The sequence below is a fragment of the Erythrolamprus reginae genome, chromosome 2 (genome assembly GCF_031021105.1).
Source record: "Erythrolamprus reginae isolate rEryReg1 chromosome 2, rEryReg1.hap1, whole genome shotgun sequence".
Lineage (NCBI taxonomy): Eukaryota > Metazoa > Chordata > Lepidosauria > Squamata > Dipsadidae > Erythrolamprus > Erythrolamprus reginae.
The window spans coordinates 223,881,000-223,953,088 of NC_091951.1; the positions used below are offsets into that span (position 1 = coordinate 223,881,000).

The window sequence follows — 72,089 nt, forward strand, 5'->3', positions numbered from 1 at the left end:
CCTGTTTAATCATTCAGCCTATAAATAAGCCCACAAAGCTTTAAATGTGAAGCATGTACTTTGTTCTTATGGTGATTATTTTTCTACCAGCCATGCAACCCGAGAATGGATTGGAAACAGGCTTCTTCCAAAGAAGACGCTTCTCCCAAAAGGTTGGAAGAAATGGAGGGGTTTTATTTTCTCAACCTTATTAAAATTCATCCAGTTTAGAGGCTACCTCAATGACTGCGGCACTGCTGGGTGACATACAACTCTATAAGCAGAAGCCGAAAGGGAAAAATATCACGATTAATAATATCAACTTGAACAGCTCACATTAGAGTAACTCTAACCATAGCCATCAATCAAATTGAAAAAAAGGTCACAAATCACCCTGCCCTACTAGAATTAATTAAGCAGCAATATATAATTTAGAAGGCTCTAATGGCAGTATAGAGTTATGGCTACTTTGTCTGCACTAACAGCGGGTATAGGGTTAAAAGTCCCTCTGGCTTTTATGGGATGCTGCTGATGGAAACCTATGAATACTCAAAATCACTATGGGTCGTCCTCATCTAGTGACTATTCACAGTTGCAGTGGTGATTTTAAAAAAGCAACTTTGCAAAACTTGCATTTTTGACCTTCACAGGTCTGTAAAGGAAAGCTGAAGTGAGATCATGAGCACGATTGTGGTTTCACTTGGCAATCACTTTGTTTAACAACTGAGTTGCTAGTCCCCTAGTGTCTCTAAGCAAGAACTTCCTATATTTCAGTGTTTCTCAACCCTGGCAATTGTAAGATGTGTAGCTTTCAATTTCCAGAATCCCCCAGCGAGTATGGGGGAATTCTGGGTTTTGAAGTCCCCACATCTTAAAATTGTGAAGCTTGAGGAACACTGTGTAACTTTGCTTATGATTCCTATCTAAATAATTCCGTCTCCTTTCCCACTGCAAAAATTCTTCCTTATCACTCCTTTCCCTAACCCTTCTCATGGGAATTTACCAATATTTTTGACGAAATTTATGTGATTCATAAAAGCTTATATTTTAGCCTTTAAGTTGCCATAAGATTCCAGGTTAGTCTTTTAGATCTCTCTATGGAGATAAACCTTTATCCAAGCAATCTCACATCTAAAGCTTGAAATGAGGAGCATATATTTTCCGAAGAGTCTTTTCTCAAACACTGTTATTCCACCTTCATCTCAAATATTAATGTAGGTAAAAGGATATACGTCTGCCCATATTCTTTTCTTCCCCCTTTCCCTTGCCTTGTGCATTCTTCTCCCTCTCCGTTTCTTGCGGCTTACTATTCTGAAAAGCAGAATCCAGAGTGAAAGGTGGCTGAATGTCTTGATCCAGACAGGTGGCTTTGTAGGCTTCCAAACAGGGCCATTCATGATGTGTTATTGCAACTAAATCTTAGTCGGAGGTTTTAGCTACAAATCTCTTCAGGCAAGGAGCAGAGATCTGTCTTTTGGGGTTAATCTATTATACACATACCCAAAATATGTTTTATTTACACTGGAGTACTTCATGGAATGCAGCATTGTGAATGCCATGTTGTTATAGCAGAGTGTCATTGGCATTTCTGGGAAGGAGTGGTGCATTTTCTTCCTTTCTCTCTCTAAGCTCTGCTATTGATATTTTATTTTTTCCTTTTTATGAGTACCCTTTTTAAAATTTCTGCAGAGAGAAAGTATTTCTCCTGCTACAGTGCTCAGATAGGTGGTGTGCATTCATGCATTTTTTCGTCATGGCAAAACAACTCCCTAACACAACCAACAAACCGGAGAAGTCTGAACAAGCTTTTATTAGTCTGAAAGAGGTTCCAGGGAGCCTCTTGTCTTTTGCACTCAGGTGAGTGAACAGCAAGAACCACAAGGTGAAATAGATATTATATGAAATGTTGATCAAAAGAGAGAGTGAGAAGCTGAGCAGAGTCCCAGAAGATCGGAAGCATTCTACAGAAAGAATGGGTTTGCCACTGATGAAAGAAACAAGATAACCACAAAAGTGAACTTTGGTATCTTTGCATGGCGTGAAAAGATTACAGATGCATTCCTTGAAATGCAACATAACAGCTTTAGTATATGATTTATTCCAAGTCTCCAATTGTTATTCCAACAAGCAATCCTTGCATTTCACTGCAGGAGGAAGAACAATAAGGAAACACTTTGAATCTCTTCCTCTCAAGGGATTAACTCTAAGGATCAGTTAGGGGGCACTGAATGGCCCAAAATAAAATTTCATTTGGGATGATGGGGGTTTTTTCCGTTTGTTTGTTTGGATTTCTAGGCCACTCTTCTCCTGTAGACTCAAGGCGGCTTACATAAGAAAATCAATACAATACAAAATCTGAGAAACCAATACATACACGAGAAATAGAAACCAATTACAGTGTTCCCTCGATTTTCACGGGAGATACGTTCCGAGACCGCCCGCGAAAGTCGAATTTCCGTGAAGTAGAGATGCGGAAGTAAATACACCATTTTTGGCTATGGACAGTATCACCAGCCATCCCTTAACACTTTAAACCCCTAAATTACCATTTCCCATTCCCTTAACAAACATTTATTCACCATTATTACTGGTACTCACCATTGAATAAGACACTTAGTGATCCTGATATTTATAAACATAATTATTTATTAACAATAATTAATTTTTTTGTTATTGATTTGTAAAAATTATTAGTTTGGCAATGACATATGACATCATCGGGCGGGAAAAACCGTGGTATAGAAAAAAACCCGCAAAGTATTTTTTAATTAATATTTTTTGAAAAACCGTGGTATAGGCTATCCGCAAAGTTCAAACCCGCGAAACTCAAGGGAACACTGTACTTCTATGACCCTAAAGAAACACATGACTGCATTACAGGTGTGCATGAACAAGATTACATATGGTAATTCAACCACAGTTCCTAATTTGGCCCACCACATTTTAAACAGAAAGACAGCAAGACCACCCCTTCCTTGCAGCGATGCCCCCAAAAACCATTTTTGCCATGTGTCTTTCCATTTTCTACATTGCTTCACTTTCTGCTTTGAATGCAGCATAGAACATAGGAAGCAGAAGGGATTGACACCCATGCGACTTATATATCATCTTAGGTTAATCCTTTCCTCAAGTCAGTTTTCCTTTTCTCAAGCATAAATCACACCTCTTTTTCCAAAGCAACGATGGAGCTCTCTCAGACTCTGGATATGCACTCTCTCTTTCCCTCCCTCCCTTTCTCTTTTTCTCTCAACCCCCCCTCCCTTTGCACAACATTATGAGATACAAGACATTGCATTGATACCTCAGTTAATACAGCACTAAAAATAAAACACTGTCCACAATATATTAGGAACCTGAAGGTGATTTTTGCCCATTAAGAAAAGCAAGAAAGTCAACTTCCGGTGGTGACATGCTGTAGTGGCTGGAATTAGAGGGGTTCCACTAGTTTTAGCCAATTTTTTTTCATGTTTTGGAAGCCCCTGGGGCAAATCAGATCCTGGAGGGAAGGAAGAAAAGAGAAATTCCCTAAGTGGTTTCGTAAGAAAAAGTGCAGCTCCTCTGGGCCCTGAAGAACTCTCATAAACTGCACAAAGAAACTCGGCCTGGATGAACCGGGATCTGATAAATAATATAGAAGATATAGAGATACTACCAAATACATGAGCAGACCACAACCCATTGGCAATAAAATGGAAAGAACAGAAGAAAAAAGGATGATGGCCATTAAACCAAAGGAAAAAATTGTACATACAAACGATGGAAAAGGAACTGCAATTTCTTCAAAGAAAATAAAAAAGAACGGACAGTGTCACAAAATGTTTAGGACACTACCAAGATATATATGAGAGTGATATCAATAACATGTATGGCAAAAAGAAACAAGGAGAAGTGGGGGGGGGACAACAACTGCAAGACAAAAAAACAACAACTGCAAGACAAACTCAAAGAAATAGAAAAAAATGTTATAAAAAGAACCACAGAATAGTAAAATTATAAAAGAATGGGATCTAATGAAACATAAAATTAATTTAATCCAACAAGAAGAAATGGCAAGAAATATAACAATTACAAAGCAAAATTATTTTGAAACTGCAAACAAACCAGGAAGATGGTTGGCCCATAAACTAAGGAAAGAAAAAACAAAAAAGATCGATACAACAATTACAGGATGAACAGGGGAATATATACCATAAGAAAGAAGATAAGAAAAGGATTGCACAAATTTTTTGCAATCATTGTATAGCCAAGAAAATATTAAAGAAAGGGATGTCATGAATATTTACAAAAGAGAAGAAGATAGAGAAATGCTCTTTAATACCTAAAGAGGATACAGACAACCAAAAAATTCAAACTAAGGCGAATCTTTCTGTTGAATGTAGACTATAAAATATTTGCAACAATTATAGTGGAACAACTCAAAAATATTAAATAAAATTATCCATACGGATAAAAATGGATACTTGCCCAAATGACAGATAAGGAACAATTCAAGAATAATAGAAAATGTATTAGAATACTACGAAGCACATCCAGATAAACAATTAGCTTTGATACTGGTTGACATACAAAAAGTGTTTGATAATTTGAAATGGCAATTTTTAAATATACAATTGGACAAGGATAAATTTGGAGAAAAAATTACTAAAATGATTAAAACAATATATTCAAATCAAGCAGCTAAAATATTATTAAATGGAGAGTCAACAGAAAAAGTGGAAATTTAAAAAGGGGTTTAAAAGGGGATGTCCGTAATCACCTCTGTTATTTATACTCTTGAAATTTTGCTAAACCAAATTATTATAAGGGTTGAGAGCTAGAAAAGAAGAATATTAATCACAGGCATTTGCTGATCGCATGACATTCATACTGGAAGACACCCTGGAAACAGGAAATATTACAGAAAGAATTACATGAATTTGGAGAGGTTGCAGGGCTAAAAAATAAATAAAAACAAAACAAAAATAATAGCTAAAAATCTTGCACAAGAGCAAAATAAACAATTAGAAAGATTATTAAATTTTCAAACAGTTAAAAAAGCAAAATATTTAGGGATTTGGCTAACCACAAAATGCTCCTCCATAAAAGAAGACCATTATATCAAACTATTAGCACAAATATGAAAAGATTTGGAAAACTGGGCAAAACTATAGCGATCAGTGGTAGGAAGAATTGCCACCCTTAAAATGAACATTTTGAGAAATGAATTTGAAAAATCTGGTTTTTAAAAGGAGCAACAAGAAATTGATAAAATATTAACAGAGATTTTTAAAAAAGATCACTAAGGTATATAATTGTCTTCTAAAATTTAAAATAGAAGAGGAAGTTGTAAAAATATCAATGATAGCATGGGCTGAAAACTTTGGATATAACATTGAATTATAATATTGGGAACAAATTTGGGGGGGAAATACAAATTGACAATGTTGGCTGCTTATAAAGAAAATACTTACAAAATGCTTTATAGATGGCATTTGCCACCAGTAATATTGGCTAAAATGTACCCAATTACATCACCAAATTGTTGGAAATGCAATTTCACACAAGGGACATTCTACCACATGTGGTGGACATGTCCCAACAAAAAGGAATATTGGGGGGAAATTAAAAAATGGATTGGGGAAATAATGGAACAGAAAATGGAGATGAGGCCAGAGTTGTTTCTTCTAGGAATAATAAAAGAAAATATGAGAAAATAAATTTATTATATAATCCAACATATAAGAATGCCTGATTTTAAATAAATAAATAAACAAACAAATAAATACCACAACGAGACTTACTTTCACCCAAAATTGGAAGAAAGAGAAAACAACCTCTAATTCAATGATTATAAAAAAGGTGCTAGAATGCACAGCTGTGAGTAAACTAATAATGGAATTGCGAGAGAGAGAGGAAATAATGTATTACAAAATATGGAGTAGATGGTATGATTGGCTTGAAAGGAAAAGTAATATTAATGTGTAAAGTAATATAAAAGGATACAGCAAATTAAATAAATGTAACTCCAAAATGTAAACAGATATGATGTAATATACAGTATAATATGTATAAAATTGTAAATAGGAATACAAAAGTTAAAAAAAAAATAGCCTTAGACAAGGACATTGTTAAATGAAGAAAAAGCTTTCAACAGTGACAACCTGTATTAGTGAAATTATGTTTTGCCTTTTTGTCTTTTCTTTTTGATGTGAAAAATTTCCAATAACAGCTATTTAAAAAAGAAAAAGAAAACCAAGAAAACCAAAACAGAATTAAGAAGTGAATAATCGGTAGATTAAATCAGACCATGCCATCACAAGAAACTAGAGTTGCTGGAAGCTTTGTCTTTGAAGCTTTTAGCTAATATTGGGGAAAACAATCTGTGTTAAATGACTGGAATGTAACTGCCTAGGAAGGATGCTGAATGTCTACACTTGGGAAAAATAAATGAGGGAAGGAGAAAGGAGAATTAATATTCCTTCTTTGCATATTGGGATGGGCAGATGTGGGACCCTCTGATAGATTTCTGCGCTATTCTGCAGAGGGTTCTGATTCTCAGATATCTAAAACAGCATATGCATTTTGCAATTCCCTTTCAAGTCAAGCAATGTTATGGAAAGCACAAAAAAGGAGTGAGAGTAAGCAGAAAAAAATAGAAGCAGGAGATAAAAGAAATTAAATCTAGTTTGCACATTTCCCTACACTACCGACTCCTTTCCAAGCCATGCAAAGCATCCTTGCTAGTACCATGTTAATGCACCAATTCATAGGTTACTTTTTGTTCTTTAAACATATCACTTTCTCACTCTTGCTCTTTATATTAATTTTGTGATTTGATCTCCACTTATTCTCAATCGCTCCGCATATTTATTTCTTATTTTTTGTATTTGAACCACGTTCATTCATCACTCGTTCACTCTTGACCCTATCATTCCTTGCTTTATTACACTTTTTAAAAATAATCCATTCTCATTACATGCAACTTATATTTTCTCCTGACATACCCAGCTATCACTTACATGTAACAAATTAGGCAGACATATATTGTTACATAGAGCTATTGTCAGTTATTTTAAGATACATTCATTATTCAAAATAGGCTAGTATTTGCATGTCTTAAATTTTATTTTTCTATTGGACAATCTTTGACCTGTTGAATTATTTCAGGGTTATTTCCTGCAAAAAAAGGTAGGCAGGCAGAAAAATAATCGGTAGGAAAAAAATCAGTGGGAGCTAATATGACTTTCAAATTCCTGTCAACCTCGCTGTTGAAATTCCTTGTGGGAACTGTCAGGGACCGTCAGAAATCTTCCATCTTTTCCTCCTTGCTCCTTCCTTCCTACCTACCTTCTCCTTTCCCTCTTCTTTATTTCCTGTTCCTTTCTTGGTCCCTCCATTTCTCCCTCCTCCTTCCTTCCTCCCTCCCTCTTTCCTTTCTTCCATCCTCTCATCTTTTCCTTCTCTCTTCTTTCTTTCTTTCTTCCCTCCCTCCCTTTAATGGGGTTCACTTTGCTGGAAGTTCCTTGTTTCACCAACTTTATTCAATTCCCCTCAAAAAATCCTTTTGTTTCCATTAAAAACATTTTTTTAATTTTCTTTTCTTGCCACTTTTAATCTTAATTGCTCTTAATGAACTTTGATTACATTATTTGCAACTATCTTTATACAGTGGTACCTCAAGATACGAACCCCTCGTCTTACGAACAACTCGTGATACGAACCCGGGGTTCAGAAAATTTTTGCCTCTTCTTACGAACTTTTTTCGAGTTACGAACCGGCATTCGGAGACTGCTGGGAAGCCGCGCGGCTGTTTTAAAAGGTGACAGCCGGGCGGCGGGGCTTCCCAGAAGCCTCCCGAACGCCGGTTCGTAACTCGAACAAAGTTCGTAAGAAGAGGCAAAATTTTTCTGAACCCCGGGTTCGGTTCGGGAGGTTGCTGGGAAGCCCCCCAGGCCGGCTGCGACCTTTTAAAACAGCCGCGCGGCTTCCCAGCTGTCTCCCGAAGCCGAACGCGGAAGTTCGGCTTTGGCGTTCGGCTTCAGGAGACAGATGGGTAGCTGCGCGGCTGTTTTAAAAGGTGACAGCCGGCCTGGGGGGCTTCCCAGCACCACCCCAAACCCGGGTTTGGGGGGGTGCTGGGAAGCCCCCCCAGGCCGGCTGTCACCTTTTAAAACAGCCACGCGGCTTCCCAGCAGTCGCCGAAAGCCGTTTTTTTGCGGGGGGTTTTTTGGTTGCACGGATTAATTGACTTTACATTGTTTCCTATGGGAAACAATGTTTCGTCTTACGAACCTTTCGTCTTATGAACCTCCTCCTTGCACCAATTAAGTTCGTATCATGAGGTATTACTGTATTTGTACACATAATAATACTCTCTATCATTTATTGTTTATGCTATGATGATTCTGTTATATGCATTTGTTCTGTTATATGCATGGGTGTCAACAGGCTCAAACTCAACCCCGACAAGACGGAGTGGCTGTGGGTTTTGCCTCCCAAGGACAATTCCATCTGTCCGTGCATTACCCTGGGGGGGAGAACTATTGACCCCCTCGGAGAGGGTCCGCAACTTGGGCGTGCTCCTCGATCCACAGCTGACATTAGAACACCATCTTTCAGCTGTGGCGAGGAGGGCGTTTGCCCAGGTTTGCCTGGTGCACCAGTTGCGGCCCTATCTGGACCAGGAGTCACCGCTCACAGTCACTCATGCCCTCATCACCTCAAGGATCGACTACTGTAATGTTTTCTACATGGGGCTACCTTTGAAAAGTGTTCAGAAACTCCAGATCGTGCAGAAAGCGGCTGCGAGAGCGATCATGGGCTTCCTTCGATCTGCCCATGTTACATCAACACTCCGCAGCCTGCACTGGCTGCCTATTAGTTTCCTGTCACAATTCTTTTTTTTTTTTTAGCAAATAATTTTTTTATTTTTCTCTCCAATCACAATACAATAAAAACATACCAACATCAACAAATTGCTTACAATAAGTCAATTTTTAAAAGTTGTAGTCTACAAGTCCAATACTGCCTCCTTTACTTTTAACATCTGGATAACAATAGCTGCTCATATTTCACCAATTATAGAAATAAGTAAAAAAGAAACCATAGTACACCTTTTAAGCTGTTCATAATTTTCAATACCTCATGAAGATTAGGCTGAAATATTTTTTAAAAATTTTCATATCTTTTCCATGTCAATTTTCACATATAATCAAACATAACAAATTTTTAACAGTTCCATTTCAATTCTTTTAGCACTCCCGACACTCCAGCACACCGCTTAAAATTCTTTACCTCGCCAATGCTGAGTTTTTATCCCCCTTCTAGATGGTTCCAGTCTTCTTTCAATCTCCTGCAAAGCGTTGTCATCCACGGTTAATGTCAACACAGGCATTGTTGCCTGGGCGACTTTTGCTCCACCGCCGGCGCGAGACCAAGCTGGTTTCCCCGGCAGGGGTTTGCCGACCCACAACCAGGCCCCCAGCAGCGGTCCCCTACATCACCTCCCCTTCAGGGAGGATCATGTCCGGTTCGTTGAAACCGAGACCCCTGACCGGTGGGGATTCGGGGCTACCCTCTCGGGAGCGAGGGAACCCCGTGGCGCCACGGCCATTGACCCTGCCCATCCCCTATAAAGCCCTACATGGCATCGGGCCAGAACACATTCGAGACTGCCTTCTGCCGCACGAATCCCAGCGACCAATTAGGTCCCACAGAGTCAGCCTTCTCCGGGTTCCGTCGACAAAGCAATGTCGCTTGGCGGGACCCAGGGGAAGCGCCTTCTCTAATAAATTAATAATAATAATAATAATAATTATTATTATTATTATTATTATTATTTATCTCATCCACAGCCTCTTTCACTTGATCTTTTCAGAAGGCCTTCAAATTACCTTTTAATGAAATGTCACGTTTGCCTGGCACTTTGTAACATAATTATTTTTTGTCTGTTTCTAGCAACTTTCATATCATTTCTTTGTATTCCATTCATTTATTCTATTGAATGATAAATGTTTTCTTCTAATATTACACAAAACTCATTCTTTCTTATTCTATTTGCACTCTAATTTGTTTCACTTCCTTATTTTTCCTTCATATCCATTTTTCCCTAGATTAATTCATAATATTATCTAAATACATCTGTTCCACATTCAGAAAAGTTTCTTCAGACTGGTGTATCTTCAGACTTTCAGTATAGACAATCAAATCAACCAAACTTTTAGCATGAATCATCTTTTGCTTAAATCACATTTTTGAAACATTTTTCTAAACAGATGCCAAACAAACATTATTCTCATTCATTCCCAAAAATACCCAATTATTTTTCTCCAATATCTCACCTCATTCCCAGCTGTTGCTCATTTCATTTAACAGTAAATATTTTCCCCCTGAATTCCATTCATTTACAATGTACAATTTCCCCTCTAAACCATTCTAGTTCTTTTATTATTAGAGTCACTGAACTATAACATACAATTATAACCAAACTGTGACTTCATACTTTCATATGCACTTAGAACAATTGTATCTATTAGATCCCTCTCTGCATTTTTCAAACACCAAGTGTTTTTTTTCTTTTCTTTCATTAGTAAATTAATATAGTTTGCCATACGTATATTCTTCTTACTTTATTATTCACAGACTGTCATGTGCCATAGTTATTACCACATGGGCTACTTAGAATTGACTTTCATTTCCCATAAATGGTTTTGATCAGAGATTTCAAATAAATTTTATTTTATTAGAGCCTTATTCGTATTACATGCAGCATCCCCTGTAATAATAAGAACAATTTGGACAAATTTGGACAGTAAGGCACAGAAGCAGCTAAAGCCAATTTATCTCAAACCGTGATATTGTACACAAATTAAGATCTCTAAAGTACCCTGCAATCCAATAACCCATTGCTTCATCCAGAAACTAGAAAGTAAATACAGGGTATCTATACACATACAGAAAAATAAATGGGAGGACAAGAATCAGGAACAAATTTGATGTGAATTGAATTTTTGGAGTACATATGCTTAGACTGAATTGATATTCAGCAGCTCCTTCATTTTAATATTTGGCCTCCCACATAAGCTACTATTTTGCATCTAGCTATGACACTGGATCCTAGATATTTTTAAAAAAAAATAATGTACACCTCAAATTGTGTTGCCCCAACTGAACATTTCAGCTTCAGTGCTCAAATCTGGAAAATGCTAACAATATACAGGTAGTCCTCGGCTTGCAACAATTCATTTAGTGACCATTCAAAGTTACAATGGCACTGAAACAAACGACTTATGACCATTTGTCACACTTACAACCAGTAATGGGCAGCCAAAATTTTTACAGCCACACTATGGCTGTGGCTTATTTTACGGGTGTGGCTTACTGGTCATGTGACTGGGTAGGAGTCGCATGCCAGCCATGTGACCAGGTGGGAGTGGCTTGAACGATCATCATCATCATCGCTGGGGTGACAATTTGCTTTGCGTTTCCCACACTCTCCTTCCTGGGTTGCTGCCCTGCCTCAGGCTGGGTAGCTAGGCGAACAGGTGCTGCCAGAAGCATAAATGCTGCCAGTGCCGCTTCCACCCACGCCTTCTGCTTGCACCTCAGGTGGGAGGTGGCTGCGTGAGACTGGAGGGGAGCCAGTCAGGAGAGAAGGAAGCTCGTCCGAGGCCAGGAAGGAGGAAAGAGGAAAAAAGCAAGGAGCGCAGATGCAGCAGCAGCAGGGGGGGAAAAGGACAGCCGAGCCGAGACCGGTAATCCAGGAAGTGACAGCCGCCGATCAGCTGGAGCTGCACACACATCTTCAATTCCACTGGTGGAACTGCATTCCATCCCGTCCTGCCTGCTGCCCACACCTGCTTACAACCATTGCAACAATCCCCATGGTGATGTGATCAAAATTCAGGTGCTTGGCAACTGACTCAAAATTATGACAGTTACAATGACCCAGGGTCACGTGATCACCTTTTGCGACCGTTTGACAAGCAAAGTCAGTCGGAAAGCCAGATTCACATAGCAACCAGGTTACTAGCTTAACCACTGCAATGATTCATTCAACAACTGTGGCAAGAAATGTTGTAAAATGGAGCATAATTCGCTTAACATCAGTATCACTCAGTAACATAAATTTTGGACTCAAATGTGGTCATAAATTGAGGACTACCTTTATTTATTTATTTATTTATTGGATTTGTATGCCTCCCCTCTCCGGAGACTCGGGGTGGCTCACAGCAATAATAACACAGCGTACAATAATAATCCAATACTAAAAACGATTAAAAACCCATTACAGTGATCCCTCGGTTAGCGCGGGGGTTACGTTCCAAGACCTCCCGCGCTAACCGATTTCCGTGTAATACTGGATGCGGAAGTAAAAAACCTTCTGCGCATGCGCGCCCTGGCCGCACATGCGCAGAAGGTGGAGCGACGCAAATTCGGAGGCTGGCAATGCAATGGTGATTTTTCCGGGCTCCTTGCCGCTACCCCCCGCCCGCCCGATTCGCCCCGCTCACCGGCTTTCTTGGGGCAGGGCCAGCGCTGGCGGCAATGGCAAACCTCCCTCCTTCCCTTCTCTCCTTCCTGTCACCGGCTTTCTTTGGGGCAGGGGCAGCGCTGGCGGCAATGGCAAACCTCCCTCCTTCCCTTCTCTCCTTCCTGTCACCGGCTTTCTTTGGGGCAGGGGCAGCGCTGGCGGCAATGGCAAACCTCCCTCCTTCCCTTCTCTCCTTCCTGTCACCGGCTTTCTTTGGGGCAGGGGCAGCGCTGGCGGCAATGGCAAACCTCCCTCCTTCCCTTCTCTCCTTCCTGTCACCGGCTTTCTTTGGGGCAGGGGCAGCGCTGGCGGCAATGGCAAACCTCCCTCCTTCCCTTCTCTCCTTCCTGTCACCGGCTTTCTTTGGGGCAGGGGCAGCGCTGGCGGCAATGGCAAACCTCCCTCCTTCCCTTCTCTCCTTCCTGTCACCGGCTTTCTTTGGGGCAGGGCCAGCGCTGGCGGCAATGGCAAACCTCCCTCCTTCCCTTCTCTCCTTCCTGTCACCGGCTTTCTTTGGGGCAGGGCCAGCGCTGGCGGCAATGGCAAACCTCCCTCCCTCCTTCTCTTCTCTCCCTCCCTCCCTCCTTCCCTCCTTCCTTCCCTCCTTCTCTCCCTCCCTCCTTCCCTCCCTCCCTTCTCTCCCTCCCTCCCTCCCTCCCTTCTCTCCCTCCCTCCTTCCCTCCTTCTCTCCCTCCCTTCTCTCCCTCCCTCCTTCCCTCCTTCTCTCCTTCCCTCCTTCCCTCCCTCCCTTCTCTCCCTCCCTCCTTCCCTCCTTCCCTCCCTCCCTTCTCTCCCTCCCTCCTTCCCTCCTTCTCTCCCTCCCTTCTCTCCCTCCCTCCTTCCCTCCTTCTCTCCCTCCCTTCTCTCCCTCCCTCCTTCCCTCCTTCTCTCCTTCCCTCCTTCCCTCCCTCCCTTCTCTCCCTCCCTCCTTCCCTCCTTCTCTTCTCTCCCTCCCTTCTCTCCCTCCCTCCTTCCCTCCTTCTCTTCTCTCCCTCCCTCCTCTCCCTCCCTCCCTTCTCTCCCTCCTTTCTCAAAAAGCACTTAAACTGTAACTGTACTGTTACTGTACTGTGTAATGACAGAATAAAACCCCCCAGCCCTCACCTGTGTTTGAATTTCATTCATTCACTCAGTCATTCATTCATTCATTCTTCTGTACAGACTGTGTGCCACTCAGTCCCAACACTTTTAACCCATAAATTACCATTTCCCATCCCCTTAATTACCATTACCTACTGTACACATTGAATAAGACTCTTAAGTTATGAACAATAACATATTTATTTACATTTTTTGGGGTGGGGTGGGGGTTAGCATAACTGGGATACAGTAACTAGGGATCTTCTTCTATCACCATTTCTACAATGGACGCTGCAGGTGATGGTGTGACAGACCTCTTGGTTTTTGTGACAAACATGGTCATGGGCAGTTGTTGGCGCCGTTTCTTTTTCTGGGCTAACATGGATCTGTATGGTGCAAAGATGTTGTCAAGGGAGGCGTTAAACTGTATAGAGCGAGTCATGTTGGGATCCCAAAGTTCCACCATGCGTTGTACATTTGAAGTGGCTCTGTTCAGTTCTGCAAGCCGCTCAAGCGTTAGGCCAACATCTTCTTCTTCCTCAGCTTGTTCAGCTTCCGCTTCCTCCTCTTCTTCACTCGCTGACCTGGTCAGCTCCTCCAGATCTTTGTCTGTCAGCGGTAGGCCATGCTCATCAAGCAAACCATTGACTTCCTCTGCTGTCATGTCAACGAAGCCTTCTCCACCCAGTGCCTGTGCCAGCTTCACAGAGTTCTGGACTGCAGCATCTTGGATTTCTTCGGGAGCAAATCCCTTGTAATCATGCACCACTTCTGGCCACAATTTCCTCCAGCAGGCATTCATTGTCTGTGTCTTCATATCTGTCAAGGCATTCTGAATGTTCTTCAGACAAGATGCAATTGTGTACTGACGCCAGTAGGCCTTCAATGTGAAGTTGTCATCAGCATCCATTGCTTCCACGATGCTTCCAAGAGAATTGCGCGTGTACAGTGCCTTAAATGCACGGATAATACCTTGATCCATCGGCTGGATAAGCGATGTGGTGTTTGGTGGCAAGAATTCAACTTGCACCCCATCATGTTCATGGTCCAGGTGATCATGGCCGCCAGCATTGTCCATTAGGAGAAGCACTTTGAAATCCAGTCCTTTGCCAGCCAAATAATCCTTCACCTGTGGGATGAAGCACTGATGAAACCAGTCCCGCGTGAGGGGTTTTGTAATCCATGCTTTAGCATTATGCATCCAGTACACTGGCAATGCATTCTTATTTCTGTTCTTGAGGGCTCTTGGATTTTGTGACTTATAAATTAGCCCTGGCTTCAGCAAAAAGCCTGCTGCATTCCCACACATGATCAAAGTCACTCGATCTTTCATGGCCTTAAAGCCAGGGGCTTTGGCTTCATCTTGCATCAAGAAAGTCCTTGAAGGCATCCTCTTCCAGAACAGGCCTGTTTCGTCCATGTTGAACACCTGTTCTGGAAGGTAGCCCCCTTCTGCAATTAGCTCTTTAAACGTGCGCTGGACAAAGTTTTCTGCTGCACCTGTATCTGCTGAGGCAGCTTCTCCGTGCAATGACACACTCTTCAGGCCATAGCGCCGTTGAAATTTCTCAAACCACCCTTTGCTTGCTGTGAATGTGGCTGGGGCTGAGGCTGAGGCTGAGGCTGCAGAATGACAGGAAAGGGAGAGAGAAGTGACTTGAATGAAAGCATAAAGAGTAAATGCCCACCTCCTTCCCTCCTTCCTTCCTTCCCTCTCTTCTCTCCCTCCCTCCTTCCCTCCTTCCTTCTCTTCTCTCCCTCCCTCCTTCCCTCTCTTCTCTCCCTCCCTCCCTCCTTCCCTCCTTCCTTCTCTTCTCTCCCTCCCTCCTTCCTTCTCTTCTCTCCCTCCCTCCTTCCCTCCTTCCTTCTCTTCTCTCCCTCCCTCCCTCCTTCCTTCTCTTCTCTCCCTCCCTCCTTCCCTCCTTCCTTCTCTTCTCTCCCTCCCTCCCTCTCTTCTCTCCCTCCCTCCTTCCCTCCTTCCTTCTCTTCTCTCCCTCCCTCCCTCCTTCCTTCTCTTCTCTCCCTCCCTCCTTCCCTCCTTCCTTCTCTTCTCTCCCTCCCTCCCTCCTTCCTTCTCTTCTCTCCCTCCCTCCTTCCCTCCTTCCTTCTCTTCTCTCCCTCCCTCCCTCTCTTCTCTCCCTCCCTCCTTCCCTCCTTCCTTCTCCTCTCCCTCCCTCCCTCCCTCTCTTCTCTCCCTCCCTCCTTCCCTCCTTCCCTCCTTCCCTCCCTCCTTCCCTGCTCCTTCCTTAAAAAACACTTAAATACAGTATCTAATGACAGAATAAAAAACCCCAGCCCTTACCTGCGTTTCCCTCATCTGCATCGCCTTCTTCTGTGTCTTCAAGACGGTTGTACAATTGTTGTGCTTTGGTTCTGATAGTGTTGGTATCCAAAGCAATGCTCTTTTTGCGGCAGTCTTGTACCCACAGGGACAAAGCAGCTTCCATCTTCATGAGCCGTTTGTTTCTAGGCGTCACCATTCTTTTTGCAGCCTTGTTGAAGGCCATCAGGGAACTTTGCCTTATCTTTTTCTCGTCGTCACGAATGGTTCGCACACTCGATTCGTTGATCCCATACTGCCGACCAACATCTGCATAAGAGCGTCCCCCTTTCAGCATGTCCAAAATGTCAATTTTCTCTTTAATTGTGAGTATCCTCCTGGTCTTTTTAGCGTCGCCGCCAGCACTCCGAGCACAACGTTTAGGAGGCATCTTGCAACAAGTCTGAACAAGTTCCAAAAGTTCAGTTGCAAAGCTTTTTTTTGCGTTTGCAACGATTGGTTGAGATTTTGGCCAATCAGCAATCAGCATGACGTCATCGGGCGGGAAAAACCGTGGTATAGCAAAAAAAACGCGAACGTATTTTTTAATTAATATTTTTTGAAAAACCGCGTTGCAGCGTTTCGCGTTAATCGAGATCGCGTAAATCGAGGGACGACTGTAATATAAAAACCAAACATACATACAGACATACCATGCAAAAAATTGTAAAGGCCTAGGGGGAAAGAGTATCTCAATTCCCCCATGCCTGGCAGCAGAGGTGGGTTTTAAGTAGCTTACGAAAGGCAAGGAGGGTGGGGGCAATTCTAATTTCTGGGGGGAGTTGGTTCCAGAGGGCCGGGGCTGCCACAGAGAAGGCTCTTCCTATGGGTCCCGCCAAGCGGCATTGTTTAATTGATGGGACCCGGAGAAGACCCACTCTGTGGGACCTAACTGGTCGCTGGGATTCGTGCAGTGGTTTTCCATCTAGTGGTTTTACATCTAGGTTCAGTATGTAAATTATGTTATCAGCCATACAATGGTCTGGTGCATAAAGCCAATTTCCTCAATCTGTTATCCTCCAAATCTGTCTGCCTCCAACTCCCATAATCCCCAGGCAGCATAATTCTCAGCTATGCTAACAAAAGATTGTAGGAGCTGAAATTAGGGATACCGAAGAGCAGCAACAGGTGGGATAAAGCAGCCTAAAGAGAACAGGCTTTGAAAAAGTATCTTAGTCTTTGAAAAGAACTACAAGCTTGTAATATCCAGTATTTTCCATGGACAGATAAACTATCTGAGATTATCCAGAAGGCAGGGGCTGTAAAGACTGAACACAGTTATAGAATTCTGGAATTTGAGAATATTGTCTAATATCATCTTAGTCTACATGAAAAATAGTTCAAAATACAAGTCAGAGCATATAATCCACTTCCATTTTAGGTGTAGCAGGAAAGTGGAGGAAGAATAGACAACTATGAAAAAGGCAAAAACGAATGTTGAAAAGCATTTTAGCCAACCAGAAAGTAAATACTAAATATTTTATGGGCACATTTTTTTCTCTAAATTCTTAAACAGTCTTGGAATCTTTCTTGCTGATTCATTCCCTTTCGCAATCTCCTGTGTTTATCATTCTAAATTTATTCTTATTCCTTTTCTTGTCTGCATGCACAATTAAAATGGTTCTTTATATGAAGTGGATTACACATTTCACACTATAAATACATGGAGGAACTGTTAAGTTTTTAGGTGCTAAAAAAAAATCTATGACAATATATTTCTTTTTTCAATCTCAGAAGCAGCAATGGTGAAAACCTCAGTATCATTAACGTTAATGATACCAAGATTTTCACATACTAATTCCTCCCCATGATGTTTATAAGTACAAATATATGCACAAAATGGGAAACCTAGGTCAGGTTTCCTCTATTTATCAAGTTATCGCCTATGTACATTTATAGCACCTGGTATCTTCATAACAGTTGAAAGAATAAGTGGAAAATGTAAGACGTTTAGAATTGCTCGGTAATCATAAAGTTCCTTCTCACTACCAAATTTGGATTTTATCAAGCCCTGACCTTGCAGAAGACTAAACTGACTTAATATTTGCTACCTCACTTGGCAAACCTACCCTGCTCCAACCATGATATGAGAAATGGGGATTGTTTTATTTATGCCATCTAGGGACACTACAGGGAAATATTGGAGGATTCCTCCACAATTACTTGTCTCTTTTTTCCTGCATAATATTTAACTCAAGAGAATAATAATAATGATGATGATGATGATGTATTAGATTTGTATGCCGCCCCTCTCCGAAAACTTCTCCAAGAAGAATGAGCTGGAAGTTGGGCAGGAGACAAATTTTGACAGATGTCTAAGATGGTACGTTTAGCCATCTCTCAATCTTCACTCTAATTTTGCTGCTCCAGTATTTTGCACGGGTGTGTTCAAAGGGAACCGAACTATCAGCTGATCTCCTGGGCTTAGCACTCTTCCTGAAAATGAGATTAAAATTCTTTTCGAAAACACAGGTTAGTACTTTTCCAGTAGGACATTAAAATCAACTGATAATTGAACTTCTTTCAGAAATGAGGTCATTCTTATTCCAGGAGTGCATTAAATCAACGTTCAAAAGCAACACCTGACAGGCACCAGGAAGATTGTGCTATAAACCAGCAGCGTTAAGGCCATTTATTTCTCTCTCTTCTCCTCCCGAAGTTCACCATGCGTATCCCTCCTACCATTACTACAGGTCAGCTGTTAAGTCTCTAAAGCAGGGATCACCTTGGAGGCTTACTGATATATGGGGAGGACCTGGCTTGAAAGAACCACATCTTTGGAATTAAAGCGGGAGGGAGAAGCAGGCCCACACCAGGCTACAGTGGCCAATAAGTGCAAGGATCACCTGACTGTATTAGGACAGTGTTTCCCAACCTTGGCAACTTGAAGAGACCTGGACTTCAACTCCCAGAATTCCCCAGCCAGCATTCGCTGGCTGGGGAATTCTGGGAGTTGAAGTCCAGATCTCTTCAAGTTGCCACGGTCGGGAAACACTGTATTAGGAGTAGGAGTTTACTGAATTATATTCACTGAGAAATTTGATTTCGGTGTAAAAGGGAAAACTTGCTTTAATGTTGATACTACCATGTGTGGCTTAAGGTAGCCTCCATTCTAATCTTGGGTCAAAAGAAAATCAAGATCATGAAGACATAACAGAAAAAAAGAGGTTGCCAGGGCCAGAGGGTAGTTCCTTCCATTTCAGACCGGTTCTATAGAACTTGTAGCAACTTGGCCGCCTGGGTCACTGGAACCGGCAGCGACACAGGTCTGCCATGCCCCCAAGCTGGTTCTCTCAGTGGTGCTATAGCCACCACCATCTTGTTTTTTATAGTACCGCACATTCATAGAGGGTCACTTCCAGGAAGTGATGCGCACATGCAAAGCGTGCCCTTCCATCATGATGTTAAACAATGGGGAAGGTAAGTAGAACCCACCCCTGGTCAGGACATGTCTAATCTAATAAATATCATGAATAATATCTGTCTATATCTAATCAAACAAAGGAAAGGCGTAAGGGTCACTGCTAGTATGTTCTAATATTCGAGAGACTGCCACAGGGACGATGGGGGAAAGTTATTCTCCAAAGCATCTGAGGGCAAGACAAGAAGTAACTGAAGCTTATCAAAGAGAGATCCAACCTAGAATCAAGGAGAAGTTTCCTGAGAGTGAGAACAAGTAATCAGTAGAACGACTTGTCTTCAGAAATTGCAGGTGCTCCACCACTGGAGGTTTTTAAGAAGAGATTAGAAGCCATTTGTCTGGAAAGGTCTCTTGCTTGACAAAGGGGTTGGACTGGAAGACCTCCCCTTCCATTCTTACTGTTACATATTTGTGCTTCAATCAGATGCAAAGGAGGAAAGACCCATGAAACAGGGCCTAAAACTTTGGAAATATTGGTGTAGGTAACATCTAACATTCATCCCTCTTTTTTTTTCTTATTCCTGGTTTTAGTGAAGAATATGAGACTCATTTACACCTGTGGAAAAACTGTTGCCTCTAGCTATGGAAACTAGTTTCTGGTAAGTCCGAAATATTATTTTAGAATGTAGGATAGCAATGAGAGGACAACAGTTGCATCTAAGGCAGGAATCTCCAGCCTTGGCAATTTTAAGACTTGTGGACTTCAACTCCCAGAATCCCTCAGCAAGCTGGCTGAGGAATTCTGGGAGTTGAAGTCCACAAGTCTTAAAGTTGCCAAGGTTGGAGACCCCTGATGTAAGGGATGGTTTTGAAAAATGCTAATCTAACAGCTGCAGGATCAGAAAGAGATGGGATATTAAACACATAGCACCAGTAACTTCAGGTGCTATAAAAAAGTCTATTTTGTTGGCACTAGAAATGAGTGAAAAAGTGGCTCGACTAAGAATGAAGAGGCTTAGGAATCAGTGCTTGAATAGGTTGCATTTTCACAAAGTAAAGCTCCTCCCTTTCCTCTTTCGCCCTGTAATTTATGAAGCAGAGGTTTCCCAGTAAACTGAAAGGAGGAGATTCTGGTTGTTTGGTTTGTTTGTTTGTTTGTTGGTTGGTTTATCTATTGGATTTATATGCTGCCCCTCAGAGAACTCGGGGCAGTTTACAACATATAATTAAAAAAACAATAAAATACAATGGTAAATCCAATTAATTATATTAGATAACTAACCTAAAATCCCCAACCAATCGTACTCATTCAGACCTCGGCCATCCATAACATTCATCAGCCTGGGGGCCAAGATCTAATCGCCCCAAGCCTGGCGACATAAGTGAGTCTTAAGATTAGTATTGATAATCCAGGCTATAAGGATTTCTTTACCAAACTGGTGGTCCATTCAGAAAGGAAGAGCATATAGCCATGCTCCTTAAATCATACTCAATGATATCACAGGTAACTAAATACAGCCACTAGACTTCTTGGGGTGCGGAGGGCAGTACCTGCTGAGAGTCAGAGGGTTGGACTAGATGACCTTTAAGGTCCCTTCCAACTCTGTTTTAATCTGTTAAACGACATGAAATTCTAAGAAAGGTTGAAATGAGGATCTCTGTAGAAGAAATGAAGGGTTAATTGAATCTGAGCCAGAAGGTAGCAAAATCTTTCCTTTTCACTGTTAACCATGCAACTCCTTCCAGGCATGGCCTTAATTGAAGGAGGTAAAATGATACTTAATTCTGGTTGAGAAATACGCTCTGTTCCACCTTCATGGTGAGCCTAAGGCATATTCATGTCTGAGGCAATAAACTCAGAGACATTCTCTGCTTCTCTATTTATTAATGTGGGGCCTCTCCTAGTTATCTCATGAACATAAGAACATAAGAAGAGCCATGCTGAATCAGGCCAAAGCCCACCGAGTCTAGCATTCTGTGTCACACAATGGCCCACCAATTGTCCATGGGGATCTTGAGCAGAAAGAGAAGGCAAGACCCTCCCTTTCCCCTGAACCCCAAGAAATGGTACTCAAGGGAATCCTGCCTGCCTCAACCAACATAGAGGTGGCACATGAACGCTATCTGTGAAGCTATCAGAAACTGAAGCTATCAGAAACTGAACAAAACCTCTATAGGTGGCATAGAACACCAATACAATTAGCCAAAATAGATAAAAAAACATTCACCTAAATGTTGGAAATGTAGGAAAGAGAATGGTTCTTATTACCACATATGGTGGCTTTGCAATAAAACAAAAATATTCTGGAACAGAGTTCAAAAAAGGTTAGAGGAGATACTGGAAAAGAAAATTGAGGTGGAAAAGGAACTATTTCTACTGGGAATAACCCATGAAAGATAAGAAAGATATCAAACTTAATTCTGCACATAATTACTGCAGCAAGATTAATTTTTGCACAATGGAAAAGTGAAAACATACCAACTGAAGATGAATTATTAGAAAAAATTATGGTCTGTGCAGAAAGGGACAAGTTTAACAATGGAAATAAAAGATAAAGATGAGTCGGAATACTACCAAAGCTGGAATAAATTTTACTTTCTCCACTGCAGCTGGAAGGAGAGTCCAACATGGGTAGTTAACCAATCTTATTGGTAGAGACTGAGTTAATTATTTACATATTAATTAGGTACAGCCCCCTTGTATCCCCCATGAGCTCAGTTTTAAAAACTCAGTCTAAGAGTAGAGACTTACTGAGTTTGAGCTTAAGCTAATTAGAGCTAGTAATTAAGAAAATAATTAATAAAATGTTGTAACCTGTTTAATTTTTCTGCTTTGTTTTTCAGATGGAGCTGACAGCAGTAGAACAGGAGCTACGGGGTCCCTGCCCTCCGCGGGCAGCACCCCCAACGTTACTCCTCAGGGGTTTTGTATTCCCTCCGAGGGAACACCCCGCAGAGGAGCATCCAGCCTGGGGTCCCTGGCCTCCGAGGCCACACTAAGGCTGCAAGCCGAAGGTGGGGGGGTCCGCCCCCCCCCCACTGGGAGGCTTGATATCGCTCTGAAGATCCGGCGAGGCTCGCCGAAAGAGCGATCAGCTGTTCGGCGGCGAGGGAAGCCGCCGCCGAAGCCGCCGCCGCCGAAAAAGAAAAAAAGCCGCCGCCAGAGCCGCCGACGGAGCCGCTGCAGCAGCGAGACCGCTGAGGCCACCAGGCTATTGTGGGCAGCGGAGGCGAGAGCCAGGGCGACTACCCTGGCGTAGACCGCCATCAGGGGCAGAGCGGTAGCGGCGAGCCCGAAAAGACCGGGAACGGCACGGGCGCCGCCATCTTGGACAAGATCGTGGGCGGAGCGCAATTAGGCGCGAATGGCCAGCATTCTGGTGGCAAGAGCGCGAGAGGGGGCGAGTAGGCTCCAGTGCGCAGGCGCAAGAGGCTGGGAAGCCGAGACGCCATTTTTGTTTGAGTCAGAAGGGCATGGAGCCAAATTTTCTGTTTACCAACATAACTGTGAGTAATAATGGAGGAACAGGCCGGGAATGACAAGAGCAGTTCCCCCGCCACCAAAGATAAGGGCAAAGGGAAGGCAAAGGATAAGACAAAAGCCTCCCAATCTTCTAGCTCCTCTTTAAAGGAGGCGGAGAAGCGTATTAAGGCCCTTGAAAAGAAACTAGAAGCGGCCCTGCAGCCCTCTCCCTCTGGATTGCCCCTTACCCAGCGGCAGCACATGACCCCTGACCAACTGACCACCCAATCTCCCTTGGGGGCCACTGGGAGCATGCCAACAGGGGACTGGTCGCCTGATAGACAGTTTATACCAATATCTCAGGCCATGCCATCTCCTAGTGCTTCCTGGAACAGACCGGGGTCTGCAGGCCATTCGGTCAGAAGCCTGCAGGGGCCTTCAGCTACATTTACCCCCACGGCAGCTGGCTTAAGGGGTCCATCGGGCTCCTGGCAACAGATGACGCCTGACCTGCAGGAAATCATTGCCAACGTTTACTCACAGGGCATTGCTACGGGGGTGCAGCAAGGCGCTAGGCCCCCACAACAGGTTCCAGAAAGAAATCCTTGGACAGTACCGCCCCCTTCTGGCGTGGGGTCGCTGATGGAGGAACCACAGTTTGAAGAGAGTGACAGAGAATATGACTGGTCAGAGGATGAGACTGTGCCGGAACCGCCACCAGCGGTAGGCCTGTTTAAGCCCGCTCTATTCAGAACCTTGCTCTGTAAGGCCAAGCAGGTGATGAACCTCGCAGGCACGCCTAAGGCGACTGACCCTGCTGACACAACAAAAACCTCGGAGGCTCTTCTCAAGGAATCTCAGCCGGAGACTGAGCACTTCCCGGCTTCCCACATCTTTGTCGAGGGAGTCAAGCGGCCTTGGCAACACCCAGCGGCTGCACAGGGACCTTCGAACATTGAGAGGAAGTTTTACACCTTCGACGAGGAGGTGGAAAAACTCCTAGAGTTCCCGCCAATTGACCAACCGGTAGTGACACTTGTCTCCAGTGCGTTGGTGCCTTCGGAAACTGGCGACAGCTTGAAGCCTGAGGACAGGAAGGCGGAGATGTTGCTGAGGAAGGCACATCAGATGTCGGGCTGGGGGTTCAGAGCGGCTGCCGCGGCATCATTCATCAATAGGGCATCCATTATGTGGTTGCAAGAAATGCAAGCCAGGCTCGGGCCAGAGGACGGACGCCTCAGGCAGGATCTGAGCAAGCTGCGAGCGACAGCGGAATTCTCAGCAGACGCTACCCTCCATGCGGCGAAGTTCTCGGCTAGGAGCATGGCAACGACTATGTCGTCACGACGCCTTCTCTGGCTGCGAAATTGGCCAGCAGACTTGAAGTCTAAATGGCGGCTGGCCTCAAGCCCGTTCCAGGGGTCTATGCTGTTCGGGGAGATCTTGGAGAAGGTCCTCATTGAGGACAGAGACAAGAAGAAGGTGCTCCCCAGGGCAAATAGGAGACAGGACCGCAGGTCTGCCCCATACACAAGGCGCCAGAACCCTCGCTGGGAAGCCACCTCAGGAACGGGTCAGGCTCAAAGATCCTTTACGCCAGGCCAATATGGCCAATACAATCAGTCATCCTTTCGATCCGATCGGGGGTCATTCCAGGACAGACCCCGAGGTTACCAACAATCGAGACGGCCATTTCGGGGAGGTAACCAGAGAGGTTTTCGTCGCTCCAAGTGACTCAGCCGGGATGCCGATAGGAGGGAAACTTCAACATTACAGTCCCTCCTGGCTACACACGTCATCCGACAAATGGGCCTTAGCCACCGTTTCACAAGGGCTGCGACTGGAGTTTGTCCAGCCTCCACCATCCCGCTTCCTTCATTGTCCCGTGATACGGGACTCACAAAAGAGACTACAGCTCCGAGAGGAGATAAAGCATTTATTGGACATCCACGCTATAGAGCCGGTACCCCAACAGGAAGAGGGCAAGGGGTTCTACTCAGTGATCTTTATAGTACCCAAGGCCTCAGGAGGCTGCCGGCTCATATTAAACTTGAAACAATTGAATGTGTTCATAAAATACAGGAGGTTTCGAATGCACTCCTTACAGACAATTATAGCTTCCATACGTTCCCACGATCTATTAACATCAATAGACCTCAAGGAAGCGTACCTCCACGTACCCATACATCCAAGTCATCGGCGGTTCCTCCGCTTTTGCACCGAGGGGGAGCATTTTCAGTACAGGGCCATGCCGTTCGGCCTCTCCTCGGCCCCTCGAACCTTCACCAAACTGTTAGACATTTTGACGGCAGATCTGCGCCAGAGATCAGTCCGGCTGATGGCCTACCTGGACGACATAATCGTTTTGTCCAGGTCACCATCGGGAGCCAGGAACGACTTAGACAGGACAGTGCAGACACTGGAATCTCACGGTTTCACGATCAATACGGAGAAAAGTCACCTGTCTCCCACCACCAGATTACTTCATCTCGGAGCAGTCATAGATACCTTATCAAACACGGTATCTCTGTCTCCGGAAAGACAACACACCATACGGCAACTGATCTCCAGCATTCAGCACAACAGGAGAGTTCCCCTGGCGTTGTTATCCAAAATCCTGGGGACATTGGTGTCAGCCATAGGCATCGTTCCCTGGGCAAGACATCACATCCGGGATCTACAGTGGTTCTTGCTCCCAGCTCAAAGAACCAGGAGGAGCCACTGCAACAAAAAGGTTCGTGTTCCACGGGCAGTCCGAGAGTCCTTGCGATGGTGGACATCGCCAGCCTTAAGCAAGGGCTCCCCCTTTCGGCTCCAAAACCCAGTAACCCTCACGACAGACGCCAGCCTTTTAGGATGGGGCGCGCACATCGGACATCACATGGCCCAGGGCCTCTGGTCAGACAAGGACTTGGAGCCAGTCAACATCAATTTCCTCGAATTGAGAGCGGTGTTTTTGGCCCTCCAAGCGTTTACCCCGCTGGTGCAGGACAGACACGTGCGGGTCCTGACAGACAATGTTGCAACCAGGGCCCATCTAAATCATCAGGGGGGCACGAGGTCACAGCGCCTCATGGAGGAGGCCAACCATCTCTTCGATTGGGCCGAGATTCACCTGGCCTCATTGACGGCCGAACATATCGCCGGCATCAGCAATACTCAGGCGGACTGGCTGAGCAGGACCATTCTAGATCCATCGGAATGGAGCTTGGACCCCGCCATCTTTCAGAGGATGACTCAAAGATTCGGCATTCCCTCGGTGGATCTGTTTGCCAGTCAGCAGAATGCTCATCTGCCAAGGTTCTACACACGTTTTCCGGATCCAAGGGCGGAAGGGACCAACGCCCTCCTCTCCCCTTGGCCACCCGGTCTACTTTATGCCTTTCCTCCCACCAGTCTCATTCCCAGGGTGGTGGAGAAAATCCTGGCAGAGAGAGCGGAGGTGCTATTGGTGGCACCTCACTGGCCTCGACGTCCATGGTTCTCCGACCTTGTGGCACTATCGGTGTCACCACCGTGGAGGATTCCGGACCGGATCATCGCCCTCAGTCAAGGGAACCTGCAACACCCGGATCCCCAGTGGCTACATCTAACCGTGTGGCACTTGAAAGGAGCAGGCTGAGGCAACAGATGTTACCAGAGAAGGTCATTGATACAATACAGGCAGCACGACGTCCGTCGACGTCAAGAATCTACCAGGCAACCTGGCAAGCATTTTGTAAGTTTTGTGACCAACGTCATCTGAACCCGACGGAGACATCGGTAATTCCGGTGTTGGAATTTCTGCAACAGGGGATAGAACGGGGGTTAGCCCCTAACACCCTAAAAAGACAGGTGGCAGCCCTGGCCACTATGATACAAGTTCCAGAGACACGCTCCTTGGCCTTCCACCCGTGGGTGAGGGATTTTTTACGAGGAGCTACAAACAAGCACAGCCCACCAGTACGGAGGTTTCCGTCATGGGACCTTACGCTGGTACTCAAAGCATTGACAAAACCACCTTTTGAACCCTTGAGGTCCATTCCCCTACGACTACTATCTATTAAAACGGCCTTTCTGGTCGCAATCACGTCGGCACGCAGAGTGTCAGAAATAGCGGCATTATCTGTCAGATCGGACCTCTGTATGTTTTATCCAGACAGAGTTGTGCTAAGATTGGACCCCACCTTTATACCAAAGGTGAATTCTACATTTCATAGGAAACAGGAATTAATACTTCCGGACTTTTGTACTCATGGAAATCATCCATCTGAATTGCGATGGCACAAAATTGACGTCAGGCGAGCTCTGAAAATCTACATCAGACGTACGGAAACATTCAGGAAATCTGAACAGTTGTTCATATCATTCTCGCCACATAGGATGGGTCTAGGCCTGTCTTTTAAATCTATTAGCCGATGGCTCAAGGATTGTATCATGGAAGCTTACAAGGCTAGGGACCAGACCCCACCATCAGGACTGACGGGTCATTCAACACGTAGCGCGGCCACATCGGCTGCCTGGGCCACGCAAGCCTCTATAGAGGACATCTGCAAGGCCGCGACCTGGGCGGCTCCTTCCACCTTTGTTAAACATTATAAGTTGGACTCGTTTGCTTCAGCGGACGCAGCGTTTGGAAGGCGTGTTTTGCAACGAGTTTGTGCCTCCACGACGTCCCTGACAAGACCTTCTCCCTCCCATGGGCCTTAATCTTTGGCATATCCCATGTTGGACTCTCCTTCCAGCTGCAGTGGAGAAGGACCGTTGTACCTACCTGAACGGTCTTCTCGCTGCACTGGAAGGAGAGTCCAAACCCACCCGGCACTGTTTAAGTTCAGGGACGCCGGAGTTGGGCAGACATTGTTTTGGTTGAACAGTTGACAATAAAAATTGGTTATCCTCTTACATTGTCTTCGTTTTTAAAACTGAGCTCATGGGGGATACAAGGGGGCGGTACCTAATTAATATGTAAATAATTAACTCAGTCTCTACCAATAAGATTGGTTAACTACCCATGTTGGACTCTCCTTCCAGTGCAGCGAGAAGACCGTTCAGGTAGGTACAACGGTCCTTTGGTTAGAAAGTCGGGAAAAACAAAAAATAAAATAAAGGCAACCAATTAAATTGTAAACTAACAGGGTAAGAAAGGAAAAAAGGATCGGTTGAATATAGGAATAAAAGAGATACCGATGTAAGACCTATGTAAAATAAAATGTATATAGTATTAGAAATATTAAGTGGAGAAAAATAAAATATATATCCCCCCCGAAAAAAAGATATATTAAATGATGATAATATAGAAATATTGCTACAGAAAGTAAGAAAAAGGACTGCTACATATCGTTCAATGTCTTTATAATATTTTGTTTATGTATGTTTATAATAAAATAAAAAAGAAAGAAAAAAACTGAACAAACCCACTAGCTGCAACAGCAGCCATCTTGCAGCACAGAAAAAGGAGTGGTCCAATGAATAAGGGACATCTCTCTTTCTTCTCAACAGCCATAGGAGGTTCCCTCTGGTCTCCCGCTTCCATTTGCTGCACTTCTGGCTGCTCCTCCTCCTCGCCTCAGCAGTTCCGTTGCACAGCGCCTGGTCTCTTCGGACCCGTGGTCTTCTGGCAGCCCGGCCATTGTGCAGCTACCGGAGCCCCACAGCATCCAGATCTTTCTGCATCTGGGATAAGAACCTGCCCACGGAGAAAACAGGATTCCACTCTACCTCACTGCGGCTGCGCTCTATGGTTTCCAAAGGGGCTGGCCAACGCCATGCCATACGGCTGAGGCGTCAAGCCCAAGGGATCCGGCCTGCTACCCCATCTGGCTTTGAGGATGGCCCTTCCTCGTCTCAGTACCCCTGGGCCATTGTTTGGGGTCCCACGGTCTCAGTTGATGAGGGAGGGGAGGCCAGCTCTGCCAATCCAGGCTTTCCACTTTTGGATTATGCCTTTGTTTCATCCAATGGAATGGCAACAGCACAACCCAATTCCCACTCACTGTTACACAATGAAGGGCTCAACCTGCGTCAGACCCCAGCCACTCTACCACCCTTCCTCTTTGGACCTCGGGGAGAAGGTAACCACCAGTTGCTTTCCCTTACTCCTTTAGAAACTGCTTTGATGATTCTGTGTAACTAAGGGCTTCAGAAACAAGCCAAAATTAGGCAGGGGCTATTTTTGTCGTTGCAAAAACTGCCTTCTGTGGCTGCTAGGTTTTTGCCTCTTTGTTTACAGACGTACAAAAATCAATCTAGGAAATAGGTGACCTTCCTAAAAGGAGATTAAAATTTAGTGCTTCTTCTCATAAAATTAGCCCCACTTTTTTTTTCCTGACTCCCCAACTTTTCTCTGTTCCAGGTGTGGACCCCCAACTTTACGTCACCATTACAATCTCTGTCATTATCATCCTTGTTGCCATGGGAATAATACTCAAATTCTGGTAAGTAGATTCTACACAGGTGTAAAGAGTGGATCTAGACCTCTGCTGAAATAAAAAGTAGTATTGTGGGATGTGACAATGGCCCTGGGAATGGGCTATAATTGCAGATAATGAATTCCAATGCCTTGGAGGTCATTTTTTCAATTATCCATTCATTTGCCTTGGAAGTGTATTTTGTTGCCCTAATTATCTCACAAGCAGTTAGGCTTGAATATGAATAAAGTTAATGCTGTCCAGCAGGAAGCATTTTGTATATTATGAAGCCCATAATATGCCTAAGGCTGCAAATGGCAGGTCACTGCCCTGTCAAACTAAAGGAATTGTTAGTAGTTACTTTAATGCTTCGCCCTTTACCACTGTGAGTGGCGTTTAGGATGGAGAAGATTTAAAGGTCAAACTCAGCAACTTTAAAGCAATGGATGCTTTCCATTTTCTTTTTTCAGTTTTGTACAAATAAGCTGATTCTCTGCTCAATATTTGGATCAGATCTATATGCAGTATAGTTTCAAAGTATAGAATAAAACCCTAATAGATCCATTTTAAATATTTTGCTTGATAGGAAGTACGGTATATAATAAATGATAAAATGGCTTTGTTATTATATGCTATGTTGTAATGAATGATTAGCTTCTTTCCTTAGTTAAGAAGGGAATTCAATCTCATTCGACATAATGAAAATAACCTCCTGTGTCCTACAATGTTCAGCTTAGGGTGAAGGCAATGCCTGTGTTCATAATAAGGCTGAGCAGTGATCCAGATTCAGAGGGCAAAATGTGATTTGGTATGTGCATGAACACGCATGGCTAAAACTCTGGAGAGGCCCCGCCAGTCTGCATAAAGAATATAAGTTAAATGAACCAAATATTTAATTCAGTTTCATGTAGCTTTTGTTCGCTTTTCAAAAGCTATAGCTAGTTTACATGCAACATTAGATCATAATGTTGAGATTTTTCTGTTTTTGGCTTAGTGAGATGTGCAAATCTATCCATATGGTTTAATATTATATGCAAAACGGGCTGCTTTGGTTGAAAAAAAAATATAGTTTTTTTGTTATGTATTTATAATGTAAAAAATAAGCAGCTCACTAATATAATGGAGACACACAAGACTACAAATTGAACTGGGTTTCTCTTGGATGGATCTGCCATACAGTTGTAAAACCAAGAGAGAATTGGATTGATGCTGCAGATGAATTTATACTTTAAATATTTGGTCTGTGCTCATATCAGATGCCATCCAAGTACTTCCAAGGCAATCACCATGTAATGGATTAATGGAGTCTTTTATTCAGTTGCCATAACTCAAGCCCCACGATAGAGGGTTGTTGTTTTTTTTCTTTCAGTGATTTTATATTTTACCATTCCTTGTTTCAAAAAACTAAATAACTATTTGAAGAGGTAGCTTTAAAAGTTTTGCTTCAAACCTGTTATCTTCCCTTTGTAGAACAGGCAGGCAATGTTTATTGTGGTACAACATAAAATGTTTCACGGCTGGAAGCTCTATCTTTTATTTCGGGTACCAAGAGAAACAAAATGTTTCTAAATAGGCAACATCAGGATTTTTCTTTTCTTTCTTTCTGGAGTACGTTTGGTGTATTATTTTTGCAGTTTGATTGACTATATATTCTAAATCCTAACATTTCAGTTCCCTGCCAGAAAAAATTGTGGAAAACCTGCTTCAGTTCTCTGCTGATTTTCAGTGTGCAATTGTATATGCATCTGGGGGGTTCCAAAAATATGCTTTTAAAGCTGTACATGTGTGGTAAATCATGGACTGCCCACGTCTGATCTAGTGTGTATAAGAAACAACATTGATTCTTCTTTCATCCTCCCCCTTAGGAGACAGGGAGGAAAGGAGAATTTGCTGTCACCTACAGTCCAATGTTTCCCAACCTTGGCAACTTGAAGATATCTGGACTTCAACTCCCAGAATTCCCCAGCCAGCATTCGCTGGCTGGGGAATTCTGGGAATTGAAGTCCAGTTATCTTCAAGTTGCCAAGGTTGGGAAACACTGGCACAATACTTAATCCATCCACTACTATTTTTATTTATTTTTTTATTTTTTTATTCATTTATTCATTCATTCATTCATTTATTCATTTATTCATTTGTCCAATACACAAATACATAGGAAGAAAAAAAGACATGTGGTAATTAGGATATATGAAAGGAAGAGAATATATATGATAGATGAAAGAAAGGAAAGACAATTGGACAGGGGACGAAAGGCGCACTAGTGCACTTATGTACTAGAAGAGTATTTAAACCATATAGAGCTTTGTGAACCAAATGGAGTTGAAAAGAAAAGAGCAGGCCTGTTTTTTTCCTGAATGTTTGGGCTGCTAACCCACAGGAATCAAAAGCAGTCTCTTCACACCTTGTAATCGAAACAAGCATATAAAGTTGTGGAGCTCAGCCCCAGGACTGAGGATTGAGGTTACATGGGTGATCTTCCTCCTTAGCGACTAGCTTTGTCCAAGCTCATAAAGCTCAAGTAGGCAGATGGGTGGGTGGGCAGGCTGGCTAGCTAAGGGGGTAATTCTTTTGTCTCAGTTCCTTGCCTTCTTCCTTATCCTGCACCAGAACGCAAGTGTCAACACAACGCAGAGTATCAGTCAGCAGCAGTTCCCAGGGAAGCAACAAAAACCTTTTTGTTGCTAGCTCAGCGCCTGTTAAAATCCACCACCTGCATTTCTAGCACTAATTCTGGGCCCAGCACTCTTGAAATCAGAATTAAAATTGGCAGCCTTAGCTACATTAGGCAATGTGTGGAAGCAAACATGATCTCGAAGCTTTGACAATTGTGTTAATGATCATCTGTGTCAAATGATACCGGTGGAGGCATTCCTTCAGGCAATACAGTAGCCTCAAGGATTGAAAGTCTCAAGAAAATGCTGCTGAGATATTGACAGCTTTTGCCTGATGCATAGAAATGAAAACAAAGGATTTGTGTCTACAGATGGAAAGGTTTATTCAGTGGCTGTGGGTCTGCCTGATGTTGGTTGCGGGTTTGGATCATGGGTTGAGTAGAAGTTGACTTTTTTCTGTAACAGAGATGCAAATATGAAGCAATTTAGTCATTAAGAAATGAGTGAAAGCTTATTTTACAATTATAGCATAAAGATTTGACGTTAAAGTAATTCTGAGCATACGTTCTTGCTGACAGAACTCTGCGGAGAGGGGTGGCATACAAATCTAATAAATTATTAAATTATTATTATTATTGATTTGTAGGCTCGGATAAAAGTAATGTTTTCTGGGATTCTGACAATAGAGCAGAATCTCCAAACTTGGCAACTTTAAGACTTGTGGACTTCAACTCCCAGAATTCTGCAGCCAGCATTTGGGGACCCCTGCAATAGAGTAACCAGGTTGTTTTAGGGATCCATCTCACCTTTTTTTTCAATGGCAGCAATCTCTAAGATTTATTTATTTATTTATTTATTTATTTTGTCCAATACACAATACATATTGAAGAGGATAGACATGAAGTATTATATATAAAGAAAAGATATAAAAGTAGAGTTGAAGATATATGAAAGGAAGAAAAGATATATGATATATAAGGAGAGACAATTGGACAGGGGACGAAAGGCAGGCTAGTGCACTTATGTACACCCCTTACTGACCTCTTAGGAACCTGGAGAGGTCAATCGTGGATAGTCTAAGGGAGAAATGTTGGGGGTAAAGGGGTGCCCTCCTAATCTGTTTCATAGGTAGGCAGGTAGGTAGATCCATGCATGTCTGCAAGATATGATATTTGCCAAGGTTAATATAGTGGTTTAAGAATTAGACTAAGAAGAAAGAGGAAATCCAGGTTCAATTCCCCATTCAGTCCTGAAGTTGATCAGGAAATTACCTTCAGTTTAAGGTAAAATCATAGATTTTGTGAGGCTTAAACACAAGCAGCAATCTAAAATTGAGGTAGACAAAGAGAAGCTCTCTATAGGGATTTTTACATACAAAGACACTTGGCTGTGCATATTTTAATCTTTCTCTGATTGCAGGAAATATACAAGTTACTATCCTTATGAAATAAGAGAGGCGAGTTGGAGGATAGTGGTGTAAAGTGGTGAACCACACAATTTCCAGATGAGAGAGAAGAATAAATAATTAAGAGGTCCATGAAATAATAATGTACTTTCTACAGAGAAAGAAGCAATCTCAACTATATTACTGTTACTGTTGTCATTAAGGATGTAGCCTGAGAGAGTTTTAGAAATACTCATATACTTTTGTTGTACAGTGTTAAAACAACAACAACAAAAAATCTTAGCCTCCCAAATGAATTTGGGAAACATTGTTACCTTTATGATAAACGCATCCATTTTATTACTTTAAGCTAACATTTATTGTTGTTTAATTAACAAAGATAAAATACAGAACAGAAAAACGGGAAAAAAGATTGACAACACTAATAACCAAACACTAATAACAAAAACCGGATCTTATGTACAAAAAAGATAACCCCTAAAAAGAAAAGCCCCCCCCCAAAAATCAATTACATCTAACATTGAACAACCAATCCCAGTTAAATACTGAAAGATACATCCATAAAAAATATGTTCTTCTCCTTTTATGTAATAGCTCTACAAATAATTATATACTTTCCCAAATATATTTAACAAAATGCTATATTAAATACATAAATTTCCCCATTGTGGAAATCTATTTAACCTAATAATTAAATTGACCAATACAATCTAGATATTAAAAAATAACTAGTCAACGGGTTACCCCAAACATATAGTCAGTCTTCAAATCTCTCTGTTAACCATCTGTTATTGTATTTAACATATAGAAAATCCACAAATTCTTTCCAATCTCTGACAAAGTTGTGTAATCTATTGTCTCTAATCAAGGCACTTAATTTTGCCATCTCTGCTAATTCAGTCAGTTTGAAAATTTACTCTTCAAAAGTCGGCCTCGTCTTTTATTTCCAATGCTCAGCATATACAGGCCTCGCAGCAGTCAACATATAGTGCCGCAACTGTTTTTTAATTGGTTTGTCCATCAAACCTAAAAGAAAAGCAGGAACCATTGTTTCCATGTTCTAAATTGCTATGCTTGTAAATTGCTGCTGTTGGTGAAATTCATTACTTTCAAATCAAATATATAAATAAAACTAACAAGATTAACAAAAAACAAGAATTAAAAAATAAAACCCAGGTAAAGCTCTCTCAAATGCTTGAGCTTTAATGAAAAATATTTTTAAACAATAGATATATTATAAAGAAACAGACAAACTCCTTTAATTGCTATATACCAAATTGTGGTCAGGGGTAAAAGGAATCTAGAATGCAGGTAGTCCTCAACTTATCACCACCCGAAATTGCAGAAGCTAAATGGGTTTTGCCCCATTTTATGACTTTTCTTGCAACAGTTATTAAGTAAATCACTTCAGTCAAGTTAATAACTGGGTTGTTGAATGAATCCCCATTGACTTTGCTTGTGAGAAGATCACAAAAAGTGATCACATAACAATAGCATTTAGATTGATATACTGCTTCATAGTGCTTTTACTGTACAGCCCTCTCTAAGCGGTTTAGAGAATCAGCCTATTGCCCCCTGAAAATCTGAGTCCTCATTTTACCCACCTCGGAAGAATGGAAGGCTGAGTCAACCTTGAGCCGGTGGTGATATTTGAACTGCGGAACTACAGCTAGCAGGTAGCTGAAGTAGCCTGCAGTACCTGTGCTCTGTTCTGCCGGGCTCTCTGATAGGAGCCTCCCGAAAATTCAAGGGTACAAATTTCAGAAACACATATGTTTGAAAATTCAAAACAATGTTCTTTATCACAAAATTCAAAATAAACTAAGCACTCTTTTTGTATTGCAAAGAGCACTCTTCCCAAAACAACCGGGTAGTCTGTACAATTTCCCTTAAGCAGTCATTAAGTACTTAGCTAGCAGCTGTGAAGAAACTTCACACCCCTTCTTCTTCCAACGAAGTGAGACACACACACACACACACACACACACGTTGCTCTGCTTTGTTTTCCAAGGCGTGAAAAAGCAACAAAGTCCAGAAACACAGGATTCCTGACGAACTCCGATCAGATATTCTTCCACAACAGCCAAACCCACATGCTGCTATTTATAGCAGCAGCCCTAATTGTTGGAGCCCCACCCAAACACAGGTGGCCTCCCTTATTTCCTGTAATATGTTCTTACTTGGTCTCTTCTACGCATAATTCTGCGCTTGCGTGGGTCCAAAATGTCATCATCTCAATCAAGGGAAGATAAGGGAGATTGACTGCCTGGGCTGTGTGCCAAGCCCTCCTCTGTCGAGTCACTCCCACCTTCTTCTTTGTCCGAGGCAACTAAACTCTGAACTATTTCTGTCAGCAATAACACAGGTCTGTGTCATGTTGAATTTTCCCCTGCATCCACCTCCCCATTCCCTGGGGCAGGAGCTGGGCCAGAGCCAACCACAACATACTCTAACCACTGCACCACCCTGGCTCTTGACCTTGGGGTGCTTACAACAATCATAAAAAGTAGTCAATTGCCCAGAGTCTAAATTTTATTCATGTGACCATGGAGATCCTACAACTGTCGTAAGTGTGAAAAACAGTCATAAATGATTTTTTTTCAGTGCCATTGTAACTTTGAACAGTCACTAAACAAACTGTTGTTAAGTCGAGGACTACCTGTATAGCCATTTTCTGTTGAGCTTGACACACATGCCATTTCATAGTCTGCATTTTCATAGGGACAGTTTATTAGATGCCCAGTAAACTTCCACTAACAGCAGCCAGTATTGTAATACTTAAGACTCACTTATACCGCAAGGCATGGGGGAGTTGAGACACCTTCCCCCCAGGCTTTTTTATACTGTACTTATATTTGGTATGAATGTGCTGTTTGGTTTTTTTAAATAATGATAGGGTTTTATATGTTTTTTACTATTAGATTTGTTCCACTACCATATTGTTTTTATTACTGTTGTGAGCCGCCCCGATTCTTTGGAGAGGGGCGGCATACAAATCTAATTAATAATAATAATAATAATAATAATAATACTACACTGATCCCTCACCACTTCACGGTTCACTGTTTGTGGCTTCGGTGCATCACGGTTTTTTTCTCTTCCCCCCCCCACACATTGTCCCTCACATGCCCGGTGTTATCGGACCTCTCCCCGGAGGACCCCCGGTGTCAGGCGAACCGGCTTCCCATTTGGATCCTCAAGATATTGAGCGCCCACAGCGGTCACCTCCTGCGCCCGGAATAGCTGCAGCCACTCTCCTCTATGCCTATCAGCCCCATCGAGGTCAGTGCCAAGTCCGAGCCTCCTCTTGCCTGCCTAGCTGGGCCTTTTTAGTTTTTGGCCTCTCGGTCGCGTGCACTTCCAACCCCTTGCCCGGCTGCTTCCCTGGGCCGCAGCGCTTCTGGAGCCCCATCTGGCTCTCCTTCCCCCCCACCCTTAATTTGGGGATCTTTGCCCCCCGCTGCCTTCAAGCCAAACTGATTTGGCTGGCCAGCCTGTTGATGGCAGGGACAACGGGGTAGGGAATGAAAGAAAGACGCATTGAGCTCTTCGGCTCCTTCTTCTCCAACTTTGAACCTTGAGCCATGGTTTAATTCTGCTGCTCGACGCATATTTCTTTTGTCCACTCACCCCCGTCCCTGCCATCAACAGGCTGGCCAACCAAATCAGTTTGGCTTGAAGGCAGCGGGGGGGCAGAGATCCCCAAAATAAGGTGGGGAAGAAGGAGAGCCAGATGGGGCTCCGGAGGCACTGCGCCCCCGGGAAGCAGCCGGGCAAGGAGTTGGAAGTGCAGGCGTCCGAGAGGCAAAAAAAAGGGTCAGCTAGGCAGGCAAAAGGAGACTCGAACTTGGCACTGACCTTGATAGGGCTGACACGCATGGAGGAGAACAGCTGCAGGTATTTCGGGCTCAGGAGATGACCGCTGTGGGAGCTCAGTATCTTCAGGATCAGGATGGGAAGCTGGTTCGCCTGGTGCCGGGGGTCCTCCGGGGAGAGGTGCGACAACACATCATATACTGCAACGTCCTGCCTGTCAGCAACTACTTCAGCTTCAACCCCAACAATACAAGAGCGCACAACATATTTAAACTTAATATTAACTGCTCCAAACTTGACTGTTAAAAATATGACTTCAGTAACCGAGTTGTCGAAGAGTGGAACTCATTACCAGACTCCATAGTGTCATCCCCCAACACTTTACCCTTGGATTATCTACGGTTGACCTATCCAGATTCCTAAGAGGCCAGTAAGGGGCGAGTACAAGTGCACTAGAGTGCCTTCCGTCCCCTGTCCTATTGCTCTCCTATATTTCCTATACCTTCTTCTATTCCTATATCTCTTCTCCTATTCTTTCATTGATATGTTCTATTCCTATAATTTATCTTCTATTCTTTCATAGATATATTTTACTATGAGTATCTCCTCTATAACCTTCATCATGTATTTTACTCTGTGTGTGTGTGTGTGTGTGTGTGTGTGTGTGTGTGTGTATATATATATATATATATATATATATATATATATATGTAGATTGTTCTGAGTTCGGGTTTTGCCCTGTGTAATGTTTTGCATGTCTATGCGACGTTTCGGTAAAATCACATTTACCATCATCAGGCTGGAGTTCCAATCTCTGTGTTTTTGCAAATGAATATTAGCAACTGACATTCCTTCTTAGCATGTAGTGTGGGGGTGGAGATTTGCTTTGAATGTAGCAAATAGATTGGGTGACTATGCTTCCGTGATCTGATTGGTTGGTGTAATCATGGTTATAGAAGGAATGGTATGAAGATTATGAAGTGTTTTGTTTAAGTCTGATTTCCAAATATAAAATTCTAAAATCATAATAATTAAAGGATTGACATATTGATTATAATGAAGTTTTTATTTTGTTTAAGGCTGTATACAGTATATACCCACTAAAACTCTCATTGTGTATTGGACTAAATAAATAAACAAATAAATTAAAAAAACAAAAACAAACACCAGGCATGTGAGGCATAGTTCCCTCTAAGCTGAGCAGTGAGCAATCGCTCACTTAAAAATCATCATCAACTCAGAGTTTTCCAAACCTGCCCAGAAGCCGAGAGGGAAAGAGTGAGAGGGAAGGAGAGAAAGAGGAAGAGAGAGAAACAGATAGAAAAAAGAGAGGAAGGAAAAGAGAAAGAAAAAGAATGGGAGTAAGGAAGAGAGAAAGAAAATCAAAATCTAGTTTGAAACTAGCTCAACTATTTAAGTGGCATTTTGATATTGATAGAGTTGCCCTATTATGAGCTCACTGTTATAGACACACAGTACAGTATTTTATTTTGAAATTCTCTGAGGCAAAACAGGGTGGGTTTTTTATTTGTTTGTTTGTTTGTTTTTAATTAATTAATTTATTTATTTATTATTTCTGTGCCGCTCAGACACTATACTTTTCCGCCCACCCCAAAAAAAATTTAGAGGGAACACTGATGTGAGGGACAATGTGTGGAGGGCAGAGAAAAAAATCCTACTTCGTGGATTTTTGTTTATCGCGGGTGGTCCTGGAAGGGAACGCCCGTGATAAACAAGGGATCACTGTACTCTGAGATGTTTGAGTATTGATGCATTCAAGAAGAGGACAGGTTCTCTGTCACCTATATACAAGTGGCCTTTTTATTTTCCCAGTAATCAAAACAATAGTTTGAACGCTTCTACAAAGCTTCGAAGCCCTATCTCTGCTGGCCAGCTTGGGGGCCACTGAAACTTGACATCTTGCCCCGCCCTGTGAATGAATGTTGGATGTGTGATGGGTCAATCTGTTTATCTGGTTTTAATTGTAGGGTTTTTATTATACTGCTTTTATGTAGATTTCTAACATGTTGTAAGCTGCCCATAGTCTCTGGAGAAGGGCAGCATAGAAATCAATCAATCAAATAAATAAAATAAAATAAAATGTCCTTGCAAAAGATGTAACATGTGAAAGGAAGATAATGAAATGCCTTTCTTAAAAACTAAGCAATGAGCGACCCCCTGGAAGTTATTGGATGCTGCCTTAATCGTAACCCTCTTCTCCGCCTATCTTAGCTGGGACCGGAATCAAAAGCGCCGTCACCATTCCAGCCAGCAAAGCGAATTGCAGCAGCAGGAGAGCCAGCAGCCTTTAACAGACCTGTCACCTGCCACGGTCAGCATCCTAGGGCCCTACAGCGATTCGCAGGTTCCTATTCCAGAGATGGTGGAAAGTGGACAAGTATTGGAAAGCTTGGAGAAGCTGGAGAGTCTAGGGAAGTCCAGTGCCTTCCAGCTCAACAGGTAAGAAACAGCATGGACAATAATTGGATGTTGCTTTTGGCTGAAGAAGAGAAGGAAAACAAGTGAAAATCAGAGCAAACCCCCCCCCCCCAAACAAATCCAGAAGCAGCTGATTTTGTGTGCAGGGCTAATGAACCTCTATTCGAAGCCACATGTCAAAATATATTCTATATTTCGGTGCTGGTTTTGTTTCCTCTTAATATTGATAATCTGTAGGTTTTCTCAGATACAATGTTTGGAAGAAACCAATGGAAAAGGGACAGTTTCTAAATGGAGCGTGAACTTGGTAAAAAATTTGTCAATTTTATAATGGAGTTTTAAAGACTACCATGGAGAATATGGTCATTTTGTTCAATCTATTCAAAGCACATAACCATTTTTATCTATTCTTGTTCTCCCCCCCACCTCCCCAACGTTTTTTCTTTGGAAGTTATGCAGTTCTCTTTTTCAGTACACCTTCATCTATGCCAGGGGTGTCAAACTCAAGGCCTGCAGGGTGGATATGACCCATGGGGTTCTTAAATCTGGCGCCCACCCTCCTTGTCTTTCGCAAATTACTTAAGACCCACCTGTAACGCCAGGCATGGGTGAACTGAGACACCTCCCCCAGGCTTTTACATTTTATGTATGGTATGCGTGTATTGCATGGTTTTTTAAATGATGGAGTTTTTAACTGTCTTTTAATATTAGATTTGTTTTCCATTGTAACATTGTTATTATTGTTGTTGTGAGCCGCCCCGAGTCTTTGGAGAGGGGCGGCATATAAATGAATAAATTATTATTATTATTATTATTATTATTATTATTATTAATAATAATATTATTAATAATAATAATAAAAATTATATATATATAAGATATATATATATTATATTATATATATAATATAATTATTATATATATAATATAATAATATATAATATAATTATTATTATTATTATTGGAAATCGCAAAGGACTGGCCTGCAGTGGCTTTGGCAGCCAAAATGGGGCACAGGAGGAGGTTGCGCAAAGTCCCCACACAGCCTGTTTTTGGCCTGGACAGCATCCTGAAGCACTTTGCTGGCCAAAACAGGGCATGGAGAGGCCGCACACAGCCTGTCTGCACCTCATTTTGGCTGACAAAGTGCTTTAGGAACCCGTTCAGGCCAAATCCGGCTGCGAAAATACTGGCCCATGGAGGAGAGCTACAATGCGGATCTGGTCCTTGAAGAAGTTCAGTTTGACCTATGCTATGCCTTTTTTCAAGTGGTAAATTAAGTGATCACTAGTACAAATTTCCCCTCCATTCCATGATACTAAATATTTTTTAAAAATTTACACAGACATCTCTGTGGTAGCAGAATTTATGCTAGTAGAAATTTAGATTTGTTGCAAATTGTTTTTTGTTACTCTGTTGTGAGCCGCCCCGAGTCTGCGGAGAGGGGCGGCATACAAATCTAAATAAACATAAACATAAATAAACAAACATGCTCAGAAGGTAATAAAGAAAAAAAACCTAGCAGTAATATCCCTACAGCAGGATTTTTCAAACTCTTTTAGGTGGTGAAAGCTGTTAGTTAGAAAAAGGAACGCTAGAAACCTTGTTCAAAAGGCAACAGTCTCCTGATGGATAATTGGCTGTGGTTGAGTGATTTCCCACCCATCCTCTAGTGTCTCACAGAACCCTGAGGTTGAAAAACTATGCCCTAGAGAGGACAAGTTATAGACTGAGAGTTTCAGTTGTTTAATCTGTATGTACTATGCTTTGTCACTTTGTTCCAGTTCCATTTTAGTTATAAAACATTAGCAAATATCCCTTCAAGAATTAGGGGAGAGGGAAGGTTGACTTTCTATTTTTGTATTTGTATAACTTTAAGTTCTGTAGGTATAAACCAAAAATAGAAATACAAAGACTCCAGAAACCTCAAGGAAAATAATTGAAAGGCAGTTGATTGATTATGTTACGGTTTAGCAGCCCTATACATTTTCTTCATGGAGATTCTGCCCCTAACTTAGCCTTTTAGATCATCCAACAGTGCCCCACAGGATGGTGGACCTCTTCTTCTCTTTCCTGAAATAATGCCTCACTGCAATAAGCTTGGGATAGGCCATGTCCCTGGAGACCGATGAACTATAGTTCCCAGTAGCCTTATGCAAGTTGGCAATAATAAAAGATGCTGGAAGTTGCAAGTACCATTATTGATATACTGTACGAAAAGCAGTAGTCTTCTGTTACAACTTTTAAAAATGGTCTTTTACTAGAAGGAGTAACAAACCACCACCCCTTAAAATAATTATGACCTTTTACAAATAATGGAAGATAAATCTTGCTGCTTTTCATTATTCCTATCCAACGTGCCAAGCAAGGCAAGAGATGTAGCAAGAATTACATTACTTTACTACATTTCCAACTCCCGCCTTCTACCCCATCCCCCCCTCCTTATAATAGTACATAAATAGAATGCATTGGTTTCTGTATCATGGGTTGGATTCTAAAAGCCAAATCATAGATTAACTGCCATCGTGCAAATAGGTGATAACAAAATTACTTAGACCTCTAAGTTACTGAAGGTGAACACTACTAATACTGTAATGCTGTACATTTGATAGCTTATATGGGGATCTTGGTTCTGTATAGTAAATAGTAAATATATACCAGCATCTGGATATCCACGAAAAATTACAATTAATTCAGCAATAATCAATAATACAGGTAGACCTTAAGTTACAAGCATTTGTTTGAAGTTACAATACAAGTGAAAAAAGTGACTTGTGACTGTTTTGCACACAACTATGCAGTATCCCTGTAGCCACATGGTCAAAATGTGATGTTCACCTAACAGCCATGGCAAGAAAGGTCATAAAATGGGGTGGGGGTGAATCACTTTGCAATTATCTTGCTTTGCAATGGAAATGTTTGGATCAATTGTGATCATAAGTCAAGGACTACCTGTAGAATCATGAGTTAAAGTCGGGCATCCATATTATGAGCGAGTATTTTTGATAAATGGATATCTTCTGATATCTCAGAAGAGAATATCTCAGTTAGTATCTCAGACTTCAATCCTCTCAGCAGTATAGTCCATTCCTTGCTACTGCCATCAAAGGGAAGGCTTCTCCACCCTAATTCCATGTATGGTGTGCTGGGTTCTTTGGGAATAGATGGGAATAACGTGAGTAGACTGGACTGTGCTCCCTCTACACAAGGGGGCTCTCTCTTTATCTCATGAGTATAGTGGTGGGTTGATCCTGATTCGGCCCAGTTCTAACCACCGCTAGCGACGAAAGTCTCCACCCACCTTCCCAGGACGCTTCTGTGCATGCGCAGAAACATCGCCTGTGAGCGCGCACATGAACTGGTAGTAAAAGGTTTTAGAACCCACTAGTGCATGGGTAGTTTTATATCCTATCTGAAGATCCCTATCTATAGGGGCTTCCTCCAACAAACGGGAGACAGTAGGATGCACTGATGAGAAAGCATGAACAGAATGGTGGATAATGTAAATGTATTTAAATATAGTACTTGATGGAAATGCTGTCAACCTTCCTAAAATTGATCATTTTGGCATAGTGCAATGACTTACACGCTACCCCTTTTTATAGAGAACTAAGAAGGTTTTAGGAATAATCTCATTCAGGCTATGCTAGCGTTGCAAGAGAGCAGATAAAGCCACTATATTCTTACCCTCTAAGAACTGGGAATACTTTTTTATTTATGCCTCTAATTTTCTCCCACTCCACTTCTGTCTCTCCCAGGATTCCACTGGTGAACTTGTGACTGAATGCACTAGCAGGAATAAGGCTTGGTGTCCTTGTAACGAGCTCAAATGCTGAATCTCCGAGGGAGTCCCACAGAAGCGGCAGCCCTTTCTTTAGTCCCATCCTCCTGCAATGCCACTTCTGGTGCAACAGAAGAGCTATTGTGGATCCCTTTGTGTCACGTCCTTCCATCATCACTGCGGACCCGACAGAAACAAGGATGGGCTCAGGCGCAACCTGCCAGGCTGGGCTTTCAAAAGCCCCACGGTGCACGGTGGTTAGGGCAGTGTCATGCCAGCAAAGCCCAGGGGAGGAACAAGTGGACGAAAGCTACCAGTATCGTAACCATTTTAACATGTCTCCCTTGTATCTTGGCACAAACAGTTGCATACAGATATTTATTAGTGAGCATGCTTGATACCAAGAGGCAGGATGCTGTGTGTATTATTCCCTTCCTTCCCGACTTCTGTTCTCTTCCCTTTCGTGTGATCTGATGGGTCTTCCAAAAGGGCAGTTCTTACTATCACGTGGGGTGGGGTGGGGGGGAGATGATGCAGATCTTATTAGGTTATGGGAATCAACATACTATATAGGAAACGGAAGCACGATGAAGGGTGACTAGATACAAAGAGTCAGTAGCAAACATATACCACACTCAATTTCCTATAGTGGTTTTCAGATTAACCTTTTCTCTAGAATTGCCGCCCCTGGTTCATCTGTTTTAAATTACGTTCAAGTATCATACTGAACCTAGGACCTGGTTAATCCAAATATGCCATTTACAGGCCACCTGCTTTCCTCTGAAAACCACTGCTTGTTTATAGTTAGCTGATACAGAACAAAAACCTCTGCCCAGAGATAATCGGAGAACACGGCCGTAAACAAACAAGCCAATGGGCTATTTCAGTGAAACAATTGCAAGACTATGCTGTCTGGCGATGACAGGCTAACCATAACTGAAGCTTTGATGGGGTCTTGTGCCTCCCATCAAATATTTCCTGGCTGCAGGTGCGGTATGCTTGATTGCTTCATAATGAGAATGAATGGAAGATAAGTGAAAAGCTATTATTGGCCCTTTGAATAGCTTCTCTTCAACCCGGTGCGGTGCAGCCTTTGTTTCGACAGCAGAACAAAAATGCATTCGGAGGGGTTTGTTAGATTTTATTTTTTTTTGGTCTTTAAAAAATATTGTGGAATTATATCCCTTCCCTCTGTGGCAGAAAACTAGCTATTGAGGAATTAAAAGAGGAAATTGTTTGTTTATATTGCTTTCACCAAACAGAATCTTTTTGTGCGTAAACATGATAACATTTTCTTGATAGCAGCAAGTGTTGTTCTTTTTTGTATATGTAAAATCTCTGATTAATTAAATTTACTGCCAACTGCAGAAAGGTAATTCCTTAGCACTACTAATGCACTGTAGTATGTAAGTACCCCATACCATCTGTCTGTTCTTGAATTTTTAAGCACATTACTTACTATAGCTATGGTGCCAAAAAGGTACATTTCTTTTATGTTGTCCCCCTTCATTTGCTCCGTAGCATTTCATTCTAGTTGGATGAGACTTACCTGTCCTGATGCCCCCAATGAAGACTTTGGTTTGCAATAAACACGGCCTCTGAAAGCATTGTAAAGTCAGTGCCAAATGCATTTCTTGTAGGAAGGGATTGCAAAATTGAGCTATCACTGCTGACCTTACTAGGTGGTGTATATAGTGTGTATTGTGCCCTTCCAAGTAGGGAAGTAGTAGAGGTAGAGTTCCAGGTAGAGATTTGAAGATTGGCAAGCCAAAGATTATAGCCACTGGAGCCCCTTAAATTTGCATTGCTAAACATTTCAGTCATAACCTTAGGCACATCATTAACCCTTCTGGGCTCTGTTTTTGTTTTAAATCACAGACCAGCTACCTGAACAGTCTGGCTCTTCTTAGGACTTCCTTGCAATGCCAACATCCTTATCCCTGGGTGTTTCATATTTTCTGCAGTGGATTCTCTAGCTTAGAACTAATAGTAAAGGTACAGTATGTGTTTATAGTTTTTGTACAGTATCTGCAGAACTGTGTTATATAAGCGGGACAAAACCAAAATATGCTTTTTTGAAATACGGGCGTCTGTTCCAAAACCCCAAGGAAGCACTTACAGTATATGTTCTTTTTATTACTTCAGTTTCTGACAAGCACAACTTCTTTATCAAAGGCTCCTCCGGTAATTATATCTGAGCTTCCAACGTAAAGCCGTTTTTCTGTGATAAATCCACAAGGGGCAGATTCCTTTATATACCCATCTTCCTGGATACTAGATTGCATAGTTATGAGATACTCTGTACAAACATGTGTAATGTTTATATCTTGCTCTTTCCCAAGGAAACTCATGAATGAGTAGGTGCCACCCTGTCAATTTTAGCCTCACAACTCTTCTGTGAGATGAGAAAGAGAAGGGGGGCCTACACTTATCTGAGTGGAATCAGAGATTTGAAGCCAGCCTGAATGGGGATCTAGCCGAGTATTAGGGGTTTAACCAGTCCTCTTAAGTTCTAGAGAAAAATGCATAGGTAACATTTCATATCTCAAGTCACACTCTCAGAATCACCAAGTAATCAAAGGAGCATAGGGACCCTATAATATTGAAAATGAGGGATGGGAAGGCGGGAGGGGGCTGTTGTCATTTTATTTTAATTAAGGAAGAAATGAAGGAAACTTGCCATAGTTATTTGTATTTGATCCCTCTCTTTGTTATATGCTTAATATCAATTAAAATGTTTGCATTCTTTCATCTGCTTAAGAATATATGATACATAGGAAATTATTTTAAAGTGCCATTTATTTCAGTATGGAGTTACAACTATTTTTAAATTTAGAATTAATTGCCATAAATAATGCCAGCATAAATTTCTTATTCAAGTAAAATAACTTTATAGTTTATTTTTATGTAGTAATATGAAGTTAGTAATCCCTTCTGCTTGTTTGGGGCAAAGGGATTAACACCTATATAGTTTAAGAACTATAAAGCTCTATATTTTATTAATTGTATCAATAGCACAGAGTTAGAACTTAACTACCAAGATTCCTAGTGGAAACTACAGACCACCCAGGCATGCTTATTAACCAAAAAAACCCCTAACCCTGTATCCTTTTCGCCTGAATTTGATATGCCAAAATCAGTCAGCTGAGCTCTTTTCAGCTTGCTTATAACCGGGGTGGGTTCTCTAACTTACCTTGCTACTAATTTGCTTCCTACCACGCCACGTAGCTGTGACTCCTGGGTGCCCGCATGTGCAGTGCCAAAAAAAAAATCCCCCACCCCCCCAAAAACGTTAAAAGCAAGATGGCAATGCATGTGCAGTGCTAGAAACGCAGAAGAAAAAAACATGGGGAAAAATTCCTCCCCAAAAAAAGTCCAATTAAAAAAAAAAAAAGATGGCAGTGCCCACTGACCAAACCAGTTCTGTATGTCATCATGACATCACCAGAACTGGGAGGAACTCACGTCTGCTCATAATTTTCAGTTTTAATATGTGTACCCAAAGCTGCTTTTATTTTGGAATGCATAAAACCTAACCCCCTCCACCACCATCAAAATTATAGTGATGTTGGAATGGATGGTGCTGTAGCATGTGAAGTAAAGAAAGAAAAAGGCATGCAGAAATATTGTCCATCACTGGAAGTTTTTAAAAAATGGTGCCAATCTGAACCTTGGGAAGGAAGATGGAAAAATTGGTTAGGTGCTTAACTACTTAGATGTTTACCTTTTCTATGTGTGTTATTCTCCTGCCTTGATATGTGTTTGCAGAAGATGAGGATTCTTCCTCGACAAAATTGTGTTCTCTTAACCTTTAAAAATATAAATCCTCATGCTGTTGAAACAGAGTGATGTCAGCAAGTCTGACTAAAGATGTTTTAGCAAATGAAATGGAAAATGCAAAAATCTTTAGCCCGGGATTCAGTCCTCGGGTAATCCACCAGAGATTTTTCTTCTACACGCCTCATTGTAATTAAAGGCATTTCTATGCTTACTATCTGAGTTGTTCATGTCCTGTGGTCATGCCTGCTTGACTCTAAGCCAGCTTTAAAAACCCTGCCCAATATATATAACTATATACTGTATTTGTTCGTAAGGGCTTTTTGACTCATTTTTACCAGTACTACAGTTGATATAGCTGTTTGAACATAACTGGTTCAAAATCCAACGTGTTTTATAATTACATTTTTTTTCTTTCAAAAATTCCTTTTTTGCTCTTTGCTTTCCTTTCTTGAGTAATAATTGGAATTCCACTGATTCTCCAGTGACCTGAGAGAGAAGAGTTGTATCCCCAGCTTCCAAGCAGCTCATAGCTTAAAATAGCTCAAGTGTTACTTTTAAGATATAAAACACAATCCATGTTAGCATTCAATGGGTTATTTATATGGGGAAAAGAGACTGAGCAGCTGCAAAGAACCTAGCCAAGTTGTTCTAAAATAATTTCTCCCAGCAGGAATAGGAGGCGGTAACACTGGCAACTGTCGGGTAGGCAAAGCAGAGATGCCACCAAAGGAAGCAGGCAGGGTAAGGCAAAGCTGAGAATTGAAGTGGGTGAAATTGAGGAGAAGGCATCTTGTGGGCAACACCCAACATTTGTAGGTTCCTGGTTTGGATCCACACTTCATTTTGGCACATGGCAAAGCTATGCGCAAACCCTGGATCAGGTTTTCCACGGAAAATGGGTGGTTGAAGCCCCTGGTTGGGCAGTCTCATCTCCTCTTCATTATGGTTCCTCCTGCCCTTGCCTTGACCCAGCTAAACCAGGGGAGCCCAAAGTGACTTCTCCTTCCGTAGTTTGTACTTGGAATGGACAGCTAAAGAGATTTCCCCACCTAGTAGGGAAAAGAAGCCAGCAGTGATTACTGTGATGGGTTATGGCTGAGGACTAATGGATCTGGTCATGAGAGAATGACTCTGCCATAAGCATACACATTGTAGGCAGTTCTGCCTCTGTGATGGTACGTGCAGCTCCATAAAAAGCTTCTTTAACTTTGCCGCATTGGAACCCTTAGAGCCTTCTATGTCATTATTTATTTTTGTTGGCCTCTGCATCAGTGATAGTAGATTAAATGCTGTTAATTGTAAGTGCATAACTACACAGGGCTTCCCAATGGGGGTGGTTACACTGCACAATGAATGTACTTTCTATCCCTGCTACAGATTTCTTTGTCGTGTGCTAATTCTCTCGTGGGCCATATTCCAGACAGGAGAGGTGTAATGGTAGCATCAGGCAAATCCCAACTGGGATCAAAATAACCATTGAAACAAAAACAACCTGGGTTTTTGTTTTGCAAGAAAAAGTTATGACACTGTAATATTTTTCCTGTCTATTTGTTTTCATGCCAATAATTGTGTTTTTTTAAAAAAATTATTTATCCCAATATGTATAAACAATTTAGTAACTTACCACCTTTTTAAAAAACGTACCATATGAGCTGCTCTTCCCATAACCCACCTTTTATCTATAAACAAATCCATAAAATGTTGTCAGCAAAAATCCATCAAAGGTTGCCAGAAATTTAAAAATATATATTTTAACCTTGATAAAATAAACCATTTATATTCCTTTTTTCACCTCCAGCAATCTTCATCTTAAGTCCCTTCAAATGATGACCTAGAACTTGATTCCTTTTCATTTTTTCTTTGTCCCTTCTTACAAAATTCTTCAGAACTTTAACAAACCTCTTTTCTAAATCCAGTATAGAAAAATTATCCAGTTCACCCTTTGATTTGTTATTTATATATCTTTTAGTTGGTAAGACATAAACTGGTTTCTTTAGTATGTCCAGTACCATCTTTTTCCATGTCATTTTTATCTCCTGTCATTTTTTTAATCAGCTTTGAAATCAGTCTCAATCAATCAATCAAGTAATACTTGTTTCCTGTTCTGTATCATCTTCTAAACACTATCTACAGAGAGTAACCTTAAAATTAACTTCTGTGTCCATAATTCAAAAATATCCTTCAATAGGTTCAAACCTAAAATGTTTCATTTCATTTGCATTAGTAAGCTGAGTTAGGAGGTTCGTTTTAAATTTATTTATTTAATTGGATTTGTATGACGCCCCTCTCTGAGGACTCAGGGCGGCTCACAACATATACAAAAAGCCAATAGTAAAATCAATCCCATTAATAAACCTAACTTTAAAAACTTCCATTAACATTCATTCAACAAATCATACTTAAAACATTCATTGGTCAGGGGGAAGATGTAGTAATCCCAGGCCTGGTGGCAAAGATGAGTTTTTAAGTTCTTTCAGAAGGCAAGGAGGGTGGAGGCAGTGCAAATCTCCGGGGGGAGCTGATTCCATAGGGCCAGGGCCCCCACAGAGAAGGCTCTTCCCCTAGGTCCCACCAGCCGACATTGTTTGGTCGACAGGACCCTAAGGAGACCAACTCTGAGGGACCTCACTGGTTACTGGGACTCGAGCGGCAGAAGGCGGTTTCGGAGATAGTCTGGTCCTATGCCATGCAGGGCTTTATAGGTCATAACCAGCACTTTAAGTTGTGTCTGGAAACAGATCAGTAGCCAATGCAGTCCGCAGAGTGATGACGAGATATGGGCATGTCTTGGAAGGCCCAAAACTGATCGTGCGGCTGCATTTTGGACGATCTGAAGTTTCCGAACACTCTTCAAAGGCAGCCCCATTGTAAACCTTACTTCTTTCTTCTCCCCTCTAATGCCCAATTTTTAAAGTCTATCCACTTTTTAAAAAGAATTCAAAAGAATAGCACTTTCCCAAAAGAAAGATTCTTTGTATTTCATCCCAAAACCTTATTTCAAATTCATCTGGTCCCTCAGACTGTTTGTAATTTTCAGAAACCAAAGTTTTAATCACCTTTTTCTTTTCATGTCATTAAAAAAGGTCTTTAAACTGTATTTTAAAAATTGCCTGCTAAGTATTGAAGGAAACAGCCTGTGCTATAAAACACGTGGATCGAAAGATCCTAACAGCTTAAAACCAATTAAGAAGCAATGTCTGGAAGTGATTAGAAAAGGAAGTATACAAACTTAGTGTTTCAAAGGCACTGACTGTGGTTTGAGCAAGTTGGCTATTTCCTCACCTCCCAGAGTGCTAAACCCACTAGCACAGTGTTTCTTAATTATTTTCTGTTGTGCCCCCCCAGGAAGAAGTAAACATTTCAGCCTCCCCCTCCGCTGGGACGATTGTTTGCAATATTCAGCACGTTTTTGCTGAAAAAACAGTTTATCAGTGTGATTGGGGTGTAATGTGTTTAAGTGACGCCTTAATTTATTTGGCTTCATGGTGTCCGCTGCCAACATTTTTAGACATAGTAGGCATCCCGGTCTTTCTTTGTCTCCCCCCGTAGTCACAGTGAAGCCAAACACTACATACGCTTTATCATCTTATCTTTTGAGAGACTTACAATTGTCACATTATCTCCGTCCCTCTCCTCCTTTCTTTTCAGCCCTGTTAAATATTTTCCCACAATGTCACTTCATATCTCTTACTCTGTGCTGTGTGCTATTTTTTGGTGCAAAAAACCCCTAATCCCTGTGGCAAAAAAAGAATGTTTCCCAGGGTGATGTCCCCCTCCAGCCTTGCTCCACGCCCCGCCAGGGGCCCCCGCCCCACTATTTGAGAAACACTGCACTAGCGTTGTGCAGTCTTCTTGAGAGCAATTGGCTGGAGCACTTATGCATGATCTCTGTTCCTCTTCTTATCCATAGAGGAATTATGAAGAGCTGATTTACTCGCCAGCTCTTTCTTCCACTGCAGCGATCAACTCTGCTTTTTGCAGTGTTATCTTCAGTTCACCATTTTTTCCCTTGGAAATCCCCAATAATTTTTTTTATTATTTATATATGCACTAGGTCTAAATCTGCACCTCTGAACAATGATTCAGTTGAACCAAGAGAAGAAACTAAAGATCCCATGGATCCCAGTTACTCATTTATGGATTTCTATGCTGCTCTTCACTATAAATATTTTCACAAGTGATAAAACAGTAAAGTTTTGTTTCACTCTTGACTCTGTCCCAATTGCACCTGCAGTTTTAAATTCCTCTTGTACCGCCCTCATGGTAAATAATCAGTCATTCCATCAATGACAAACTGTCCATTGTTGGGGATGAGATTGATTGCAGGTTCTTCCTCGTATCAACTTAAAGGGCTATCCTTGGGCCAACAGAAAATTATAATGGCATAACATTTGCTGCCCTACTGGTGATCCCTATCTTCCCAGAAGCACAATGCCAGCCTTTAGATCTACAAATGAAACTGTCCTTATTTACAATGTACAAAGCAAGTTGAGGACAAGGACTGGAGAATTCCTCCAGTTTATTTCTCTCCACTTCCACCAAAGGTCATTACTTGGCAAGAAAACATCTATCATCCACTCTACGGGTGGTATTCATGTACCTTCCCTATCAGTTCGTAAATGTGAGTGTGCGCACGGCCTTCTGCGCACTTCCACAGCGTCAAAAACATGACGTGCCCACGGGCCCCACCAGGCACGTGGGTTGGGCCACCCACAGTCAGCGCTACTGGTTCACCCAATTCAGATAGAACCAGCTGAATACCACCACTGATCCATTTTCTTTAACATTGGGGCTGGCAAGTGAAGTGAATTTTAACCGATATTTGGACCAGTGGGTTTAGTCTTCTATCAAAACTCACTTGGGCTCTGTGGGTGTACTAAAAAGCTTCTTGATATCAGCTGATGCATAGGCTCAATGTCATTCCAGAAGACCACTAAACCCAGGTTCAAAAGCAGCCGCTGTATTGTGCAATGAAGCAGCAGGGAGCTGATTTCCTCTGCCGCAGCAGCCCCACTTCTAGATGGTTGTTGTCCAGTGTTCTATGACATAACGGCCATATAAGATAGTGTTCAAGGACCAGAGGAGAACATGTCCCCACAGTAGTCAATAGTTGTTGAAAAGGGGGTTGCAGAGCATGTTTGCGCTATAATTAAAGTCAAGCGAGGAAAGGCTTAGAGATATGCAAGTAAATATTTCAGAGAAGGGGAGAAAGAAATATGACAACCGAGGAAGAGTCATAGAATGTGGTGGAAATTGCTGTTCATTTATCTGCTTTCCTCCTAGTTTTCCTTTCCTTGAATTCCTTTACTCCCATCCCTTGCCCACTGCCTCAGTTGTGACAAATGTCTTGTGTTGCGATCATTTCCATGCAGGAAACTGATGTGAACATCTAAAATAAAAGTGGGCAGTCGAGCATAGGGTACCAGCATGAGATTCAGCATGGATTCCAGTCAGGAATGAGTTCTACCATCAGCATTAAGACGTTTTTAATTATTTTTTAATGGCACAATTTTCTCTCAAGCGTGGCACTAGAAATACAGCATCACAGTATAATTTTGGATTTTTTTATTTAGTGAAATGGTCTATTCCCTGAAACACTACGAGATGGCCAAGTAGAGGGTGAGGATGGGGAACTATTAGCACAGTGTTTCCCAACCTTGGCCACTTGAAGATATCTGGACTTCAACTCCCAGAATTCCCCAGCCAGCGAATGCTGGCTGGGGAATTCTGGGAGTTGAAGTCCAGATATCTTCAAGTGGCCAAGGTTGGGAAACACTGTATTAGCAGGCATAGTTAAAGGAAGAGCCGTGTGGCTAAGTGAAGGGCAACTACGGGCAAGCAATTTCTCTCCTGCCACTGCTTCCATCACTGTCACATGTAACAAATGCCTCTTTTGCTGTACGTGCCATGGAAATCCCATCACTACTGAGGCTACTTGTGGCAGAATAAGTGTGTGTTTATTTGTAACATGTGACAGTAAACTTGCCGTTTCTCTCATGGAAGTGGAATATATATGAAACCTTCAGCATGTGTGCAGGGTCACTGTGTCTTTTCTTCCCCCTCTTCTGCCCCTTGTGCACTGTATGATATATTTTTGTAGAATTATTTTCTTCTTGTGGTGAAATTCTTAATACCTGTGGAATGTTCAGTTTCAAGAATTTTAAAATAAAACTGCAAAATGATAAAAGAAAATGACTTTTGTGTGCGGTACTTTTATTGGCAGAGGTATCCAGTTATTATAAACAGATGTGTTGTCTTTTCCACCCTGGATTCATCCAGATGTGCTAGAGTCTAGACCAGAGGTCTTCAAACTTGGCAACTTTAAGACTTGTGGACTTCAACTCCCAGAATTCTCCAGCCAGCTAGAGAAGAGAATTCTGGGAGTTGAAGTCCACAAGTCTTAAAGTTGCCAAGTTTGAAGACCGCTGGTCTAGACCAGTATTTCTCAACCTTTTGTCACTTGTGGCCCCCTTCGAACCTTGTTTTTCTCCTTTCTTTCTTTGTTTGTTTGTTTGTTTGTTTGTTTGTTTATTTATTTATTAGATTTGTATGCCACCCCTCTCCGTAGACTCGGGGCAGCATGCAGTCACATCCATATCCCTTTATCATATATGGACACAAAACAGTATCTGTAATATGTTACACTTCGCTATTCTGGGGCCCACGTATCATGGACCGTGTTACCTAATATTTTTTTACCTGTGGCTCCCTTAAAACATCCTAAAGCCCCCAAGAGGCCCTATGCCCCCTCCAGTTGAAAACTGCTGGTCTAAAAGACAGCTTCCACAGTCCACACGAAGTTCAGCCACTGGCTTTATAAATGAAATTATGAGAATTGCATAATTCCCCTGTCCAGAGAAAAGAGCAGTGCTTGATAAGAGTGAATGTCGACTTCCGAGCGGGGCTTGGTCGATGCGGAGCTGGTGAGTGAACCGCTGCTCTCCCAGCACGACTTTTATTGCCTTTAAGTATAAAATCAGATGCTCAACTTGGAGGGGAGGGCGTCGTAAGAGGTGGTTATGCTGTGCCCGGTGTGAGAATCGCAAACTCACATCGGAACAAGCTTTTAAAACTGCCAGGACCGGGCAAAAAAGAAGCCAGCGTTTTTGCTGGTCCGGAGACATGGCCACCCCGTAAACATCAAGGAGGGAGTGAGAAGAGATCGGTGAGCCTCAGCATTTACATTAAAACAGTATACTTCGAATTCCGGAGCTTCTTGTATGCTTGAAATAGTCGTGGGAAAGAGAAAGAGAAAGACAGAGGAGCTCAAAGTGAAATAAGCGGCGATTGAAAAGTTTGAGCGTCAGGAGAGCTAAGATACAGCGTGCGATGACAGGAGGTTCAGGTGTGTGATAAGAGAGCTGGATCGAGAGACGGAGCAGAGGTGGATTGAAAATTTAGAAGACTAGCGGTGGATGATACCGGGGGGTGACGCGAGCTTAAAGATCGACGAAGAAATACTGCAACAATTGGAACACCAGGTGAAATAGGAGCGGTGAAAATTGAGAACTTCAAAATCTTTCCGGGTGTGAGTATTCGTAGCGGATGTTACGTTCATATGACTAAGCTTTTCTCTCCCCCGGGAGATAGATCTACGGAAGCAGGAACAGCCGGAATATAAACAGCGTCTCGGAGATCCGCATCATTCCAACTTATTTATTGTGCTTGCGCTTGTCTTTTGTTTACCCAGCTACTTGAACTCTTGAAAGGTATAAGAAGATAGAACTTTAAAGGAACAGGATTACCATTCGGATTTCGATCTAACAGGTTTCAGCTTGACAGGACTGGCTTCACTACTACTACAGCAGATCTTCTCATAAGAACTTTGGAAAATTATATGAAATTATTAGACGTTAAATTACAACCTTCCAAGCCTTAAATAATAACTGTGGGACTACTATAACTATTCATTTTGAACTAATCTGGCTAAAATTATTATTGGAACTAAGAAATATTAATTGGACAATACATAAGATTGGAAGAAGATTAAGGACAGAGACTGGATCGGAATACATTTAGATGAAATCAAGGTTATTGCTGTTAATAATTAACAACCAACAATACTTCCAATCAATCCTAATTAACTAATGAATTAATTAATTGACTAATTGATGTAATGTCTTGCTGAATCTATATTATATCTGCACTACTTAGACCCTCATCCCTAAAAAACTGTCTTATATATAATACTCTATAAGGATTGACTTAATTAATTATTAAACTATTTAACTATTAACTATCTAACCATTAATTAATTAATTGTATATTAAACATTGATTAAGTATTAAAGTGTTAAGTATTAAGTATTAAATATTAAGTATCAATCATCAAACTTAAGTTAGAATAAGATAGGTTAAGTTAGATTATGTATTGATTAAGTATTGAAACATTTATAATAATTGAAATTACTATCTCTCCCCTTTCTATTAGATTTATTCATTTTGACATCTTGTTCCTCCCTCCCACTTTATGACTAATTAGCTATTAAGTATATTGACAATACCCCACTCTATTTTTATCTGTGTTGGATATATATGCTATATTAATTTGCAAAATTAATTGTATAGATTGACTAGATTGATCGGTTATATATTGAATTAACTGTTATAGAATTAATTTGATTGATCAGATATTGACTAGATTGACTAGATATTGAATTGACTATTAGAAGGTTATAATATTAATATATACAAAAATCTATTACAAATGGCAACTCAACAAACATTAACTAAATCGATGAAAAGGGGTAATCTAACTTTATTATCACCAGCTGTGCAAAAATCCTCTTCGACCTCCGACATCGCTACAGGAGAGAGTAAAGATCAGGCCCCCTCATTACAAAGCCTACAAAACTCCTTAGACAAAATCCAAGAATTTATGGTAAATTCAAACCCAAGAAACTATAATTAAAAACCACCAAGAGACACAAAAAAAATTTGAGGAAGTAAATGAAAATTTTGCCAAATTTAATAATATAATAGAGGATGTTAAAAAAACAGTAGACAGACAGGAAACTAAAATACAACAGGTGGAAGAGACAACCGAAGCGAATAAGTTAAGACTAACCAAAAACGAAGAAGAACTCAGAAGGGTAAATAAAGATTTGGAAGGGGCCATCGCTCAATTGGAATTCGAAAAAGCCTCTTTTTACCTTAGATTACAAAACATACCCGAAGAAAAAGGGGAAAATTTGTTTGCTACAGCAGTGGAACTTTTCGCTGAAGAATTAAAAATAAATGAAAACGAACTAATTAACCATGTAGACGAAGTATATTGAGTGCAAACTAACTACGCACGTCGTCACCAACTCCCCAGGGAGGTCCACATCAGATTCACTAAAAAAACCCTGAGAGATGAGATATACAGGAATACTAGGGGGGTCCTATCGTATAAAGGAAAGGACATTATTGTACTGAAGCAAATACCAAAAAGAATTAGGGAACGAAGGAGGGACTATCATTACTTTACAAATAAATTAATAAAAAACGAGATACAATTTAGATGGTTAGTCCCAGAAGGGGTGATGGTAACGTGGAAGGGGAAGAAAATAAATGTAGAAACATTAGAACAAGCAGATAAATTTATTTTAGAACATCTGAAAAAAGAAGGGGAAAGCAGCACAGAACTAGAGACAACAAGCCAAGAGGAGGGAGAGATAGAGGAAGAAAGAACAGATAAGAATAGTAAAGGGGAAGAGGGAAAAACAGAAAACCACAGAGAACTAAGAAGTAGCAAAAGGGCAAGATAGTTGATAAAGAATGAACAAAGAAATTAAGTTATTTTCGGTGAATATAAATGGAATGAACTCTCCTCAAAAAAGAGGACAAATATTTACAAAATTATTAAAACAAAATTTGGATGTAATATGCCTTCAGGAAGTCCATGTAAAAAAAAAGGATAAGAAAGTATTGGAATATCCAAAACTGGGAAAGCTATTTACATCCCTTGCAAACGAAAAAAAAAGAGGAATTGCACTATATGTTAAAACCTGGCTAAATCCGAAAGTAATTGATAGTGATGAAGAGGGTAGAATACTCGTTTTAGAAATTGAAATTAACCAAAAAAACCCAAACCTAATTGTGATTTATGCCCCCAATAAAGATCAAAAATGCTTTTATAAAAAGTTGTATCAAAAAATAATAAAAATTAAAGAAGGAAATATCTGTGTGATTGGGGACTTTAATATAATAATAGATTATGACAAAGACTATAAGGGTAAAGAAAAGAATAAAAAGAAAAAAGTATTACCAGAAGAACTCAAAGACATTATAGAGGAATTCAAACTAAAAGATTCATGGAGGGAAAGACACAGAGATGAATGTAAGTACACGTACTACTCACACACCCATAATTCATGGTCCAGAATTGACATGATATGGACAAATATAGAGTTACAACAAGAGATAATATCGGCAGAAATAGAACCCAACTTTTGGGCAGACCACAACCCAGTAAGCATTATAATTAGAGGGAATCAAACTAAAAAAATAGATGGACAATGAATATAAAAACCATACAAGAAAACAAATATAAAGAATCTTTAAATAAAGAATTAGATATTTTTCTAGAAAAAAATTGGAACAAAGATACAACCATACAAAACATATGGGATACAACCAAGGCTTATATTAGAGGGATAACAATTGCATACACTAGCAAAAAAAATAAAGATAAAAATAAAGAGATGAGAGAAAATCAAAAAGAACTAGAACAAATAGAAGCCGAATGGATAAAATACCCAAAAAAAGTGGAACTAAAAGAAAAAAGAGATGTAATTAAACATAAGATAAATTTGATAGTGCAGGAGGAAATAGCCCAAAAAATTAAAAGTGTAAAACAAAACTACTTTGAGCATGCAAACAAACCGGGAAGGTGGCTCGCCTACAAAATTAAAAAACAGAAAGAGAAAAAATATATCCAACAACTAGAAGATGAAAGGGGAGAAAAACAAATTGATATAGAAGAGAAAAAAAAGATAATTCAAAACTACTTTCAGCAGCTATATAGGAAAGATGATATAGAAGAGGAAGAAATAGACCAGTATTTAAATGAGACAGAATTACCTCAAATATCGGAGAGTAACATAGATAGGATGGACAAAAACATAACTATGACAGAACTTGAGTTAGCAATCAAAAAACAAAACAATAACAAAACCCCGGGAGTAGATGGAATACCAGCCGAATTTTACAAAGATATACACGAGCCAGTCAAAAAATTACTGTTACAGATGCTAAACAAAGTGCTAGATAAAGGAGCAATGCCTGAATCCTGGAAGGAAGGGTTAATAACATTAATATCAAAGGACCCAGAACAAAGACACTCGATAAAACAATACAGACCAATTGGATTGCTGAATTCGGATTACAAAATTTTTATGACAATATTAGCAGAAAGGTTCAAAGGGATAATCAATGAAATAATACATTCAGATCAAAACGGCTTCCTACCAAACAGAAACATTAAAAAATAATTTGAGAAAGATAATAAATATTCTAGAACATTACGAAGCGAACCCAGGGAAAAATTTGGCTTTAATATTCCTGGACGCGGAAAAAGCATTTGATAACTTGAATTGGAACTTTTTTATTAACCAACTGATCAAAATGAAATTCAAAGAAAAATTTATAAGAGCAATTAGGACGATATATTCCACACAATCAGCAAAAGTTATAATAAATGGTCAATTAACGCAGAATATAAAAATTGAAAAAGGAGAGCGACAGGGATGTCCGCTGTCCCCATTAATATTCATCCTGGCCATAGAAATTTTATTAAAACAGATAAGGTCAAATAAAAATGTTAAAGGGTTGAATTTGAAGGGGCAGGAATACAAGATTCAGGCTTTTGCCGACGACCTAGTATTCAATATAGAGGATCCTATAGAATCAGGCGAAATTTTACTAAAAGAAATTACAGAATTTGGCAAAGTAGTTGGACTAAAAATTAACAAACAAAAAACTAAAATATTAACCAAAAATTTAACAAATACAGAGAAGAAAACATTAGAAGAAAAATTAGGCCTACAAATAGTAAAAACAGTTAAATATTTGGGAATAAAACTAACGGCAAAAGCAACTACAATAAAAGAAGATAACTATACGGCTCTAATAAAAGAAATAAAAATGAAACTAGAAAAATGGAATAAACTGCCTATTTCATTCATAGGCAGAATATCAACAATTAAGATGTCCATCCTACCCAAAATATTATACCTATTCAGAACGATCCCAATTACACTATGAAAAAGTTTCTTTCAAAAATTGAACAGAATGATTACAAAATTTGTCTGGGCTGGGAAAAAACCTAGAATCAGAATTCAATATATGCAGGATAATATTAAACAGGGAGGATTCGGGCTACCTGACTTTGAGACATATTACAACGCATCAGTTATGGACTGGCTGAGAGAATGGTTCAAACTAGAAAACAAAAGATTATTAATACTAGAAGGACACGATATGAGAATTGGGTGGCATGCTATCCTATGGGAGAATAAAGAAATAACACATAGTTACTTCCGACAGCACATAATTAGGAATTCACTATACACAACTTGGAAAAAAAATTAAAAAATGTATTATCATCATATTCCAAAATGGTACTCTAGTTTAGAGGCGACGGTATACCCAAATTCGAGAGAGCTAAACAAAATGCTAAATTATTACCAAACATTAGGAAAAAACGGGAAATTAAAAACAAGGGAACAATTAGAAGAAATTGGAATAAAAATTGATTGGTGGACATACAATGTAATTAAATCAAAATATCAAGAAGGGAAAAGAAAAGAGATACAAATAAAAGAGATAGAATTAGATAAGATAATTTTAGGCCAAGATAAGAAAATGATTTCCAAAATATATAGATATATGTTACATTACAAAATGGAGGACTACATCGTTAAAAACAACATACACAGTTGGGGCAGAAATTTTGGTTATAGTATAAATTTAGACAAATGGGAAACAATTTGGACCAAAGACTATAAAATAACGAGATCAACAGCTTTTAGGGAAAATATATATAAAATGTTCTACCGGTGGCACCTCCCACCGGCAAGACTAGCACAAATGTACAAAGGAATAAATCCCAAATGCTGGAGATGTAAAAAAATGGGGACCTATTACCACATTTGGTGGACCTGCCCAAAAATTAAAAAATGTTGGATTAAAATGCAGAACTGGATAGAAGAGATATTACAAATGAAAATAAACAAAAAACCCGAAGCCTTTCTCCTTGGAATCATAGACCAAAAAATAGATAAAAACAAATATTATTTACTCATACATATATTGACAGCAATTAGAATAGCAATAGCCCAACAATGGAAGCAACCCGAACCCCCAGACGACGATTTGATAATAAAAAATTTTTTAGATTGTGCTGAATCAGATGCACTAACAATTAAATTAAAAAACAAAGAAGACTCCGAACATGATAAAACTTGGAAATACCTTTATAATTGGTTCAAGAGAAGAAATAAAACTCAAAAGAAAACACAAGACTAACAATACTTTATATCCTTTTTATTACATAGGAAAAATTATAAAAGATATATATACCAAGTCTTTTATAAAGAAAGATTTGCATAATCTTAAAGAAATTAAACATGAATGAAAGAAGGCGGATAAGAAAAAAATAAATGATTTAAAGAATAGTGACAAATGCTGAGGTTATAACACGCTTCACCAGAAAATAATTTAAAATCAAAAATCAAACATAACTTACCTCCTAAAGGGAATATAAGTACAAATACTATATAATATGCTAAGCGAATAAATATTGCTATTAATGTAAATAAGTAACTACATTTTAAGAATTCTTTTTGTTGTTGTTTGTTTGTTTTCTTTTGTTTTTTTGCTTGTTTTTTTTGTCTGTCATGTGTCGATTTGGCGTTGTATCAATATACAGTGATCCCCCGAGTTTCGCGATCCCGATCATTGCGAAAGGCTATATCGTGATTTTTCCACCCGATGACGTCACTCCCTTCCTTTCTCATCTTTCTTTCTCTCTCTCTTTCTCTATCTTGCTTCTTCCTCTCTCACACTATCTTCCTCCCTCTCTCATCTCTTTCTTTCCTTCTCTCTCTTTCTCTATCTCTCCCCCTCTTGCTCTCGAGCGGCAAGCGAGCAGGTGGGCGGGCGAACCGGCAAGCGGCAAGCGAGCGGGCGGGCGAGCGGGTGATGGGCAAGCAGCAAGCGGGCGAGCGGCAAGCGGCAAGCGAGCGGCCGGGCGAGCGGGTGACGGGCAAGCGGCAAGCGATCTTGGGGTTTCCCCTTTGCCTGGGCGGCGGGAAGACCCAGGGAAGGTTCCTTCGGCCGCCCAACAGCTGATCTGCTCTGCAGCGCGGCAGCAGTGAGGAGCCGAAGATGGGGTTTCCCCGTTGCCTGGGCAACGGGGAAACCCCATCTTTGGCTCCTCGCTGCTGCCGCGCTGCGGAGCAGATCAGCTGTTGGGCGGCCGAAGGAACCTTCCCCGGTCTTCCCCGCCGCCCACACGCAAACTCCACCATCTGCGCATGTGCGGCCATGGAAAAAGGGGCGCGCATGCGCAGATGGTGTTTTTACTTCCGCACCACTACATCCCGAAATATCGATTATTGCGAGGGGTCTTGGAACGGAACCCTCGCGATAATCGGGGATCACTGTATGATGTAAAACACTTATTTTGTGTAAATGTGTATATATGTAATAAAAAACTTTTCTTTAAAAAAAAAAAAAGATAAGAGTGAATGTCTGTGGAAATTCTCAGTCGTCCAGGCCATGGTTGTCCCAAAGGGGCTTTTTTCAAGAGGCAACTGTACTTTCCGGTTTCTCTCTGAAGATATTTTGCTTCTCACCCACTCTTAACCATGAAGAGTGAGTTTTGGCACAAGAACACTTAATATTTGTTTATTTGTTTATTTGTTTATTGCATTTATATGCTGCTCACTCTGAACAGACTCTGAGCGGCTAACAACAGTTATAAATATAATGCTAATAAAATGAACAGTAAAAACATCAATAAAATGAACAATTCAAAAACTACTGTATATATTTTTTTTAAAACCCATACTACTAACATTCAATCCTAATTCAAGGCCTGCCAGAAACGCCAGATCTTAACAGAGATAATGCAAATCTCTGGGGGCAGTTCATTCCACAGTGTCAGAGCCACCACAGAGAAGGCTCTTCCCTGAGGTCCCGCCAACCGACATTGTTTGGCAGATGGGGCCTAGAGAAGGTCGACTCTGTGGGCCCTCACTGGCCACAACGAGATGTGAGAGGAGGCGGTCCCATAAATAGTCTGGCCCTGGGCCATTTGGAGCTTTAAAGGTAACCAACACCTTGAATTGTGTTCAGAGACCGACTGGCAACCAAGATGGGGCAATATGGGTGTAGCTTGGTACACTTGTAATTGCATACGCCACTGCACCAGCTGAAGTCTCCGAAAGCTCTTCAAGGGTAGCCCCATGTAGAGTGCATTGCAAAAGTCAAGATGAGTGACTGTATGAAGGGCCACAACTGGTAAACAAGACAAACTTGCACAAATGCCCCCCTAGCCACAGCTGAGAGATGTTGTTCTAACCTCAGCTGTGGATCTAGGAGGACATCCAAGTTCTGAACCCTATCCAAGGGAGGAAATTCTTCTTCCCCCCCAGGACCAAAGACGAATAGATGGAATCCTCTTTAGGAGGAAGGACCCGCAGCCCCTCAGTCTTGTCAGGATTGAGTTTTAACCTGGTAACCCCCATCCAGACCCTTACGCCTTCAAGACACCAGCATATCACTTCCACCACTTCACTGATCTGACATGGGGTGGAGATGTACAGCTGAGTATCATCAGCGTATTGCTGGTAACTCACCCCATGTCATCAGATGATCTCACCCAGCGGTTTCATGTAGATATTGAATAGGAGAGGAGAGAGGACCGACCCCTGGGGCATCCCACATGGTCAGTATTCCTAAGAGGATCTAATAGAAGATAGTCTTCTGATAAAGGTCTCCAGAAACTTTTGAATGAAGTTATTGTAAAAGAGGACATATTCTACCTCATACCATTAAGGCAAGATGGGTATACTGCATATTGAAAGGAATCTGCTGGAAGTTTATTCCAAGGATCTACTACTCTTTCAGTAAAATAATATTTTCTCATGTTGCTTTTAGTTGGGGGAAAGATCAAAAGCAACATGAGAAAATATTATTTTACTGAAAGTAGTAGATCCTTGGAACAAACTTCCAGCAGACGTGGTAGATAAATCCACAGTAACTGAATTTAAACATGCCTGGGATAAACATATATCCATCCTAAGATAAAATACAGAAAATAGTATAAGGGCAGACTAGATGGACCACGAGGTCTTTTTCTGCCGTCAGACTTCTATGTTTCTATGTTTCTAATACTTTGGTAGAGCTGAGTAGAAACTGAAGCCTCTTCGTAAAGATGCTTCTCTTTGGTGTCTATGATGAAATGATGCATATGCTGCCTGGCGTGCATTGGGTACTGTCAAAAATACCCACAGGTTTGGCCCAAGTCATTTTGGCATCTGAGATGAGAAATCTAAATGGCATTTTTCTCCCCTGCCAATTAATACAAGACAGATTACTTCCACAAAGCTGGTGGTGAAGAAGAAGAAGAAGAGTTGGGAAGCGACAAAAGGCCTTGCCGATCATTTGGACTCCATATGTCCTACTCAACAATAATAGCACACAAATCCCCCACCGCACTGTTTTCCTTCATTCAACCTCCTGGTTCGAACTGAATTTCCATCCTTGCTTCTATAATTGCTGCTTTGCCTGTAATGTAACATCTCCCATCATAAAAACATTTTGTAATGTTGTAATTTCAGGCTGTGGCAGGCAGGGAGGAGGAAGGGGAGACAGAAATAACTAGAAGAGAAGAGAAAAGAAGGCAGGGAGCCGAAAGCTTGTTTGCTCAGATTCTCCACCCTTTCTATTTAAGGCTCTCCTGTAGTTTTCTTTTGTGTCAAGGGTGCAGCTGCTGCTAGAGTTCTAGATTTCCAGGGGGGGGAACTAGAACTCCACTCGCCCACCTTCTGCTTTAACACCTTCACTATGTCAAACAGGCAATCAATAATGGGAAATGAGAGTGCAGCATTAAGCGGACACATATTAGACCTTGGTTCTCCGGAGAGTTTGAAGCGGAGGATGGATTAATTAACTCCTTTCAGCTGCAGTGTGGAGTTCTTTCCCAAAATGAACATAGAAAAGTGCCAGAATTCTCAAACCTTTTCAGAAATGAGGTTAACCTCAATTGACATAAAGGAAGACATTACAATTAAAGGTTTTATTCAAACGGAACCTATTCAGGACAGAGCACCACAGAGGGGTACATTCTGACTAAGACTCTCTCCCTTTCTGCTCTCACCATCAATATGGGTAGCTGTGCACCAGGCTAGGAGTGGGTGGTTGAATGTAGACTTTACAAAGAAGTGACAAGCAAATTCACCCACACTTACTGAGATGGGGGGGGAATGCTGAGTGGATCTATACACATTAGCAGAACTGACGGTAGCTGGGCCAATTGTAAGCAGGAAAGGGTAAGCAAAAAGGAGAAATAGAATAAGAAATTGTGGAGATTTTTCTGTTTTAGAATGCACTTTATTGCCCTTTATTCTTGCTGCATTAACTTGATGGAGTAAACCACAATCTACTACTTGATAAGATAGAAAAACGTGGGTTTCACAGGATCATCACAAGATTTATTTATTTCATTTATTTATGTATTTATTTATTCATTTGTCCAATACACAAATACATAGGAAGAAAGATAGACATGTGATAATATAAAAGAGGGTGAAAGTAAACTTAGAGGAGAGGATATATGAAAGGAAGAGAATATATAGGATAGTTGAAAGAAAGATGGATTAATAATTGGCTGACCAACTGCACTCAACATGTAATACTTAAGATTGCATCTACATAGAGGGAAGTACTGCATATAGTGGAGGCCCCCAAGTTCCTGTCTTAGGCCCAGTACTTTTCAACACCTTCATAAACAATTTAGATAAGGGGAATAGAAGGGAAACTCATAAAATTTCCAGAAGAGGCTCAAGATCCAGAAGGGTCTCGAGAGACATGAACACTGGGTGCTATCTAACAAAATGAAACTCAGTGGAGAGTAAACTAAGGCTTTACACTTAAGCAAGAAATTCCAAATGAACAGGTATAGATTACCTGACTCAATACTGTTTCAACTCCTACCCTCAAAACATCGCTACAGAGCACTGCACACCAAGACAACTAGACACAAGAACAGTTTTTTTCCAAACGCCATCACTCTACTAAACAAATAATTCCCTCAACACTGTCAGACTTTCTACTAAATCTGCACTTCTATTCTACTAGTTTTTCTCATCATTCCTATCACCCATTTCCTCCCATGTTGACTGTAACTTGTTGCTTATATCCTAAGATTTTTATTAATATTGCTTCTTCATTGCTTATTTGACCCCTATGACAATCATTAAGTGTCGTACCACATGATTCTTGACAAATGTATATTTTATTTTATGTACGCTGAGAGCCTATGCACCAAGACAAATTCCTTGTGTGTCCAATCACACTTGGCCAATAAAATTCTATTCTATTCTATTCAATAGCACTCACTACTAGGGGGATCCTAACAGACAACTGCTTAAATATGATCCAGAAGTGCGCTGTAATTGCCAAAAAAAAAAGCAAATATAATCCTAGGCTGCCTTAACGGAATCAAGATCATGTGAAGCATTAGTACTGTTTTTTATTGCACTAGTAAGACCACACTTGGAATATTGCATCTAGTTTTGGTCATGACATAAAAAAGATGTTGAGATTCTAGAAAAGAATGTCAAGAAGAGCAGCAAAAATGATTAGAGAATTGGAGGCTAAAACGCGAAGAACAGTTACAGGAATTGGGTATCTCTAGTCCAGTGTTTCCCAACCTTGGCAACTTGAAGATATCTGGACCAGGGAAACACTGGTCTAGTCTAATACAAAGAAAGAATAGGGCTGACATGATAGCAGTGTTTCAATATCTAAGGGGATGCCACAAAGAACAGAGGTCAACCTATTCTCTGAAGGCATTGAAGGCAGGACAAAAAGCAATGAATAAAAACTAATCAAGGAGAGAAGCAACCTAGAACAAAGAAGAAATTTTCTGACAGTAAGAACAATTAACTAGCGGAATGGCTTGCCTTCAGGAGTTGTGGAAACTCCATCACCGGAGGCTTTTAAGAAGACATTGGTAGGTCCCTTCCAACCCTGTTATAATTAATATCATACCTTGACTGCAAAACCACATCTTATATTTGATGTTAGAAGAGTACCAAAAGGGAGAGTAGCAGGACTGGGTTGGGCAGGGAAGTAATTTGTATCACCTGAATCAAAAACCCTCTTGGCCCAAAACGGTGCTAGAACAAATCCTGCCATGTAAAGTAGAGTACAGTATCTCAAAAGAGCAGTTGACCTCATTGAAAAAGTACAATGATTTTTTTCCCCTTTAATCTAAGGGTTTTCCTTTAACTAAGGGTTTCTTTTTTAAACATTTCTTCCCCCTCTTCCTTTGCAAAGTTGGAGTGTCAGGCCTGGAAGACATCTTTTACCTTTTTGTATTTAGGCCTGCCACATTTTAGATTGTGGGAAAATGGAAAGCGGGATTATATGGAGCAGGTGATATGTAGTAGTCTAAATCAGGAGTCCCCAACCTTTTGGACCTCAAGAACCATGATTTTAAATCTTAAACCTTAATTCATAATTTTAAGTCCCGCAGACCACTAATTTTTTTAAAAAAAATTAAAAAGATAAATACATTTATAAATAATGATCAGTTAACTTCTATTTTATTAATGTGAAATGCACCTATTTAACAGAACAAAATTATAAATGCTTATTTAATTATAAAATCGTAAATGCTTATTTAATCATAACAAAATCTTCAAAGGTTATTTAATTGTAACAAAACTATTAAAGGTACTATAATTATTACAAAATAATTGAAGTTTATTTGATGGTGGCTTGCTGATGTTGGGAAAGCCAGTCCCATATTTCAAAGCTGTAGCGTAGTGCCTTCCTTTCCCTCCCCACCCCCACCCCCTCTGCCCTTTCCTTTCCTCTCCCTGGACTGGATTAATTCCGCTCAGCCATACCTGGTCCAGGGATCAAGATTTCTCCACGGACCACCAAAATTTTCTCATGAACCACCAGTAATCCACAGACCACTGGTTGATGACCTGTGGTCTAAATAACATGCTTTCCAGAAAGTCAAGTCAAATGACTAGGAGGCATCTTCAGTTTTGGATGGTGCCTGATTGGATCATGTGATGGACATGTGGGTGCTACTTGGCAGGGACTTGTACTTTTGTTGGGTGGAGAAAACCTGGAAGCTTTCAGATTCGGGTTTTCTCAGATGTTTCCAACATGGCATCTCTAATAAATTGGAACTTTGAAGAACTTCTAGTCCTGGAATCTTGTTTTGTTGGGGTGTTTTTTGGAATGTCATCATGGAACTCTCACAAAAACCCATAGATATTAATTTATTTTGGATAACACAGTCTATTAGCAACTATGCTGAAATCTGAATTGCTGAATTGCTTCCTCCTTCTCCTCTTTCTTCTTCTTCTTCTAGCAACTTGTCATAAGGATACAAGTGTCAGGGTTCTAATGCATGCCCTAATTAATTCATGAGCCTTGAGCCAAGTTTCAAAAGAAATCCAGTTATTTATTAGGAGCAACATGTCAGCACATACCTAAGTGGAGTCAGCTCTGCTTTAGGTAATTTACACCCCAATTATGACCCTGTTTCCCCCCTCCTCCCAGAGTGTGTCATAAATCACATTCTCCAATGGAGCACGTTTGCAAGCTGTAGAGAACACACCTCTCCAGCTGGCTCTGGTAATCTAGGCTGCAACCTTGCGAGAGGTATGGGTGGAATGTGCTTCTCTTTGCTGCGTGTTGCTCCATCAGTTTTCCCCACTCCTGCTTATGTCAACTTGAGAGCAGGCAAGGAATGCTTTATGAGTTGACAACAAGCACAAGGTTCTAAATTCAATAGGCCACTCAATTCTGATACTGTTTCCTCCAAAATAAGACCTATTCTGAAAATAACCCCTATCATTTAATATAGGTCCTATCCTAAAGTGGCCAGATGTCCCAGTTTCAGCGGGACAGTCACGCTTTTTCGTCCTTTGTCCCACGTCCCGCACCCTTTGAAAAATGTCCTTTTTTCCTCCCAACCAGCCCCCTTGGGAAGAAGCTGGAGGGAGGGGATTCCAGGCTCTCTGCTGCTGCCTTGCCCTCCCTGCAGCAACCCAGCTTGGCCGGAGGTCTCTGCACGAACTTCAGGCCAGCTGTGCAGGGCCTTTGCTCACCTGTTTCCCCTGTCCCGCCCCCAATGGGCCCAGTCATGTCCCAGTGCTGTCCTGCTGAAGAGGGAACAGCAGGCAGGAGGATTTGCCACGACTGGGGAGGAGCTTAAGTGCCGTCCGGCTGCTGGCTGCTCTTCCTTCCCAGCCCCCCCACTCCAAAGAGGAAGGACAGCTGCGAAGGTTAGTAACGGGGCAGCAGAACTGGGGGGGCATCCTTCCACCCCTGCTCCCCCTGCAGCTGGCCTGCTGTGTCGGTCTTGAGCTGGGCGGGGTGTGTGAAAGAGCAGCGGAGGAACTTGGAGGGTGGGTCAGGGGGCTGTCCGGGTCTGCTGGGCAGAGACTCCGTGGGAGAAGAGAACACCTGCTGAGCCTTCAGACCTGCTTCACCCCTCCGCCTCCTCTCCCACCTTCGCCTCCATTGGGGCAGGGAAGAGAGAAATAGAGAGAGAAAAGAGAGGAAGAGAGAGGAAGGAAGAAAGGAAGTGAGAGGGAAAGAGAAATAGAATGGAGGAAGAGAGAGAGAGAAAGAGAGAGGGAAGGAGGGAGAAAGAAAGACAGACAAAGGGAGGAAGGAATAGAGAGAGAAAGAGAGAACAAAAAAGAGGAAGGAAGGAATAGAGAAAGAAAGAAAGAGGGACACAGAAAAATCAGGAAGGAAGGAAGAGAGGGAGGGAGAGAGAAAGCGAAAGAAAGGCATGGAGGAAGAGAGAGAAAAAAGAGAGGAAGAAAGAAAGGGAGTGAGAGGGAAAGAGAAATAGAATGGAGGAAGAGAGAGAGAAAGAGAGGGAAGGAGGGAGAAAGAAAGACAGACAAAGGGAGGAATGAATAGAGAGAAAGAGAGCAAAAAAGAGGAAGGAAGGAAGGAAGGAAGAGAGAAATAAAGGGACACAGAGAAAGAATCAGGAAGGAAGGAAGAGAGGGAGGGAGAGAGAAAGAGAAAGAAAGGGATGGAGGAAGAGAGAGAATTTTTTTTTGCTAATTTTCTTTTGCTACATTTTTTACCCACCCACCCCATCCCCTCAATAGTGTCCCTCTTTCCCAATCTTAAAATCCGGTCACTTTCCCCTATCCCCAAAGTAAGACCTACTACAGAGCTTGTGCAGCAGTCTAGTTGCTGGGGGTGCCACAGCCCTGAGGCAAGGCGGGATGGTGGTAGAGCTGCAGCACTAGCAGACATGTACAGCAAGACCCTTCGTTGTGTCCTTGAGCATGCAGAAGAAGTGGACCAGGGCTGCTAGAGTTGCCACCTCAAGGTGAAGCAGGTGTCGAGGCATAGCTATGGGGACCCTGAGGTAAGCCAGTGTGGGGCACATGGGGTGTATCCATTTCCCCTGCTTCGCACTGGTGTGCCACATGGCCTCCTGTACATGGGTGGAGGGAATAAGACACCCCCTGAAAATAAGCCTTGCGCTTATTTGGGGCCCAAAGGAAAATAAGACCTGGTCTTGTTTTGGGGAAAACAAATCCTGAGGACTTCCTCCTTCTAGATTTAATGTATTTCAGTTGCTTCTGCTTCTCCCCTTGATGTGAAGCTTTTAGGTAAACAATGTGGGGTGGGGTGAGGACAAAAGACCCTTGGCCAGATGTCCTGCAGTAGAAGTTATCGGACACCTGAGTTATTCTCTCTACAATGGCAAAAATGCCCTGAATTTGTATCTCACTGAATTCTGTTTCTGTTTCAGCCAAGTCTTGATACTGGAAAAGAAATGTCACCTCCAAGGTTGATTTATCAAACATAGGAATACATTACTTCAAATGAAGAGTGGAAAAGTGCTGAGATAGTCATGAATATTCAGGAGGTAATTCAAATAACCCCAATAAGGAAATTAATTACAAGAATGATTAGGGCTGTCAGTTCCTTTTACTTAGAAGCACCAACAATTGCCTCTATACAATCTAGTTCACTGGAAGTGGGGAAGGGGGGGGGGGGGCATTTGCTGAAGAACTGAAATTCCATTAAACCTTTTTTTCTAGATTGTTACCCAGACAGTGGGCATAATCACACCCCCATGATGATGGCTGGAGACATTCTTTCTATACACTTTCTATACTTTCTTTACAAGAAGCTCAATTTTAATCATATAGTATGTGAGTATCTTGTTTTAATTTATATTTTGGCATCACATAGGGCAGTGTTTCCCAACCTTGGCAACTTGAAGATATCTGGACTTCAACTCCCAAAAGTCCCCAGCCAGCATTCGCTGGCTGGGGAATTCTGGGAGGTGAAGTCCAAATATCTTCAAGTTGCCAAGGTTGGGAAACACTGACAAAGGGCAGTGATGGAGAACCTTTTTTGGTTCCGGTGCCAGAAGGGGTGGAGACAGAATAGCGCCCCCTAGTGCTGGCAAACCACACTAGATATACTGTATGCAACATTCTTTTTTTAAAAAAAATTGGAGTGAGCATTTATTTTTGCACAATTACAACATGTGGACAAGTCCAGGGGAAAAAAAGAGAAAAGATGACAAGAGTTGGAAATTTTCAACATCTTTCCCACCACCAGAGCAGCTGTCACAATAATTCGTACAAAGAGCAAGTCGTTTTATGTGTATGCTGATGCATAAGATGTTGACAAAAAATCCTACAGATTCATCTTTGACAAGGAACAAGCTCTAAGAGGCAAACACTGCAATCTAGTCTTCTTCAGAAGAACCTCATTCAAAGGTGTGCACCATAAAACAAGTGTCAGGTCTCTTGGGGACAAGGGATGACCTGGTCTCACAATCTCAAAGCCCAAGAAGCTGAAGGTACGGAGCAGCGAAGCTCAGTCATCTCAGGTTTTGTGGAAACAAATGAACACATGCTCTACGTGAAGCTGCTCTTCCGCAAACTCAAGAACTGCAAAACTGCCTTTGCTCCCCTCTGGCATAGAACCTTTGGGAAGTTCGATATACAAATTGCTGTTATTCAACACAGTTCTCCAACTGATGTGTTTGGCATCCGTCAGTCTGGATTGGATATTCAGGATTCTTGTCCTGTTACTTGATGTTATTTCTTCTATTACATTCAGCCGATTATCAGAATAAAATAAGTTAGCTGAAAGATTGTGATCCCTCCGACTATTCCCTCGCCCACCTGGGATCTTCAGGGGTGGGTGAGGGACATCAGGAGCACCATCGAGCATAGTTCCCCCTAAGCTGAGCAGTGAGCAATTGCTCACTTAAAAATCATCATCAACTCAGAGTTTTCCAAACCTGCCCAGAAGCCGAGAGGGAAAGAGTGAGAGGGAAGGAGAGAGAGAGGAAGAGAGGAAGAGAGAGAAACAGATAGAAAAAAGAGAGGAAGGAAAAGAGAAAGAAAAAGAATGGGAGTAAGGAAGAGAGAAAGAAAATCAAAATCTAGTTTGAAACTAGCTCAACTATTTAAGTGGCATTTTGATATTGATAGAGTTGCCCTATTATGAGCTCACTGTTATAGACACACAGCACAGTATTTTGTTTTGAAATTCTCTGAGGCAAAACAGGGTGGGTTTTTTATTTGTTTGTTTATTTATTTATTTATTTATTTATTTATTTATTATTTCTGTGCCGCCCAGTCCCGAAGGGACTGCCTCTCAGACGCTATACTTTTCCTCCCACCCCAAAAAAAAATTAGAGGGAACACTGCCACCGAGTCCCTGGACCCAGGTTACTACAGCAACCGAAGGACACCCTGGAACTCCTCAAAGCGGCTTTGGTGGGCAGGGTGGGCATGGTGTCGATACTGGTCTTTTTATTTCCCTCCTTCTCGCGGGCAAAGCAATGACTGTTGCTGCAGGGAGGATTTCACCATCCGGGCCTCCCCCTGGTCTGGTCTTTGCTCCTTTCT

At 41.5% G+C, this 72,089-nt stretch overlaps 2 protein-coding genes and 1 pseudogene across 2 annotated transcripts; 1 reads left to right on the top strand and 2 right to left on the bottom strand.

Annotated features, from left to right (window-relative positions):
* Positions 1-13,752: 13,752 nt before the first annotated feature.
* Positions 13,753-16,021, bottom strand: LOC139158824 (tigger transposable element-derived protein 1-like). The gene is made up of 2 exons (XM_070736162.1): positions 15,873-16,021; positions 13,753-15,193 (listed from the first exon to the last, which is right to left on the bottom strand). Exons 1-2 carry the CDS (start codon positions 16,015-16,017, stop codon positions 13,824-13,826), a joined length of 1,515 nt encoding a protein of 504 aa, XP_070592263.1. The 5' UTR covers positions 16,018-16,021; the 3' UTR covers positions 13,753-13,823.
* A 3,825-nt stretch (positions 16,022-19,846) lies between these two features.
* PIANP (PILR alpha associated neural protein) lies at positions 19,847-44,402 on the top strand. Its single transcript, XM_070736163.1, has 5 exons — positions 19,847-19,910; positions 28,196-28,767; positions 29,049-29,130; positions 39,172-39,399; positions 43,137-44,402. Exons 1-5 carry the CDS (start codon positions 19,894-19,896, stop codon positions 43,156-43,158), a joined length of 921 nt encoding a protein of 306 aa, XP_070592264.1. The 5' UTR covers positions 19,847-19,893; the 3' UTR covers positions 43,159-44,402.
* A 26,427-nt stretch (positions 44,403-70,829) lies between these two features.
* LOC139159505 (ornithine decarboxylase antizyme 1 pseudogene) lies at positions 70,830-71,406 on the bottom strand (annotated as a pseudogene).
* Between the last annotated feature and the right edge of the window lie 683 nt (positions 71,407-72,089).

Excerpts from the sequence above, each read along its gene's own strand:
- LOC139158824 (XM_070736162.1), bottom strand. The coding sequence starts at position 16,017 with ATGGAAGCTGCTTTGTCCCTGTGGGTACAAGACTGCCGCAAAAAGAGC. Across the intron at positions 15,194-15,872 it reads TGCAGATGAGGGAAACGCAG|CCTCAGCCTCAGCCTCAGCC; the intron begins GTAAGGGCTGGG and ends GTCATTCTGCAG.
- PIANP (XM_070736163.1), top strand. Across the intron at positions 29,131-39,171 it reads GGAATAATACTCAAATTCTG|CTGGGACCGGAATCAAAAGC; the intron begins GTAAGTAGATTC and ends CGCCTATCTTAG. Across the intron at positions 39,400-43,136 it reads AGTGCCTTCCAGCTCAACAG|GATTCCACTGGTGAACTTGT; the intron begins GTAAGAAACAGC and ends TGTCTCTCCCAG.